Below are 70510 nucleotides of genomic sequence, written 5' to 3' on the forward strand. Positions count from 1 at the left end.
TTGTGTGCATAAGTTTGGAGGGCTGTGACGGGTGGGGGAGTTGTGTGTCTGTGTGCGTTGTGAGTGAGTGTGTTGTGCGCACAAGGGAAAGGGGGTGTTGTGGGTGGGAGGGTGCGTGGTGAGTGGATGTGTTGTGTCCATGAGTATGGAGGGCTGTTGTAGGCGAGGGATGTTGTGTGTTGTGTGCACGAGGGTAGAGGGGTGTTGTGGGTGTCTGTGTTGTGAGTGGGTGTGTTGTGTGCATGAGTATGGAGGACTGTTACGGGCAGGGGGTTGTGAGTCTGCGTGTGTTGTGAATGAGGGTTTTGTGGGCATGAGTGTGGAGGGGTATTGTGGGTGGGTATAATGCTTGTTTGTGTGAGTGTGTCATGTCAGTGAATATGGTGTGTATATGAGTGGGAGGTTTTGTGTGTGTACATGTGGAGTATTCGTTGCCCCTGTGAGTCTGTGCTGTGCGTTGGTGTGATGGGTATATGGACTGTCCCATGCCAATCCAGGCAGTGAGGCCCTGCATGAGGTGCAGCTATCATGTGCGAACATCAGGAGTCCATTGACAGTATCCTTGCCAGGACCCTGTATTACACAATCAGAGCTGACTCAATGCTTGCCCTCTCAGTGCCGAATCTGCGCAGAATCTCAGCTGGAGACACAGGGAATTTTATTTTTAAACTCTCTGAAACTTTGTCCAGCCAACACTGGGTCTCTCCTTTTCCTCCCCCAGTGCATCCTTCTCTAAAAAATGCCGTCATTTAGTTTTCCAGTGGGCTGCTTTCCACTTTTGCAGATGGCACTGTTAATTGTCCGCCCAAGCACGCCAGGACTCCCAAAATAAACTAGTAGGCCAGCATTTAAATGGCTGCATGGGCCAGCGATAGAGGTATTAAAGCGGTGATGAAATCCGCCAACAGTGGCCACAGACAGCTAGCCCTGGCTCGTGAAACAGAACATCCCCTTGCTGAGTTGACAAACCTGGAATCCACCAGGTTGCAAGATGCTCCCTCCTGGTCAATTTCTTGTGGGAAGAAGTAATGGGACTTGACAGTTCGTTGCTGATATCAGTGTCTTTACTGATTCCCTTTTGAAAATCTGGATGAGGGGGCCGGGAGAGAAGGGAAGATAACAATCTCATTAGGGAATCTTGCCATTTTCTTTTTTTTTTTTTATACTGACATATAAATTTATTTTTAACAGATTTTACTGACAGGCAATTTTCACTCTCCCCCCACCCCTTAATTCCACTGACAGTAAACTTGCTGACAGATGGAAACCAGTCATCATGGGATGGGATAAATCAGTAAGGACTGGCGAGACGCTGGCTCTGGACAGAACTCTCTAATGTAATCGAACGGTCTAGCTAATCTATCGATCTAGATACTTTTCTGCCCTCCGCCCCATCAGCAAATTGTCGGAGCGACTCTCGAGTATCTAAAATTAGAAGTATCAACGATATGCTTCCTGCATCGCTTTCTTACTTGCCTGGAGGAGCAAAAGCTCCATGGTTTATAGGCTGTTTGTTTATGTTTGCATATGTGAGGGAGTGTTTTGTATGTCTGTGTGCGCGTGAGCTTTGTGAGTGGGAGTGTTGTGGGCGGGTGTGGATGTCTGTGTGGGTGTGTTTTGTGCGTGGAATTGTGGGTGGATATGGATGTCTCTGTGTGTGTTCTGTGAGTGGTAGTGTTGTGGGTGGGTGTGGATGTCTGTGTGTGAGTGTGTTGGGTGGGCGTGGATGTCTGTGTGTATGTGTTTTGTGAGTGGGCATGTTGTGGGTGGGTGTGGGTGTCTGTGTGAGTGGGCTTCCAATGGGGGAGCATTGTGTGTCTATATTGAACCTGTTTTGGGAGGAGGGGGTTGCTGTGGGTCTGCGAGTGTGTTTTGTGAGGGGGTGGGGTGTGTCTGTGTGAATTTATTTTGTAAATGGGTGGGCTGTGCCTTTCTCCAGATGTGTGTGTGTGAATCTGGGTTTGCTGTGTGAGGGAGTAAGCGAAGGGGCACCGTGTGTAGGAATCACTGATGGGAAGCTAACTCAGCCGCTTTAGTGGCAGGGCCCAGGCGAATGTGACACCTGGTCATGATTTGTGTCGTTTGAACCTTGGCGTTTTGCCCAGGATCACAGATTCTGCACCCGGAATCACAGATTCTCACAACTAGAGAAGGCCCCACACCAAACCCCTGAACCTGACTCCTTGCAACTTCAGGGAGTCAAAGCCCTGATCGAAGAGAGATGCCACGCCAGGGTTGGCTGGGAGAGCAGAGTACTGGACTCCATGACCCAGGCAGTCCTTCCCAGTCCTCTGCTCCTATGTAGCTGTGGCTCGGGCTCATCTCTCTGTGCCAAGCTCCTAAATCTTAATTTTGCAGCAAAAGCGGGGCCTCGGTTAATGGTCCCTGCTGGTTTTACAATCTGTTAGATCATCTGGTCTGACCTCCTGGATAACACAGGCCAGAGAAAGTCACCTGATTACCCTGGGCCCCGTGTAGAGCCCAGTATTTGTGTTTGACTAGAGCATCTTCCAGAGAGGTGTCTACTCTGGAATTCATCCACACTTCCGTCCTTTCCGTGTGCTGGCACCGGTAACCCCACTGAGTTATAGAAATCATATAAATGTAGGCCTGGAAGGGACCTTGAGAGATCATCTAGTCCAGTCCTCTGCCCTGAGGCCGGGCTAAGTATTATTTAGACCAGTGGTTCTCAACCAGGGATCTGGGACCCCCGGGCGGGCCGCAAACAGGTGTCAGGGGGGTCCACCACGCAGGGCCAGCATCAGACTCCCTGGGGCCCAGGGTAGAAAGCCGAGGCTCTACTGCATGGGGCTGAAGCCCAGGGCCCTGAGCCCTGCCGCCGGGGGCTAAAGCCAAGGCCTGAGCACTGTACCTTTGTGAGGGCCCCTGTGGCATGGGGCCCCTGGCAATTGCTCTGCTTGCTACCCCCTAACGCCGGCCCTGGCTTTTATATGCAGAAACCCAGCTATTGTGGCACAGGGGGGCTATGGAGTTTTTATAGCAGGGGCGGAGTGGGGGGGTGGGGGTTAGAAAGGAAAAGCTTGAGAACCCCAGATCTAGACCATCCCTGACAGGTGCTTGTCTGTTCTTAAAAACCTCCAGGGGAGAGCCCACAACCTCTTTAGCTAATTTGTTCCAGTGCTTCACCACCCTGACAGTTAGGGAGTTTTTCCTAATGTCCAACCTAACCCTCCCTTGCTGCAATTTAGGCCCATTGCTTCTTGTCCTGTCCTCAGGTGGTTAAGGAGAACAATTTATCGCCCTCCTTTTTATAACAACCTTGGACGTACTTGAAGACCGTTAGCATGTCCCCCATCAGTCTTTTCTCCAGACTGAACAAACCCAGTTTTTTCAATCTGTCCTAGGAGGCCATGGTTTCTGGACCTCTAATCCATTTTGTTGCTCTCCTCCGGACTCTCGCCAATTTGTTCACATGTCTACCAAAGTGTGGTGCCCAGAATTGGACACAGTCCTCCCGTTGAGGCCTTGTCAATGCTGAGGGGAGTGGAAGAATTACTTCTTGATTTATTGGGTCTCAGTCCAATTCCCAATCCACATGGGAATGTGTTGCATCCTGCAGAAGGCACTAGCAGGCACACACTCTAGGCAGGATAGTAATCTCAGGTGTAGGTCAAGACTACCTAGTTGGACTACATATGCCTTTATGCAGGATAGTCTACCACCTTGGATATGGGAGGTGGTGCCTCATGGGCGTTGTTGGTCATGGGCATCATGGGAGATGTAGTTTGGCCCCCAGGGGACATGAGACAACAGAACTACAGTTCCCATGAGGCACTGTAGCCACATTTCCAAACCAAACTATGCAGCTTTTAAGGCATTTTCGGTGTCTGATGAAAAATCAGAATCTCCGTGTACATCTTCGTTTGATGAAAAACCCAATTCCCCATCAAAAAAGCAGTTTCTGTGGAAAAATTCCAATCAGCCCTAATCAGCTTTCATTTTTTTTAAAAATAGGAGTACATTTCTAGCCCTTGCATTTGCAGGGGAAAGCCCAAAAATGGAGCCCCTCAAGGCAACGACACCAGGAGACAAAGATCCCCAAATTACCTTTTTTTTTTTAAAAAAAAATCTCATGATCTTTAAGCCAATCTCATGATTTTGGCAGCAACACTGAATAAAGGCAATGCCAGCTAATCCCCCTCTTTTGGGGAAGGTTCTGCTGAGGCATCTCTGGACACTCACAGACCAAACCGAGCGTAACCTTCATCTAGGTCCTGAACCAGAGCTCAAGGAAGTTTGCAGGTCCCAGATCCACTGAAGCTCCAAAGTTCCATTCATGCATAATCACCTCTGAGGATCTGGTCTGTTGTGACTTGGTTCTCACTGTTTTTTCCACATTCTCTCTCTTGCTGTCCTTCTCTTGTTCCTCCCCCTGATCTAAGGTTCCCATGTCCCTGGCTTTCCAGATTTAGAAACTCCCTCTCACTGCCCCAATATACTCCTGACCCCACATACATGGTGGCTGCTGCCGCTCAAGGAGGACTTTGGCATTTAAATCCCTTCAAAGATCTGAGCCTAGGAGCCGTTCTCTTTATTTCTAGCTAGCTTTTAGGGTTTGGATCAGGCCCTTAGGACTTTGAGGAAATCCCCTGATGTCCTTTGCTTAGCCGCACTCTGCTGTTCTCTCTCCGGGAATTGCTTCACCTGTGATCTTTAGCTCATCAGGGCAAACACTTCCCAGCCCAGGTGCACCTGGAGGTCTCCCCTCTGCCTCTTTGTCTCTCTCTCTCTGCTGAGCCCTGGAAATGCAACAGGTGTGAATGGCAGCCAGCAGCAGTGTTGTCCTCCTCTTGTAGCTGCAGTTTGAGAATGGGATTTCGGCTGAAGATCCAGAGAGCTGGGGCTGTAAAGTTCTGGCTGCCACGGGTCTGGGGGTTTGCTATTGTAGGGTTGCTCATGTGCTGTGCCAGCTCCCAGCAAGGGACAGTCAGTGCAGTCGTCCCAGGAAGCCCAGCCAATGTCCGCTCTCGCTGTTGCAGAGGCAGGTCTAGACAACACCTGCTGCTGCAGATGCCGATGGGGCTAAGTGTAGCCAGGCTTGCGACACCAGTGGCCGTGAATGGAGCAGCTCGGGAGCTTGGAGCATCAGCAGGAAGGGAAGCACCCATGGTGACCTGACCTAGCCAGAGCTGGTAAGTGTGGGGAGGAAAGCCCCATGGCAGGGGGCAGCTGTAAGAGGGGTGGGAATGGCCACGCAGGGGTGGTTCTGCTTTTACCTCTTTCTCTGGGCCCTGCAAAACTTGACTGCAGACCTGGGCTGCACCTAAGGGTTTGTTGTTGTAGCTGGGGCTCCCCCCACGGCATTGTTGTTGTAGGGTTGCTTGTGTGCACTGGGGTGCTGGGCTCTGGATTGTTGCTCCTGAGCGCTGGGGCTGCATGCGCTGGTCGAGCTGCTCATATCGCTTTGCTGTTGTACAGTTTGTGTGGATGCTAAGTTTTCTGACCTAGTTTGTTATTTTAGGGTTGCACATGGGTACAGGGCTCCATGCCCTGGTTCATTATTGTAGGTTTGCTCAGAGATGCTGGGACTGCTCATGTGAGTTTCTTGTTTTACAGTTGCCTGGAGGGGGCTGGGTTTGCTGACCTAGTTCGTTATGGTAGGGTTGCACTTGGGTGCCATGCACTGGTTTGTCATTGTAGCGTCACTCATGAACACTGGAGCTGCTTGTGAGTTCTGACCTTTTCTGTGGCCCACGGCAAATTTCTTCCCTGCCTTGTGCCTCAGTTTCCCCTTCTACCTTTTATCTATCTTACCTGGTTAGCTTTTAAGCTCTTTTGTGGGGGTGGGGGAGTCTCTCTCACTATGTATCTATGTAACAGCTGGCTGTGTGGACCTCTTGGCTTTACGTTAATACAAATACATATGTAGAGAAATGGGAGAGGATTCAGAGATGAGCCAGAAGAATGATTAAAGGATTAGAAAACCTGCCTTAGAATGAGAGACTTCAGGAGTTCAATCTGTTCCACTTACCAAAGAGAAGGTTCAGAGATGGTTTGATCACAGTTATAAGTACGTTCATGAGGAAGAACAGGATAATAATAGCGGGCTCTTCAATCTAGCAGCCAAAAGTCTAACTAGACCGTATGGAAGGTAAAGCTAGAAAAACTCAGACTTGGAAATAAGATGCAAATTTTTAACAGTGAGGGTAGTTGACCATTGAGACAACTTACCCAGGATTGTGCTTGAGTCTCCATCGCTGGAGTTTTTTAATCAAGACTGGATGCGTTTCTACGAGATCTTCTGTAGTGGAACCCTAGCTATTGGACTTGAAGCAGGAATTAATTCAAAAGTTGTGTTCTGCATAAAATCAGACTAGATTCTCATAATGATCCCTCCTGGCCTTAGCCATCTTTGAATCTGTGGGGATAAACATCCCTTGCACCTCCCCAAGCTCCTGTCTCAGTGAGTAACTCAGTCAGCAAAATGATTTCTCTCCCCAATCAGATTTCCTTTTTCCTCTTGACGGCATCCCGTTAAGGTGCGCAAGTGATTCGGATCCCGAAAGACATTGATGGGAAAATGTACAGTGGCAACGTGGCAACGTTATAAGAATTAAATGGTTGCTCTCGATTATGACTGAGTTAAAATAAAAGATACACTAATGGATTTAAAGCTGCCTCAAATTGATGTTGGAAATATTGTCACGTCTGTATTTACTGGATAAAGTGTTGCTTTAAAACCCGCTGAATTCCCAATGTAATGATTAGATAAAACCTTAAGTAACTTGGAATGTTGGAAGGGCTTTTACGGAATTGTGTGGTTTTTTTTTGTGTTCCCCTCTGCTGTAAACAACACGCAGGAGGAACTAGTGATAGAAGGAAGTAAGATGCTCAGGCCACTCACAGAGTGGGGTCAATACATTTCTAAGGCCTCATCTACACTTTTCATCTACACTTGAAAATTAATTTGGCTGTGAATTTTAAAGCACATTAGCTATTCGGGAATAACTCTGTACATAGACTCTCTAATTCTGCAGTAAAAGTGTCTTGAACACGGTTAGCTTAATCCACAGTCAAAGAGTAGCTCCATGGGTAGATGTAACCTACTGGTGATCGTGTATGAGAGAGTCTCCTGTGCTGATCTACGGAAGGTACGAGTTGGTACAGCCCCTTAGCTACAGCGTTCTGGCTCTTTGTGTCAAGCTATAGCAGCTCACACTTCGAGTTTTTCAATACTCGTCCTCCAAGGTACACAGATTTTTCCATTGTTCTAGTTCTTTGTCTCTGAGTTTGAGCTTTACCTCTTTCTCTTGTCCTCCAATCGCTGTAATTTTTTGTCTTCTCCGTGCTAATTTTCAATCGGAATGTTCCGCTTTCTCAGTCTACCAGGTCAGTTATTCTCTGTACAACCTCCTTGCCCAGTGCAGTGAGCTCGATAGCGTCCACAAATCTAAGGTCGTGCACTTCCTGCCACATAACATGACACCTCCCATTTCATCTCTCAATGCTGCAGCCATTGTTGCTTCCGGGACCGAGCTGAACCAATCTGGTGACAGCGTGCGTCTTTGTCTCCCTCCTGCAGGCGTCCTGGGCCATCTTGTCAGCGTCTTCTCCACTCTCCCGGCACTTGCTACCAATATTTTCTATCAGCTTGATCGGGTTTTCGGGAATGCCAGATTGCCTCGCAGCTTGCCACAATTCTTTCTGCCGAATGCTATCAAAAGCCTGTAAAGTGGTCGTAACAGGGTCAGTTATGTTCTGTGCTCTTCTCTGAGACTTGTCTTATTACCAATAAACCTGATCTATTGTCCTTCATCCTCATCTAGATCTGGCCTGTTCCTCTGCAAATCCTGCTTCCACGTATCTCTTCATTCTCCTCTGCAACCTCTCGGGGAATGCTTTCCCCGGCACGCTCAATAAGCTGCGTCCTCTGGAGTCCTTTCCTTATCTCCTTTTTCTAGATCGGTGCTGTCAGTGTTTCCCCCTAGTTCTCTCGGCACTTGCTCTTGTTTCTAAATCTGGTCAAATAGCTTGCGCATCCCCTTTGGCATGCGTTGCCCGCCCGCTTGCAGCAGCTCCGCACATACGTGGTTACTTTCTGGCGCCTTGTTCCTTTTAAAACTTTCGATTGAGATGTTTATGTCTTCTGCTAAGAAGCCCGGCATTGCCTCTCCCTCATTTGTGGCCGGGAAGCTTCTCTGGAATCGTTTACTCGCCTGTGTTCTGCGCTTTGTACAGCTCTTCAAAATAGTCTTTCCATTTCTTAGTCTTTCTTTTTCATCTTCAATCATTTGCGCGCGCTTGTCTTTCACCGCTGACCTCTCCAGCTCATCTGTGCCATTCAGTTCTATTGTCTTGCCAAGGAACCCCTGTGTTGCATTGTTCTGCTTCTTTACGTTCTCAACTTATCCAGTTGTTTCTGTCTGTCTTCACTTTCTGTTTTATCTCTCTGGTCAGCCTATCGCCCAGCTTGTAGACTTATGTCTTCCTTTTTATTCTCCTTCAGCTTCCACACTCGTCATTCAGCTACAGCACTTATCCACCTTGACAACTTCGCTTTGGCCTTGTTCAGCCTCTCTCATAATCTCTCCTTTTTTTTACACCATTCCCCGTCTCATCAACATTCATTTCTTCTTCCAACAGAGACATGACGTTTTCCCACACGGCTTCTTTGTCTTCTTTGCTGATATCTGGCTCTTTCAGTTTGTCTGTGTCCTAGATATTAGTTATTGGCACTTTTTCTTAATTGCTTTCAGGCTCAACATCATTGATGCTGGCACTAACTTATGAGCTGCACGGCAACACATTTGATTTCCACCCGAGATTCACAAGCATAAAGTCTATTAGGTTAAATCCATGTCCACTTCCTCTGCTGACATAGCGTGTTCGTTATCACCAGGTTGTTGCTTAGGCTGCTAAATTTCTGACTTTCTCCTCTTTCGTTTTCTTCATCTCATCCAGATTTGCCTATTGCTCCAGCCCAGGAATTCCAGCCCAATCCTGCTTTTGCATTAAAATCTTCCACCACTCATTAACACTTCTTGCCTTGAAACATCTCACATTGTTCACTGTATAGAGTTGTAAAATTCATCCATTTCTTCCTTGGGCGCTACTGACATATGCTGTTGTAACTGCACTGGATTTGAATCTGGATTTGAGTCTGGCTCAGACCCACTCTCCACACGAATCCTATGATCCAGGTCCTGAGTGCTTCCACACCTGAATTGGACAGGTTTGTGCGTGTACAGAGGGCGGGGAGTGAAGGGGGTTGAGTTCAAACCTGAATCTGAGCTTGGGTTTACAATGCAGTGTAAATATACCCCCTCTGGCCTGCTGGGTCACCTTGGGCAAGTCACGGCCCCACTCTGTACCTCAGTTTCCCCATCTGTAAAATGGGGATGGTGATACCGACCTTCATTGTAAAGCACTTTGAGGTTGACCAATTAAAAAGCTCTATATAAGAGCTAGGGATTATTACTGGTATTGCAGTATCACATAGAGATCGCAACTGAAATCAGGGCCGCATGCACTGGGCACTAGGTATAGGGTGACCAGATGTCCTGATTGTTATTAGGGGCTTTGCCTTATATATGCAAGTGTACCCCCCCCCCAGAAAAAAACGTGTACTGATCTTTCACCCTAAGTAGATAGGCCCATATAAGGCCTGGTCTTTTATTCAAAGTTGCATTGGTTTAACTTTTATTGTTGCTATTATTATTATTATTTATTCATGTGTACTCCGGTACCACATAGAAACCCTAGTCAGGGCCCAGCACCCATTGTGTTAGGGGCTGTACAGACAAAGAACAAATAATGGCCCCTGCCTGAAAAAATTGACAACCCAAGTATCAGCTTCAAAACTGACTTAGCTAAATGAGTGCCAAGCTCTGTGTAGACACTTGGAATTCAATTTAAAATCAGCTTATATCAATGTATCTGAACTTGATATAGATAGACGTTAATTGGCTCCTTTTTATCCGAAGGCCCCACTTTGGGGCCTGATCCCATTCCCTAATTCTCTACAGGGCTAGGTCACTACGGAAGAGATTCCCCCTCATAAATTACACAACCTTGTGCCTGAGTGAGATGGATAATGCAGCTTTAACACACACTTATTTGTCACCTAAGCAACTGGGGAAATCAAATCAAGGCTTTTTAAGCTCCTTCAAATTGCACACATTTATTATTGTCTCTCTCTCCCCGCTTCCCTTCTCTTCCTTTCTGATGTCCTGAAGATGTGCTAATTACAAGCTCAGGTTAGTCTATTATCATTTGGCACTGCGAGCCGGCTCCATAAAAGCATGACAGCGAACATTAGAACTAAGGGATGCAAAGTTTTGAGTTGACAACACCACGGGGAGAGTTTCGTTGCTTTTAGATGAGGCACGAGGGAGCTGACAATTCAAAATAGCCCCAGGTGGATAGCAAAAGACGGCAATTTTACACTTTTTCTGGACATATTATCGACTATTAAGGGAAAAAAATGTATTTTTATGTGCACTAAAGGGGGGGAGGGACATGTATTTTACTAATAGGTGCTTGAATATTTAAAAGTAGCATTCTTTTTATTTATTTTAATTTCTTTTCTGTTTGGTTCCCCATTTTTGTTTTGAAGGCCATCTCTCCGCTCCACTGTTTGACACTGATTGACAGCTGTACTGATCATTTTAAATGATGCATTCGTTGAAGTAACTTTTTTATTTAATATATATAATAATTATCATAAAGACTCTCTTTATGCACAGCCACCCCTTGATGGAAAGAAAGTTCTGATTTTAAATGGCAGGCACAGATAAATGCAGGCACAGGTAAATACGAAAACAGAAAACTCAGTAATAATGGGAAATTTCAACTATCCCCATATTTCAGAGTAGCAGCCGTGTTAGTCTGTATCCGCAAAAAGAAAAGGAGGACTTGTGGCACCTTAGAGACGAACCAATTTATTTGAGCATGAGCTTTCGTGAGCTACAGCTCACTTCATCAGATCATGAAGTGAGCTGTAGCTCACAAAAGCTTTTGCTCAAATAAATTGGTTTGTCTCTAAGGTGCCACTAGTCCTCCTTTTTATCCCCATGTCACTTCTGGACAGGATGCAGAGATAAAATTTCGAGACACCCTTAATGACTTCTTGGAGCAGCTAGTCCTGGAAACCTCATGGGGAGAGACAATTCTTGATTCAGTCCTAAGTAGTGCACAGAATCTGGTCCAAGAGGTGAATATAGCTGAACCGCTTGGTAACATAATACATTTAAACATCCTTGTAAGGGGCAAAAAATACCAAAGAAACCCACCACTGTAGCATATAACTTTAGAAAGGGGAATGACACAAAAATGAGGAGGCTAGTTAAATGGAAATGAAAAGCAACAGTCACAAGAGTGAAATGCCTGCAAGCTGCATGGAAACTTTTTTAAAAAAATACTATAATAGAGGCTGAAACTATATGTATATCCCAAATAATAAATAAAAACAGTACGAAGACCCCCCCCCCCAAAAAAAAATGCCACCATAGCTAAACAACAGAGTAAAAGAGGCAGTTGGAGACAAAAAGACATCTTCTAAAAATTGGAAGTAAAACCGTACTGAGGAAAATAGAACGGAACGTAAGCTCTGGCAAGTCAAATATAAAAGTATAATTTGGCAGGCCAAAAAAGAATTTGAAAAGCAACTAGCAAAAGACAGAGCAAAAATGTTTAGAAGCACCAGAAGCAGGAAGCCTGTCAAACATTCAGGGGGGCCACAGGACGATCGAGGTGCTAAAGGCACACTCAAGGAAGATAAGGCCATGGCAGAGAAGTTAAATGGATTCTTTACATTGGTCTTCGCTGCTGAGGATGGGAGGGAGATTCCCACACCTGAGCCATTCTTTTTTGTGACAAATCTGAGGAACTGTCCCAGACTGAGGTCAATAGGGGAGGTTTAGGAACAAATTGGTAAATTAATCTGTAATAAGGCACCAGGGCCAGATGGAATTCACCCAGAAGTTCTGAAGGAACTCCAGTGCGAAATTGCAGAACTAACTAACTGTGGTATGTAACCTACCATTGAAATCAGGCTCTGTACCAGATGACTGGAGGATAGCTCTGTAACACCAATTTAAAAAAAGCTCAAGAGGCGATCCTTGCCGTTTCAGACCTGTAAGCCTAACTTCAGTACCAGGCAAATTGGTTAAAACTATAGTAAAGAACAGAAAGATCAGACACACAGATGAACACGATATGTTGGGGAAGAATCAACACGGGCTTTTGTAAAGGGAAATCATGCCTCACCAATCTACTAGAATTCTTTAGGGATGTCAGCAAACATGTGGACAAGGGTAATCTAGTGGTCATAGTGTACTTGAACTTTCAGAAAGCCTTTGACAAGCTTCCTCACCAACGGCTCTTCAGCAAAGTAAGCAGTCATGGGATAAGAGGGAAGGTCCTCTCATGGATCAGTAACTGGTTAAAAGATAGGAAATAAAGGGTAGGAATAAACAGCCAGTTTTTACAGTGGAGAAAGGTAAATAGCGGGGTCCCCCAGGGATCTGTACTGCGATCAGTGGTGTTCAACATGTTCATAAATGATCTGGAAAAAGGGGTAAACAATGAAGTGGCAAAGTTTACAGATGATAGAAAATTACTCAAGGTAGCAAAGTCCAAAGCAGACTGGGAAGAGTTACAAAGGGATCTCACAAAACTGCGTGACTGGGCAACAAAATGGCAGATGAAATTCAGTCTTGATAAATGCTAAGTGAGGCACATGGGAGAATATAATCCCAACTATCCATACAAAATGGTGGGGTCTAATTAGCACTCAAGAAAGAGTCGTTGTGGATAGTTCACTGAAAACATCTGTTCAGTGTGCAGCAGCCGTCAGAAAAGAGAACAGCATGTTGGGAACCATTAGGAAAGGGATAGGTAGGTAATAAGACATAAAATACCATCATGCCTCTCTATAAAGCCATGGTGCGCCCACACCTTGAATACTGCAGGCAGTTCTGGTCATGCCAGCTCAAAAATATATATTAGAACTTGAAAAAACAGAGAAAAGGGCAACAAAAATGATTAGGGGTATGGAACAGCTTCCGTATGCGGCGAGATTAATAAAACTGGGGCTGGTCAGCTTAGAAAAGAGACATCTCTCCCCTTAGTCAACACAGAGATCTATACAGTCATGAACGGTGTGGGGAAAGTGACGAGGGAAGTGTTATTTACCCCTTCACGTAACACAAGAACTAGGGATCACCCAATGAAATTAATAGGCAGTAAATTGAAAACAAAGAGAAGGAAGTACTTCTTCGCACAACACACAGTCAACCTGTGGACAGAGGCGGATTAAGCTTTTGTGGGGTCCTGAGCCAGAGCAAGTGGGGGCCCCTCCCCATCCCTTCCACCTGCAGTTCCACCCGCCCCTCCCGTGCTCCTGCCAGGGAGCGTGGTCGAGGCGCAGGGGCTTCCCCCGCCTGCCTGGCGCTCTGCCAGGGAGCAGGGGAAGCCTCTGTGCCCCGACCCTGCTTCCCGGCAGGAGCACTGGGCGGGTGGGTCCCCCCAATTGACCGGGGCCCCTGGGCACAGGCCCTGTTGGCCCAGTGGCTAATCCACCACTGCCTGTGGAACTCATTATCAGGGGATGTTGCGAAGGCCAAAAGTATAATTGGATTTTAAAAAAAGAATTAGACAAGCTCATTGAGGAAGATCCATCAATGGCTATTAACCAAGATAGGCAGGGCCACAACCCCATGCTCTGGGTGTTTCTAAACCTCTGACTGCCAGAAGCTGGGACTGGACGACAGGGGATGGATCACTTGATAAATTGCCCTGGTCTGGTCATTCCCTTGAAGCATCGGGCACGGACCACTCTCAGAAGGCAGGATGCTGGGCTAGATGGACCATTGGTCTGACCCAATATGGCCGTTCTTATGTCTTATGTTCTTAAATCATTATTGGAACTAGGTAGAAACTTTCTAGCTCTTGATTCTTTGCGTCTGATGCTCATTTACACTAAGGACTCCTCTGCACGGCTCAAAGGGGCCTTTGAGTAGGCGTATATAGCTAGAGAGGTGTAAGAGCCTGAGCATGAAGCCTTTTTCTTTCTTTTCTTCTTTCATGCAGATAGGTTTGATTCTTGAGTGTCATCTCCCCAAGTGCTAACTTTTCTCGTGGCCTTTCCAGATTGTCCTTGAATTAATTCCAGAGGACGCCCTCCTGTTGATGTGTGTAACATATGTAATTCAACTTCCCGAATGTTTGTTTAAAATATTTCCCCTAGACGTTATTTATAGAAGGGTCAAACGAAGCCGCACCAATGTCCTTTGGTTTGAAAAGGCCATTTTTGACTTTTCTCTAATGGGCTCTTAAAAACCTGTAATAAAACATCGCTGCCTTCTGTGTGGCGATTTCCCCCCGCCTGCTCCTCCCAGCCTTTGATTTCTAAGAAGGCTGTGGGTCCTTTCTGCTCGAAACATAGTCTGGGCAGACAGGCTGTGGAGGGGAAGGATGGTCCAGTGGTTATCGCCTACTGGAGACAGTGAGAGCTTGATCTATCCCAAAGCTATCTATACTTCTAAGGCAGGGAGTGCCAGACTGGCTCAGACCTAGGGTCCATCTGACGGAGTGTCCCATCCCCACCATCTGCTTCAGAGGATTGCGCAATAGCCTCTGCAGTGATGGGATAATCTGCACCCAGGGGATGTCTTCCTCCTGACCCCATCAATTCGAGGTTGGCTTTGTGCCCTGAAGCATGAGGGTTTACAGCCTTTGGGGGCTTTTTAAATCCCTGTGATCATACCCCTGGATCGTCCTGTGTGTCCTAACACTGTCCCATCACTCTGGAGTTCAGGCTGCTCAGCATCTTGCTAAATTAGGTCCTAACAGAACAGCCCGAGGCCTATATTGGCCGATAATTGTTTGGTGGGGCGTGGGTGTGTCATCAGTTCCCTGGCTCTCGGTCCAGCCAGTACCTAGTAGCACAGTAGGTCTGAATTACTGCAGAGACGACACTGGTGACACAGCATCCAAGTCCGTGGAACTGGCCACGGGAGCAGCTAGGTCAGACCTTGGCTGAGTCCAGGGGTTGCAGTCGATTGCAGGGTCGAAGCAATCTGTTGGTTTGGTGGAATGCAAATAGGCCTGCATCTGCGGACTTGCATCCTCTGCTGGGCAAAGGTTTTGTACTGAATCCAGCTGCTACGCTTTTCTCTCTTCTCTTCTCTCTGGGTTCTTGTACCGTCCCTCAGCACCACTCTATCTCCACTCCTTCCAGTTGCGCATTAAACAACCGGTCTAACGTTGGCCTTGTGTCGTTCATTCTCTCATCCTCACACCAGCAGGAGAGTTTTGTGTGCGTGGTGGGGTGATTTGTTTTGGTAGGGTCTCCTGTTTTAGAATGCACTGCTGTGTGTTTATATTAGAAAAGGCAGGTCAGAGACGTGCCCTGTGCACTTAGATCAGCCCTCATCCCATGACTTGAGGCTTTTATAGATATGCAGGGTGACCCCAGGACCCCGGGCACGTATGAGACAGGCCGCCGGGTGATCCCAGCAGACAAGATCTCTGAATCTCCCTTGGCTAAAATGGCTTCTCTCTTACTGTTCATCTCCGCTGCATCTCACCCAGACGTCCTCGGGCTTCCTGGCTCAGGACACCTGTGTTCCGGCTGCCCCCCTGGCCGGTGCCCGAATCGTGCTCTGGGGAGGTTTTTTAAGCCTCATTCAAGTGCTCAGGAGACGGAGAGTAACAGATAAACAAACAATTAGGCTATTGTGGCTCCCGGCTGACAACAGGCACGAAGGGTGGAAGATTGCTGCGTTCGGCTTGATTGTTCCCAGTGGAGCCTGCCCCTGGCAGCAGTTGCTGAACAGATGGATAATAAGATGATGAGTTCCTAATGGGTTACGCTTGGTACAGAGAGAAGTGTTTGCAAACCCCACATTGTTCCCCTATTAGGAACCTAAAATGGAGGCCTTGGGCTGTCAGTTTTGCAGCCCCCAGAGGCGATGGATTCAGCCGGAGCTGCGACACCGGCTTGAGGACTCAGCTGCGCTGCTGCAGCGTCTTTGGGAGGGGCAGCGTGGCCTTGTGGTTACAGTGCTAGACAGGGACCTGGGTTCTCGTCTGGGCTGTGCGGTCCCATAGCTCTTGATTTTGTTTAGCAGAGTGAAATGTGCAGGGAAGACAGCATGGTTTAGTGGGTAGGGGACGCGGTGACCTTGGGCAAAGCTCATCACTCCTCTGTGCCTCAGTTTCCCCTCCCACCTTTTGTCTACTTAGCTTGTAAGCTTTTCAGAGCAGGACCTGTCTCTCACTTTCTGTCTGTGCAGTGCCTAGCACAATGGGCCCTGATCTCGGTTGGGCTTTCTAGATGCTATAATATTTCTTTTTGTAGTCCCTGTATCACTGTCCCACTCAATGGGGCTGGCTAATCGGGATCTGTCATCTGCGTAATGGGACACCTGGTCCAAGAGTTGACGACACCACTCATTGTTATATGCTCAGCACTGAACCCTGTAACCAATGCATTGAATGAAAGGTGGTAATTCCTTGGTCCCCAAAACAGCCAGATCTGGGGTTCTGGTTCAGGCCACGCTAAAGAAAAGATCCAGTGATGCAGCTGAGACCCAAACCTCCCCAAGGGTCAGTGGCGTTCAGAGCTATGGGTTTAGTCTGAGTACATCTCAGTGTGAAGCCGGTTCAGTGAAGCATGAGCATGCAGGATTCAGGAATGACACTTACACGCTTGCTTAAAGTTAAGCACGTGCTTAAGTGCTCTCCTACAGCAGCACCTGGAATAAGTCTCACTCCCTGAATCTGCATCACCGGCCCTGTCTCCTTTACATTCTTTCCACCAAGGTAACATGTAACAGTCGCGGTTGGGCTCGATTTCCTGAGACATGTGCCCCATCTCACTAGGTGGGACCATCTGTCTCTGCCGCCGGTGGCTGGCGAACCGACAGCTCGGCTTCCCAAATGCGCAGAGCCCCGGGGCGCTCTAGCAAGAAGAAGAAAACCTGGAATGAGTTCAGCAATCATCAGTTTTAATTATAATGCCAGCTCCACCAAAAAAAAAAAAAAAACTGGTTTTTTTGTTTTGTTTTGTTTTGTTTGTTTCCAAAGAGAAATCCACAATCCACAGCAAAATATCTTTACAAAGGAGAAGGGGGAAATTAAAAACAAAAGGAGATGAGAGGGGGGATATACACTTTCATTTTCAAGGGGAGAACAGAAGAATTTAGGATATAATATAGGTTTATTTTATTTATAAATAGTCCATGCCTCAGGCCTCTCTTATTCCAAGGGGAATGGTAAACTTTACCCCTCCCCTCCCCATCCCACCACACCCACACACGGGCAATGAGATTGCAGGCTCGGCTTTGTGTGTGTCTTACCCTCCCCCCGCTTTTTTGACAACCCTGCTGCCCCCACCAAAAAGGGAGAGAGCAATTTGTCGCGTGATCAAGGCCACTCCGGTAATGAGTCCTCAGTTCTCAGCTGCCGGATACCAAATGCTGATATAGTCAAAGCCCGAGACAGGCTCGTGTGGTCTCAGGTGCCCAGCCATAGGATTCGGTACGTGCAGGCTGCCAGGAAGTGGCAAGTCGTTGGGCATTTGGAAGCAGAGCAAAGTCCCACAGATAGGGTGCAGATTGTCCCTGGTTTGCAGAGTCCCCTCGCAGGCCGGGAGAGGAGGAAGGTCCAGATTTTTTCAGTGCGTACAGGTCAAACAGAAGCAAACGGGTAAAGGTAGCTGCATGATTAAATGTGGTTATGTCAGTGTCACGCTGGTAGAGTAGATCGGGGATAGGAGGGGGGCAAGTGGGAATTCCTGCCCCATTGGAAAGGGAACAGGAAGGGCCTTTTGAGAATCAACCCCTTCAAGAATCAGTTCCACTCCCCTTTTGTTCTCCGGAGTCCAGACGCTGGGCCTCACGCCCCATGCCCCAACGCCATGGGACCGTCAACCCGTCCCGGTGAGTCCTGCCCGTTCCTCCAAAGCAGGGAGGGCTCACAGCGATCCTTCCTGCTCCGGATGGAATCCAGGGGTGCGTCTCCGCTGCCCTGGAAAGCCCAGCTCCTCCTGCCGCCCTCCTCACTGCATGGGGATGTAGGGCCAGTTGAAGCTAGATCCCGACAGCAGCATGTCCCGGATTAAGGTCTCGATGGGCGTCTTGCCCACCAGGCGGACGAAGAACAGCTGCTCGATGACGGGCGCGGAGACGATGCGCAGGGAGGGCATGCGGAGCAGCAGCCTTCCAAAACGGCTGGGCTGGTTGGGGTACTGATTCCGGACGTACTCCTCCAGGGCGCACTGCGACTTCTCCTGGATACTCTCCACGGGGCCCAGATCCGAAAGGCCCACTGCGTCTGCAAGGAGAGCAAGGGAGGAGGCAGGTGAGGGAACATGGCTCTCAGCTGCAGCCTGTACGGGACAGTTCTGCAGGGCAGGGGCAGGGTTAATCTGCGGAACTCCCTGCCACAGGTCACAGTTGGGGCTAATTTAGAATCATAGAATATTGGCTTGGAAGAGACCTCAGGAGGTCATCTAGTCCAACCCCCTGCTCAAAACAGGACCAACCCCAACTAAATCATCCCAGCCAGGGCTTTGTCAAGCCAGGCCTTAAAAACCTCTAAGGATGGAGATTCCACCGCCTCCCTAGGTAACCCATTCCAGTGCTTCACCACCCTCCTAGCGAAATAGTGTTTCCTAATAGCCAACCTAGACCTCCCCAACTGCAATTTGAGACCATTACTCCTCTTCTGTCATCTGCCACCACTGAGAACAGCTGAGCTCCATCCTCTTTGAAACCCCTCTTCAGGTATCAAAACCCCCCTCACTCTTTTCTTCTACAGACTAAATAACCCCAGTTCCCTCAGCCTCTCCTCGTAAGTCATGTGCCCCAGGCCCCTAATAATTTTCGTTGCCCTCCGCTGGACTTTCTCCAATTTGTTCAAATCTCTTCTGTAGTGGGGGGCCCAAACTGGATGCAGATCTCCAGCTGTGGCCTGACCAGTGCCAAATAGAGGGGAATAATCTCTTCCCTCGACCTGCTGGCAATGCTCCTACTAATACTAATAACTTGTAGGACTCCCTGCAACAGCAAAGGTTAACCTGTGGGTCTCCCTAGCACAGTCAATTAACCTGTGGGACTCCCTGGCAATGGGGATCAAATCGATGACCAGAAGCTTGTTAGGCACATTACAGGCTGATCAAACAGACACAGTACCTGCCTCCAAGCAGTTCCCAACCCAGTTATGCACGTGATGTAACAAACAACAGAGAGGGGCTGGATGTGGAGAGACCAGAGAACATGGGAAACTGAGGCACTGATAAGTCAATTGACTGCCACAAGATCTCAGGTGGAACTAGAACCCAGAGAGGCCTGAATCTCAGTCCCCAATTTTAGCTGCACGCTGGTTGTGGTAAATGAACGGGTTTTACAGTTTGTATAATTCCTGAACCAAACTGCTAGCCACCTGGGCTCATTAGTTCCGTGACCTTTGGCCGAGGAAGGCAATTCGCATCAGAGTCTTGTTTAAACTGCAATATGCTACACAATGTCCTGCCAAAAGTCCTGCCCCCCAGCATCAGCTGGACACCAGCGCTAAGGGAAAGGTTCTAAATGAAAACTCTTTGGGGGCTTAAAAATGGCCATTTTTGCAGTAACGAAATCCATGGCTACAGATTCTGGGCTTTTCTTTCTCCGTGGCACAGTTTTACCAAAAGCCAGATTCTTTCATAAAGGAAAATCTTCAGTGATGATTTCAATTGTTAAACGACCCTGGGGAACATCATTTTCCGGGTGAGAAATGGGTCTGTTTCAAACCCGGCCCAACGGAAACAGCGGGCACTTCGGTTTGAGGTTTTCAACTCTCTGTGCTGCGTACGCTAGTTTTCCCTTCCGGCCCTAAAACGTGCGCAGCGTTTTTGTGTGCTGTTCCAAAAACTGCCACGTCCCACCCCAGCAGTGGCTGCATCGTAGCAGCGATTGCCGCAATTTCCTTTCTCGAGACCCTTTGGGATGGAAGGTGCCGATAAACATCTCCATGATCAAAGAGAAGCGAGCTTTCCATTCCTCACCTTTCCAAACCCCTTCGCCCAGTGCAGCCTCATCCTCAATCCCCAGGAGGCTAGATTCGCAAACTCCTCCCTGCCTTGCCCTCTACATCTCCCATTGGCCTATTCTCTCTAGAGCAATGCTCACCCCCAGGCTCCTTCCAAACACATCTCCCCAATCCCAGCCATTCATCCTCAAAGGAGGAGCGGTTCCCCTAGAGCCCAGTGTGCGAGGAGCAGGGTGAAGATTGGTGTTTCCCACCCTGCAATAAAGGATGCCCCCAGCCCAGCTGAGTTTGCTCAATTCACGGCCTGAATTGAGGCAAAGGAGAAGGGGCTCCTTTCACGGCCCTGAATGAGTTCTCGCCATTCAGTCGGGGGCCATAACCACTATTGACAGCTCTGAAAGGGGGCTCGGAGCTAAGACATTCACACCCGCAGCCTTTCAAACGCAGCCCAGCTATTACACAGACATTTAGCCCGGGCTGAAAGAATGGCTCCAACGCTGCTGACAATAGCTGGCTCCTAAAAACGCTCAGCATGCCAACCTTCCTCCAAAGGCCACCAAGGGGCTGGGCGGGTGGGGTGCCTGGGAGGTGCAGTGAGGGAGAGGGGCCGGGCGGTTTGTGCCTCAGTCCGTTGGCTGCCCTAGGGGTGTCTTGCAAAAATCTCCCCAGTGCGGTGGCTTCGTTATTATGGCAGCTCCTAGAGATCCCAGCTGAGATCAGGGCCCTACGGTGCCAGGCACTGCACATCCAGCCTCTGCTCTGCAGAGCTTAAGTCTCAATTGACAAACCCGACCAAATGTTGGAGTGGAAGCAGAGGCATAGGGACCCGTCCCCCAACGCATCCCTCCCCCGTCTGAGATCATGGCCCCATCGTGCCAGGTGCTATACATACACTTAGCAAGAGACGGATCCTACCCCCAAGAACTTGTCATCAAAATTGACCAGACAGACCAAGAGTGGGTGGGGAAACGGAGGCAGGGAGTGGCAAAGTGACTTACCCAAGATCACACAGCAGGTCAGTGGCAGAGCCAGGAATAAAACCTAGGTCTCGTGAGAGCCCTGCCTGACCTTAGCCACTAGTCCACGCTGCCTCCTTCTTACTGGTGTGAGCCACCTCAGGAGCCCTAGCCTAGATGAGTCACCTGCTCAGAGCTGTTGAGCTGTCGCCTGTCTACACTAGAGCGCCCAGCGGCGCTACCGTGGCTGGAGCTGATGTTGGCCAGGGTGGGAAATGTCGGCTCAGTTTCCCTCGTGGCAGGGTAGGGGCTGTTGGGATCTGAGCTGATGACAGGAGAGGGTTAAGAGGAGTTATTTTTACAGTCCAGACTAGCCGGAGAGCCGCAGAGCAAAGGCTCTCACGTCGCACGCTGCCTGGACTCACGGCCCAAGGGAAGTGGCGAAAGCAGCAGGCCAGGCTCCAGGTTACTCATGCCATTTGGCTCTGCGGATGCAGCTTAGTCCTGTTCCGCGTCCCACCCTGCTTCCCCCACAGAGCTCCACTGATGGCCCTTAGTGCAAACAACAGCTCTTGCTATTCCACCCCTAGGACCCCCTCTCCCCACAGTTCTGCCAATGCACCTCACTCCTGACCACACCCCATCCTGCTCTACCAGCCATGATGTTCCCCTTGATGCCCCTCAATTGCAACATGCAGCCCCCTGCTATTCCAGCCCTCGTCCCCCCCACAGCTTGACTGATGTCCCTCAAGCCTGACCCGCTTCCTCTTCTCTTCCAGACCAGGCCCCTCTGACTCTAGCACAGAGACAGCCAGGCCAATGACTGGCAGCAACGGTTTTACAACGGGGCGGGGGGGGGGCAGGAACTTAGCTGTGATCCCCAAGCTTGCTGGCCCGGAGATGTAAAAAAATAAATAAATCTGAGGCTGTTTTTTTATTTCCCTTCCACTTTTCATCCTTTAGGGGAGTCACATTTTCAAGCTTTGCTATGCTCTCACAAGGGCTAGAAACTTTGTGGTTTTGGTAATTGAAAGCCGAGACTTATACATTGTCACATGACTCCAGGAGCTGGGGCTTCAAAAACCAGATGAAATATCAGGAGACTTGCGATAAAACCACAAGAGCTAGCAGCACTGGGGGAAAACTCATTGTGTGTGTGGGGGGGGGGGCGTCCCTGAAAATGAATCCCACACTAGGAATTGCTTGACAGTGAAAATTTATTTGGGAGGAAAGTGGGGATGAGGGAAGCCTGGGAAGTTCCCCTTCTAAAAACCAATCCACGTTCTGGCTCTAAATGGTTAGGGGAATTAACTCGAGTTGAGTAAGACCGGCTGGCTCAGGGGATGGAAAAGGGGGTACATGCAGCCTGGCCCAGATGGGGTCGAGACCAAATGTCACTGGTCAGTGGCCTGGAAACGGAGCTCTCTTCTCGGCTCGTCTGCCAGTCAGGGCTGGCAGCGTGCCAGGGCAGAGGGCAGTGTACGGCTGCTGAGGCCGCTTGCCCTGCTGCACGCTCTGCCTTGACCGGAAAAAGGGGTCGATTCTCTGTGTGCCCTGCATGGTGCTATCTATCAGGCTGGAACTTGGCCCTGGTGTAAGCGGTTGTGCACAGCGTGGGACAAATGGCGAATCGGATCGAGACAGGAGATGGGATCTGTGAAGTGGCACACAGATGGACCACAAAGAGTTGCCCTGGGGCAGCAAAACGCATTGTCACTGAGGTTGGGAGGCAGAGGCCAGTAAAGGCAGTGTGGTCTAGTGGTGAGGGAGGTGGTCTAGAAGACCTGGGTTCTATTGCTGGTTTTGCTGGGTGGCCTTGGGTAAATCATGAGGTTATAAGCTCTTTGGGGCAGGATCTTTTACTAGGCATGGTACAGCACCTAGCACGATGGGGCAGCAAGAGCAGCTGTGGCCTCTGGGTGCTACTGTAATAACTGGCCCCTGGGAGGCTGGCATCAAAGGATGACAGGGCCCCCATGAAGCAAACCTGCCCATATTTCACACTGAGATGAGCCTGATCAATGACATTTGATGCAGGTGCTCCAAAGTCCTCTCTCTAGCTGTCTTCGTATGGCTCCCATGGGGATTGCCCGGGGTCAGGCACGGTGTGATCGCTTGCGTAAGGGGCACACTGGTGGCTATTCCCTGATGGAGGGGCAACCATGCCAGCCCTGAGCTTCAGCTCTCAAGGCTTCGCCATGCCTCTCGCGACAACAGCTGGTTTTCCTTAAACCTCCAGCTCCTGGCATCAGAGGATGATGGGAGAATCTCAGCTTTCATTCTTTCTTCTGCTTTTTAATTATTTTTTTTTTAAGTACCTTTCTCACCCTGCCGGTTGCAGTTAGAAGCTTGAAAACAATGAAGCCCACATTTGCCATTGAAAAAGAAATCACCACGAGGGAGAGGAAAGCGGGGCGGGGGGGGAATGTTCATTTCTGTTTTTTCTTTGCCGGGTTTTTGACTTCCCTGATTCAATGAACCGCCTTAGTGTCACGGTCTGTTTTTAATCAGCTTCGCTTTCTTCTGAACTCGCAAAATGCTGGCATTCTGTCAGGTTTCCAGCACTGCAAGAGAATTGTGTAAAACCCCTCATGGTTTTTTAGCCAATCTTGTAATTTAGGCAGAGGGGATTTGACTCAAGATTTTCAGTGATTCCTACCTGTCAGTAATAGAACAGACCTATAGATCACTAATCCACCCAGTGGATATCATCCCTTCCTGACTAGAATCAGATGGGGGATTTTAACCTTAATTTAGAAGGGCTGATTCTTCACTGGGTTTCTGCTCTAAAACCCCATCCGTAGGTGATCAGGGGTCAATCTATCCGCCGACTCGAATGTCGCAGCTGACTCTTGGAAATGCAGGCCTGAATTGAGTGCAAATGTCTAGACTTTTTTAAGGACATCTGCTCTCAGATTAATTTCCCTGTGTGGTTAGGAATACCAGACTTGCCAGGTCTATTGATCCATTGATCCTGCTTTTTGCCAGACCGGAACAAATGTCTAAGCTCTCCAGTCTGCAGGTCACCTGCCTACCGTGTCCTCAGAGACTTATGATCCAGCCCTCTTCTGCTGGAATAGACCAATAACCCATCCATATTTCTCCATCTACAACCAGTGCTGGAAGACCCAACCTAATTATATGCCTCGCTGTGCAGTTCAGTACAAAGGGAGCGTATGCCAGATTCCACCCTGACCCCAGCTAGCACGTCCATGTGGATTTTCCCGCACCAGAGTGAGCGTGGAAAATCAGAACAAGGAAACGCCCCCGCCCTCTTGCGCTGCTGTGGGTAGTCGTTTTTTCTAACGACTGCTCCTCATTGAACGCCAAGACGCACTCCTGGTTCTCCCACGCAGCACGGCAGTGAAGTCATACCTCTCTGTGCTTGTGACCTCACAACCCCCTGCGCCGGCAACGGCTGATGTCACAAGCCCAGCACAGTGACTTTGCTGCAGGTTCCGCGCGGGGCAAACCTCCGAGTTCAAGGAGAGTCGCCTAGCGAAGAGGAAACCAGAGCTAAGCCCCGGATTCCTGTGTGGATTGAGGCCCCTGAGAAAAGAGTCATCAGTGCAAAGTGAGTGTAAGAGGCTCCTGGATCAGAACGGTAGTGGTCTGCATTCACTGTGCATCAGCCTAAATAACTGCGCAAGATGCAGTGCAACGGAGAATGCCCAAAGTCATGGTATTAGCTATAATCCATCCTATGCTCACAGCGGGGCCAGAAAGAGTTTTCCTGAGCCACGCAAATTTTTGAGATATCAAAAAAAAAAAAAATCGCATACCCTGAATCAGGATGTAAAATCGAAATCTCAAAAATGTTTGCAAACCAAAAGCTTGGGGTGGGGGGGAAATTGGGTCAGGTCAGTTGAAACATTTTCCTTTGATCATTTTGAAATGTTTTATTTCCACGCCAACCTTTTTATTAAAACATTTAAAAACAAACAATTGTTTCGTCTCGGAAAACGGACTCTTTTTGGTTTTGCAAATGTCAGAAATGAAATATTTTGACAATCTCATCGGTTTCTTTCCCTAGTAATTGTTTGAGTTGGGATAGGATGACCAGATGTTCCGTTTTTATAGGAACAGTCCCATTTGGGGGGATTTTTTCTTATATAGGCACCTATTACCCCCACACCCCCGACCCCCGTCCCGTTTTTTCACAGTTGCTATCTGGTCACCCTAAGTTGGGAGGTTCATCGAAACAGACCCCATTCTGATAACAATTTGGGTTTTGATGAATTGCCGTTTTTTTAATCAAATAAATCGTGTGTCTCAAAATTCTGCCTGATGAATGTTAATTAAGGCGAAAACTACCAAGAGCCAGATTTTCAAACAGACTCAGCCACCAGCAGCGTCTATTGAGAATTATAATCCAGTAGTTTCCATAGAGAACAATGCAAGCTACTGGGTGCTCAGCGCAGTCTTGGAAATCTGGCCCCTTTATTGGTGTTTAGGTGCCTCAATGAGAGCTGCTGGATGTTAAATTTTTCTGAAAATCTGGAGGAAGGATTGAGAGAAATGAACTACAGCTGATTTCACTGCTGGATGCAGCTCATGGCCTGATCCATGGAGATGGGGCACTGAACACACAAATCAGGGTTTAACTTTTTTTTTTAATTTTTTTTTTTGCTTTGAAGTTCACCTTTAGAAAGACTGTTAGAACCCCATGTGTCCAAAAATCATAAGTCAGATTCCCCCCACCCCCACCTAACCATGAGATTGGCTTCAAAATAAGATTTTTTTAAAAGAGAATTAATTTGGGTTTCTTTGCATTCACCCTTTGTGCTTTGGTTTTTGTCTTTTGGGGCTTTTTACCCTTTAGAGGTCGTGGTTTCCAAGCTTTTTTTCTGCTACGACAAAAGAAAAGCTGAGAAAGAATAAAGCGAAGAGTCTCACATAGTCACATGAGTCCAGGAGCTGGGGCTTTAAGAAAACTAGCAAAAATTGTGAAACTCGCGATAAAATCAAGAGCGTTGGCAACACCGCACTGTCACTTTAGTTCCAACCTCTGCAAATTAGGCTTGTGTTTTAAAAAGGAGGAGATTTAACAAAACCTGATATTAATGGAAACATTTCATGACTTTTTTTGGTGCAATTCTCTTGTGATCCTGAAAACCCTAAGGAGCACCAGCATTTTGCTCTAGCAGGCAAAAGTGAAACTGACCAAAACAGCAGAACGTGAAACAAACGCGGCCAAACAAGGTGAACGTCACCAGCCAAGTAAAATCCTGACACTGAAAACAGAAATGAACATTTTTTCCACCTTTCCTGCCCCACCCTGTTCTCTCCCTGGAGGTGAAGGGACTCCTCAAAGCCAAAAGGTGACGGATCCCATTGAGAAAATGTCAAACGAGGTGAAAAATTTGTGCTGAAAGCCACAATGAAAGATTTGTCACCAGCCCTAAGGATAGGGAGGAGGCAGCTACAAACGGGAGACAGACCTGCCCCCGTCCCCCAGCACAACGCCCCTGGCATGCACAAGGTGACAGCTTTCAAAGACACAGGTCACCTGCTCTAGCCCCGTCCCTGCCCCTTGCTGCAACTCACCTGGTGCGAACAAGGGGAGGGGCTTGAGACAGGAATCACCAATGGGGGGAGAAATCTGCCCCAGCCCCGCCCCTGAGCCCCGCTCACCTGGTGTGAACAGAGCGATGGCTTTGAGGCAGGAGTACTCCGCCGAGTCGACGTGCAGGGCCTTGAGCTTCTCCACCTGCTCCTGGAAGACCCGGATGTGGTCCATGAAGGCCACCACCCGGTCGGCTGACATGGGCGAGGCGTGGAGGCCGGCGGCCGCCAGCAGCGGGGCCACGTGCAGCGGCATAGAGCACTGGGCGGCATTGAGCACGAAGAGCTCACTCCAGGTCATGCGCAGCAGGGACACCTGGTCGGAGAGCTGGAAGTCGGGGAAGAAGGGGATGTTCTTGGCCCACTCGATGGCGCTGAAGAGCAGGCGGGCGGCCAGCTCGCAGATGTTCTCGATGCCCATGATGTTGGACTGCAGGCACTGGGCCCCGTAGCGGGAGGTTGGATAGGGCTCAGCCCTCAGCAGCAGGGAGATGAAGCCGGTCAGGTAGGAGTGGCCATTGTATGGGTCTCCGTTGTTCAGCAGGTACTGGCCGGGGCTGGTCTGCGTGTGGGCCATGCGTCCCCGTTGCACGGCTGCGGTGGGTGGGAGGGAAGAGAAGAGACGGGATCACCATAGGAACAGCGGCAGGGAAAGCAGGGGGCTAGCAGAGGTGCTCTGGTTCTATCTGTAGCCACCTGGCCTGAGACTCGGATAACTTGGTTCTAATCCCAGTTCTGCCCCTGATCGGAGCCAAATCACTTCCCTTCTCTGGGGACTTGCAAGACACCACGGCTGCAATGATTCCCCGTCAAAGAATTGGGCCTTGTGACTGTCCTGGCCCAGGCAAATTGCTTCTCCGCTCTGTGCCTCTGTTTCCCTCGCCCACCCTTTGACCACCTTGCCTATCTAGATTAGAAGCTCTTTGGGGGCAGAGGCATCTAGCTGGGATTCTGATCTTGGCTGGGGGCCTCTAATCTAATACCAATAAAGAAAGAAAGAATCACTGGGTTGCGGGGGCATTAAGACAGGTTTCAGAGTAACAACCGTGTTAGTCTGTATTCGCACCTTGATTATCATGCACATTGTAGGGAGAGTGGTCACTTTGGATGAGCTTTTACCAGCAGGAGAGTGAGTTTGTGTGTGTGGTTTTTGGAGGGGGGTGAGGGGGTGAGAGAACCTGGATTTGTGCAGGAAATGGCCCACCTTGATTATCATGCACATTGTGAAGAGAGTTGTCACTTTGGATGGGCTATTGCCAGCAGGAGAGTGAGTTTGTGTGTAGGGGGGTGGAGGGTGAGAGAACCTGGATTTGTGCTGGAAATGGCCCAACTTGATGATCACTTTAGATAAGCTATTACCAGCAGGACAGTGGGGTGGGAGGAGGTATTGTTTCATGATCTCTGTGTGTATATAAAGTCTGCTGCAGTTTCCACGGCATGCATCCGATGAAGTGAGCTGTAGCTCACGAAAGCTCATGCTCAAATAAATTGGTTAGTCTCTAAGGTGCCACAAGTCCTCCTTTTCTATTTGGGGGCATTAAATGGGCTTTGAACGAAAGGCGACTGGGGGAGGGGGCCGAGATGCAGATGACACTTAGGGCAGGGCTGGCTGGAAAGTAAGGCCAGGGACTCGGACCTTGGTCTCCCACATCTCAGATGAGCTCCCTCCCCACATGGCTACCTGGGGTGGGTCACTCTCTTGGAATTTTCCGTATTTATTCCCTCCCCCACAAAATAATCAGAAAACAAGCAAAAGAACAGCAAAGTAAAGGGCTGGGCTGGGCTGGGAGGGGAAGGGGGCTGGGAGAGGGAAGGTGAGTGACATCTTGGTTTCCATTTACTAGGGATCAACCAAAGCTTCCTAAAAAGTCAGACTAAATCTTTGCTGCTTTGTCTAAGGTCTCTTTTCTCCAGCATGTTCCCAGCTTTTTAGCTGCGGGGTCGGCCGAGTCTCAGGGCCAAGCTCCTGTCCCTGGAGGCAATGGGCTTTTTCCTCCCTCTGCATTTTCTGATGCAAATCGTTTGGCCGGGAAGTTCCCAACCAGCTCTAGTTTAGGATTCGGGAGTTGTGTTCAGTGAGGAAGCTTGTGAGATTTGGGCCCAAGCTGCCAAGGGCAGGTAATAATGAGGTTGCTGAAACTCTGTATAATCAGAGGCCTGTTCCTACAACCTTCGCAATGTCTCAGGCATTCATGTCGTGAGATTTCAGCGACCTCTGAATCCTCTGTGCCCTAAGGGGTGAGATTTAATCACCCTGGCACAGGTACGACACGTCTTTCTGAAACAGGCCAGGCCACCGATCAAAAGAGAATTAAGTCAGGGAGAAATCAACTCATTAAAAGCAACTAATCAATCAAATGAGTCTAGAGGGAGAAAAGAAAAGAAGGTCACGAAGACGATAAGAACCACAGTGGGGAGGGGGGGAATCTGACTGCTGAGGTGGGTAGATTTATACCTGGTTTAGATGGTGGTAAATTTATAAGGGCTATAAACTCTCCGGCTTCAGGGCGTGAGCTAGCCACTCCCTGATGAGGTCAGGAAGGAACTTCCTCCAGGAGTAGGTTATTCCACCGATGTCCACTAGGGGGTGTCCTCTGAGGCATCTAGCCCCAGATGCTTTCGGAGACAGGATACCAGACCAGAGGGACTCAGGATTCCTGTGTTTAAGGTCTGAGTTTTTTTCAAGAGTGCTGAGCACATACAGTCCCTGCTGAGGCCTCTGGGACCTGCAGGTGCCATTGCCGTAAATGTGGCCGTTGATCTTTATTGCCCAAGCTCTGAGTTCAGGGCACCACCGCAGTCTAGCATTCCCTGCTGCTGCCCCTAGGAAAATGAGAACAGCCGAGTCTGGTCACAGCAGTGTACCTCTGTGGGCTTCCTTGGAGTTGCTCCAGATTGACACCAGCCTGGGGGGAGAGCTGGGTCCAGACTGGCGTGTTAATTAGAAAAGCAAAAAGCAAATCTTGTCTGATTAGGAACACAGGCATTGCCAGACTGCATCAGACCCGAGGTCCATCTAGCCCAGTGGTCTGTCTCCCGCAGTGCCCAGCACCTGCTGCTTTAGAGGAAGGTATAGAACCCTGTAGAAGGCAGAAGTGGGAAAATCTGCCCCCATGAAGGTCTCATTCTGATTCTTAATAGTTAGAGCTTCGTTTGAACCCTGAAGCCTGGGGTTTAATCATTATTATTATTATTATCCTCATCCCTAGCTGTTGTACAGCACTTTTCATCCATAGGTCTCAAAGTGCTTCACAAAGGAGGATCAATAGCATTATTCCCATTTTGCAGATGGGGAAACTGAGGCACAGAGCAAGGCAGTGACTTGCCCACGGTCACCCACCCAGGCCAGTTGCAGAGCTAGGAACAGAACCCAGGGCTGCTGAGGGCCCCGTCTTCCATATACTCAGCCACACTGCCTTCTAGATGGCTTGCTAGCAATAAACATTTAAAACTCAGATTCTCCCCTGCCCTGCACCTTGTGCTGTCCTTGCCCCTGGTGCAAAATGCTACCACACCAGAATGGCAGAGTTTCACATCGGCGTTGCACTAGTGGAAATGACTGCACAAGGTGTAGGGCAAATGGAGAACTAGGCTCCTTCTACAGGAGACAAAAAAAATCTTTTGTTGACTAAGACCTGAGATGATTCAGACTGAAAGAACTTTTAAAATTAAATTTACTTTTCACTATTGATCCTGTTTTATTTTCTGGCATTTCTCCCAGCTCTCACAGGAACATTATACTGTAATGGAGGGGGGTTGGGGGAGAATCTGGCTATGGAACAAACTCCCTGGGGAGATCAGTCAAATCCAGAGGCTGACTGTCTTAGCACTGCCTCTTCACACTTGCAACGCTGACGCCCCATCTACCCCGGAACCCCAACACAGACACCCCATCTACCCCTAATACTGACCCCCAGTCTGTCCCTGAATCTCAATGCAGACACTCCATCTACCCCGAACCAACACAGACACCCTGTCTGCACTCAAACACATACAAACCAAACAAAAATAGGAAATTAATAAAATCTGAAAAAACTCTAACCCCTAAAAGCAGCCTGCCCCAAGTGGAGTTTTGACCCCTAAAAGGGAAAAGTGCCAGGGACTCCATGAAATCCATTAGGGGATTTTGCTCTTGCTATAGATTTTAAATGGAATGTGCCCAGATATTGCGATGATGCGCAGCTGTGTAAAACCCTGAGCTAGACAGAGTGACACTGGTCAATTTAACTTTGTTACGAGTCAGTTTCACCCTCAAATACCCCTGTAGTAGCCCAAGGATCTTGGCTTTGAGATTCCAGCTAGAGCTGTGTATGACAGGTCTTTTGGTTTGCTGGCAGGTCTGAAAAGTTGGGGGGAGAGGAGGGGGAATTGTTTTAGCTTGACACGCACATGACATTTTTCAGCATTTTCAGCAAATCGGAAAAAAATTCTTTTCAGATTGAACAAAATGTTTTGTTTGACTCGAACCAAAATGTTTCCTTTCAATTGCTACCTTTCTAAGAATGGCTTTGCCCTTTTAAGTAAAAATCTGAAAAATGGAAACATTGAGTTACCAAAAGATCAAAAAATGAAACCTTTTGACTCTTTCACCAGAGGAGACAGGCCTTGTAGATGTGGCTTTGAAATCCCACGTGTCACTTAGCAGTTAAGAGAGCCTGCCTGTGCCTCTTAATCGGGCGAGTTTGCCAGGATTCAAAGATTCTAGTAGCCGGAGAGCTGCAGCGTCCACTGTGGCCAGATGTACCATGGTGCGGTCCTTTAAAGGAGGCAGTGTAGGACAGCAGGTAAGGTACCGGCATGGGGCTCAGGAGATCTAGGTTCTAGTCGTGACGGCTGGGTACCCTGGCTGAGTCGCTTCTGAGTCTCCTTCCACCTTTTGTCTCGGTCAGTGGTTCTCCACCTGAGGCCCCCGGGCCGCTTGCGGCCCAATCAGCACAGAGCTGTGGCCCATGTGACCTCCTCAGGGCCATACAGGTAGTATGGGATGCGGCCCACAGTGGTAAATAGGTTGAGAACCACTGGAGTTAGATCATGAGCCCTTTGGGGTCGGGGCTGGCTGGCTCTCCCTGTGTCTGTGCGGCATCTGGCATGACGGGGGCCCTGATCTCAGGGCCTGTAGGAGCTACTTCAGCGATGGTGGCCAATTCCCCGCAGCAATTTGACCATTTACAGCACTAAATGGGAGGTGCGATGCCATGATATTGAGTGGGACAGATGGTTTCATCCTAGGAGAGGCGCAAATGCCCCCTCCCACCCATTCTGGGGTTTGGTTTTAATGGCAGCAGGCTCCACCCATGGGTCAAGTGCAGCTGAGTGGGGCGGGAGGGTAACTTGGGCAAAGAGGTTTGTGAATGAAAAAGTCGTTCCTTGGCAATAGGAAGGTGAAAATATTTGACACTGTGATAACACTTGGCATTTCTATCGCTGCTGCCCTCTAAGGGCCTGAAACCACTGACGTCAATGGGTTTGGGACCCAGTCATAAATAATGTCTGAGTGTTAATCTGTACCATGTCATGGTGATGTATTACCAATAGGGAGACTAAGGCACAGCGGTGGCATGTTCTAATCACGCACATTAGGGACAGCGGTAGGAAGCCCTGCCTCCTAGCGGCCTGCTTTTACCCCCTTCCCTTCCAGGAGCAGGACTAGAACCCACGTGTCTTCGCGCCCACTCTGCTCCCTAGAAAACAGCCTGGGCTCCCTGTTTGCTAGGAAGAAATTCTCCCCTGCCATCTCGAAGCTCTGCAAATCACTGATGATGCTTTCGCTAAGCAGCTAAATCTGTCTTTCGAAACCATATGGGCACAGGTCACAAACCTGCAGCTGAAGACCATTGGTGCAGGAGCGGTTTGCTATAGAGATCCACAGCTGACAAGCTCTTTATAGATGGTCGCTCTCATGAGGCATTCTTGTTGTTATTAGTGTTTCTATAGTTAAAGCTAAAAGTAGAGCTGGATGGGAAAAAGCATAAGAACGGCCAGACTGGGTCAGACCAAAGGTCCATCCTGTCTTCCGACAATGGCCAAAGCCAGGTGCCCCAGAGGGAATGAACAGAATAGGTCATCACCGAGTGATCCATCCCCTGTCACCCATTCCCAGCTTCTGGCAAATGATTTTCCCATCGTGGGAAAATGGCTGAGATTTTGGCATTTTTTCCCATCCTGAATCAGGAGGAAAAGTTGAAATTCCAAAAAATAAAAATTGCTGACTGAAAAAAAAAATCTTTAGATCGGGTCAGTAGAAACATTTTGCTTTGATGATTTAGACGTTTCATTCTGATTTCAACCATCTTTAATTTGTTTTAATTGTGCTATCTTTAGTTTGAATTGGAAAACAAAATGTCATTTCAAACCAGGAAAAAAAAATGAAATTTTTCCTTTGGAAAATGTCAAAGGGTCCTGTTTTGACAAAAAAAAATTCAAGTCAAAAACTTTGTCCAAACCCACCTTTTGCTGCAAAAAGTTTCAGCTTTTCCCAACAAAAAACATATCCTCGAGACCTCAGAAAATTCCCTACCAGCTCGAATGCCTTTTGTGCCTAATTCCTACCCCTTTCCTCTGATAAAACACTCCCTCTCCGTTGGCCAGGAACATGTCCTCCACAGTCCTGGAGTGATTTAATTCAGCTAGACAAGGTGGGTGAGGCACTGTCTCTTATTGGACCAACTTCTGTTGGTGAGAGAGACGAGCTTTCAAGCTTACACGGAGCTCTTCTTCAGGTCTGGGAAAGGTCACCGCTCCATTCAGGGTGGAACAGATTGTTAAGCGTAAGGAGTTAACACGTGCTGCAAGAGACCATTAATTTAGCTAGTCAGAAGCAAATCAGCCAAGCCATTTCTGACATGAGGTGGGGAAGGGGCAGATTTTCAAAAGCTCTCATCACCCGAGAACTGCCTGGCTCTCAGAGAAAGCTCTTGGAAATCTTATCTGGCCACTTTAAGTAGGTGCCTATGGGGAGCTAAGATGTTAGCCAGATTTCCAGATATTAGTCACCTCCCTTAGTGCATGGCTGGAAGGCGCTTGGCCAGTACAGTGAGGTCAGGATTAGAACCCAGAGCAAATGGATGGAGCTTTTTCAAAAAATCAGTCCCCAGTTGTCGGTGTTTTAGCCGTTGGAATTCTGGCCCTGTGGTCCTCACGGGAGAAGAGATTTGATTTATTTTAAACGAGTCTCCTCTACCCTGTTTTCTAAGAGACAGGATCTAATGCAAGCCCCACAACCCTGATCTCTCTTGCTCTGCAGGAGTTCACAGAGAGATTTTTCTCTGCCTCTTACTCAAATAAGTTCTTCCCGCTCCCGCACTGTGAAATCCGGGTTCAAACGAACTCCAACTTGCTAAGCAACAACCCAGCATCTGCTGGTTTGGAGTCTGAGTGACAGGACGTTTGCATGTCTCCCGTGGGCCAAAGGAAAAGCTGTAGATCAGCCCAGAGGCAGCTGGGCCTGGGCTCTGGAGAGGAAGGGTGGACCAGTGCTAGCCAGGAAAGCTGCCTTTGGGTCCCTGCTCTGCTACAGCTTACCTGTGAGACCTTGGGAAAGTCACTTAGTCACTCTAGCAGGATTATAGCACTTCCCTGCCTCACAGAGGGGTTGTGAGGGCAAATGCAGTGTGAAATGCTCAGACACAATGGAGATGGGGGCCAGGTAAGTACCACAGACAGGCTTAAAACAGTAGGAGAATAAACTTTTTGCCCAGCACCTCTGATGAGGATTGGGGCCCCATTGTGTTGGGTGCTGTATAGACAAAGATCCACAGGGAGGAAGGCCAAAAGGGACCACTGTGATCATCTAGTCTGGCTTTCTGCATAGTAGGGGGCCATAGGACTTCCCTGAACTAATTCCTGCTGCAAGTCCAATGGCTGTTCTTGAACCAAATCATGTCTTTTAGGAAAGCACAGATAATAACAACAATGCCTCCTGGCTCTATCATCAGTGGATCTCACAGTGCTTTATAAAGGAGGTCAGAAGCATTGTCCCCATTTTACTGATGGGGAAACTGAGGCACAGAGAGGGGATGTGATTTGCCCATGGCCATCCAGTAGGCCAATGGCAGAGCTCAGTTGGGTCTCCTGCATCCTAGTCCAGTGCACGATGCACAACGCCTCCTTTCCCACCATCTACGTACCCGCTCAAAGACACCGACCAGGTGAAGCTGAAGGGGTGGGGCACGAATTGGCCTCGCTTCGTCAGTGACGCGCTTTTTCGTTTTGTTGAGTAATTGGAGGGAGGGTGGGGAACGGTCCCACTGATCTTTGTTGTTGTTCTCCGGGTCCCAGCTCCCAGAATCGTGGGAGAATCTCAGCTTTCATTATAAACAAGCAAAAAACCCGAATGGTCCGGTCCCTGTGGCTGCAAAGAAAGGGCTGGAAACCTGACCCCTGAAAGGCTCAGAGAAACCAGAAGGCAAACAAAAAGAACCCCAAGGTTGATTGGCTTAAAAAGCATGACATTTTATAAAATAACCTCAGTTTTAGTGGAGCCCTGACTCCTGATTTCTGAACCCTTTGGATCCGCAATACTGAATTAGTGAGAGTGGTCTGTTCGTCCCCTTGTACAGTCCAAGATGGGAGCTCCTAGATGCTACCATAATACACCTAATGGCAATAAAAATCTACAGCCCATAGCACAATGAGGTCCTGGTCCATGACTTGGGGCACCAAGGCAGTACCGTAATGCACCTAATAGCAATAAAAAATGTATGTCGCCTAGCACAATGGGTTTCAGGTTTCTGGTTCCATGCCTAGGGCTGGTAGGTACTACCAGGAGACGATGACATCAGAATCATAGCAGAGCAATGACGCACGCCATAGATTTTTTGGCTCCAGACCCAAAGCTGAAGGGTGTTTTGGATCTGGGGATGCTCTGTGCTTTGCGGTTTCTCTTGCCATAGAGATCCGAGCAGACGGCACCCCATGAGTCCAGCTGCAGCACAGTGGCTAAAACAGCCTGCAATAGCAAACACAGCAGCCTTGTCTGCTGCATGTCGTACTGAATTCTGCTGCCCCGTAGCTAGTTGGGTGGATCTGAGAGTGATAGATTCCTAGGACTGTTGTGATCAGCTAGCCTGAACTCCTGTGTAGCCCAGGCCCGAGAACTTCCCCACAATAATCCCTAGAGCAGAGCGTTTAGAAAACCAGCCGATTTTGATTTCAAAATTGTCAGCGATGGAGACTCTGCCGTGATCCTTGGGACGTTGGGCCAGTGCTTAATGACACTGGCTGTTAAAAATGTACACCTTATTTCTCGTCTGAATTCATCTCGCTTCAACGTCCAGCCATTGGATCATGACATACCTTTCTCTGCTACGTGGACGAGCCCGTTATTAAATATTTGCCCCTCTTGTATGTACGTACGTACATACAGACGGTAATCCGCTCACCTGCTCTTTCTTAAGAAAATGGATTGAGCCCTTTGAGTCTGTCACTCTAAGGCAGATTTTCTAATGGCTCCTCTTGGCTCCCTCTCCAACTGATCAGCACTCTTCTCGAATGATGCGCACCACAACCGGACGCAGGAGTCCAGCAGCAGTGGGGCTTGCGATAGCTTGATGTGATCAGTTTAATTTGATGGGGCAGCTTCACAGGAAACTGCCTCGCGCCTGGCTGTGGTTGTCATCGCCCGGCCGTGCATTAAACGGTGAAGGAGACATGCATGGAATATACCATTGACCGATCCTGAGCGCACCCCAAACACCTGTTAGCACGACAGGTGCCCTCAGGATCAGGCCATTTGGTCTTAAACACCCCAACTGAAAGGGTGCAAATCTGGGCCTTGTTGTACAGGTAGAACCCTATCCCCCATCTCGTTCAGAGCAGCAGGTTGCTGGAGGGCTGAATACGATGCCCAGATGCAGCTACTGGCCCTATAGCAAAGCAGGGGGGAAGTTTAGCAAAGGATGGCAGAGGGCTGAGACAGTACGTATGCAACCCACTGGGGAGCGTGTATGACAAGCAATGTAGTCTTTGGTTTGGTGGCCAAACCAAAAATTCCAGAAAAAATATTATTTTCCAGTCAATTGGAAACAAAAATTTTCATTTTTTTCCTCACCAAAATTTTGTTTCATTCACTGCTCCTGAACTCACAGGGAGCCGTCCACTTGGATCACCGGGCAAAGAGAAACCACAAGACACGGGATACCCCTCGATCCAAAACACCCTTCGGCTTTGGATCTGCAGCCAAAATTTGCAGCTTGTCATTTCCCTGCTAACTATTTGTTATTTATCATTTTATCTGACCAGAAAAAGAAAAAATTGCATTTTGTTTTCTGGGTTTTTTTTTAAATCCTTGTTTGTTCGTTTAAAATAAATCTAGCTAAATTTCCAAATGAAATGACAGTTTGAAATGAAAAGTCCATTGTAAACAGCCATTTTCTATTTACAGGTTTCAGAGTAACAGCCGTATTAGTCTGTATTCGCAAAAAGAAAAGGAGGACTTGTGGCACCTTAGAGACTAACCAATTTATTTGAGCATGAGCTTTCGTGAGCTACAGCTCACTTCATCGGAGAAAGCTCATGCTCAAATAAATTGGTTAGTCTCTAAGGTGCCACAAGTCCTCCTTTTCTATTTTCTATTTAGTTTTTCCTGGCTGGAACTATTTGCTGAATTCGACCCAGATTTGGAATAGTTTCATTGACCCGAAACTGCATTTTGCAGTGAATAAACTATTTGACTGAAAAATATGGCCCAACTCCTGAATAGATCCTGATCTACTGAGGATCTGAATTCTCACTCCTTGCCGTGGAGTTTTAGCTTGAGCTGCCGCAGCTCCTGGTTTTAGCTGTGTAGAAGGTCCCCAGTTTGATCCCCAGTGCATTGGCCAAGAGGGAAACCATCACACATGCACGCCTGTGAAATGTCCCTATGCAATGGATAGCAGGGCAGGCAGCTATAACAGTGGGTGCATGGCTGTTTTGTGCATCTGCCCTTCTTATTAGCATATGGGAGCAGAGAGACTGGTTCAATGAGCTCAGCCTTGCAAATAAAAATAAAAAAAAAAAAAATCACCCTACCAGCGCAGACACAAGATCTGCTCATCCACCTTCCCACCAGTGATGGAAAAATTAGTGAGACTTTGCTAACTTGTCAAAAAACTAGCTCCTGACCCACCTGCCTCGGTGAGTAGGCGCAGAGAATATTTTGCAAAGCTGGGTTAGCTAATCTATCCTGCCGGAAAGGAACGACTGAAAGGGGTTCCTGGGGACCTGAGAGCCAAAACAGCTGGGATGGGGAAATTCAGCCTCTTTTTCCCCCCCTAAACAACCAGTATCTATTGCCTGCCGTAAGGTTTAACCCGCACTCTAGCGTCGTACAGTCGCTCTCTAGAACAATCTCTGCTAGCACCTTTCCTCCGATGCACCCAAAGCGTCCCCTAAATACAAATGCCGCCTTCCTACACCATTCCACAAGGCAGGGAGCTGTCTACCCATTGCACAAGCAGGTAAACTGAAGCACCGAGAGGAAATAACTTGCAGCCAGTTGCGTAGCATATCTGTGGTAGCACTCAGAATAGAACCCAGGAGTCCTGACTCTAACCACTAGGCTCCAGTCTCCTTCCAGAGCTGGGAACAGAAGCCAGGTGTCCTGACCCCCACTCCCTGCTCTAACAATTAGCTCAGACATCTTCCCTAAGGTTCACATGTGGCTCAGTTTTTCCAAGACCTTGACTGCTATTTAGGCAACTCAGTAAAGGCCAGATTTTCCAAAGAATGCAACATTTGCGGTGCTGGGCTCTCTGGATTATTTTGGTGGCTATATGGGAGCTAAGCTGTTGTGAAGAGCTGGTCCTTAGGTAGCACCTGGCTCTGATGGAGCCCCCATGCAAGAACTGCAAATGTGACATCCCACCATATCGAGCAGGGTTGCTGTAACAAGGACACTTCAATCCTGGGTTGTTTCTTTGGCCAAAACAATTGTTGTGTTTGTTCCGCTGTTCCCCAAAGAACAAACAACACGTTTTACCCCAATCGCGCTGGCCGGGGATGCCTGGACGTGTTGCACCTTTGAGAATATGCGGAGGGTTTCCCTCCCTGACTTATCCACCCGCCAGGCTTATCACAAAACAAATGTTTGTCCTTCTTCCACTGAGCATCAAATAGCCCCAGTCTGGTGGACAAGGGCCAGATCCTCAGCTGGTGTAAATCAGCATGGCTCAAAGGAACTCCATTAAACTAGATGAGACTCTGACCCAGACGTTTTTTTTGCCCTCTGGTCCAGGATCAAATTGATGAAGTTCGCTCATGTCTCGTTTGGAATGCTGTCTGAAAGCCAAGACCTGCTCTGATCTGCCAGGATAAAACCGAGGTGTTTTTCCACTCTCCATTGCTAGGCATATTGGAAAGGTGGGGGTCAATAGATTCTTCCATTTTTTGGTGTATTAATTAAAAGAGCTGTGAGAATAATTGAGAGATTGGTTCACTGGCCATTCTGAAAGGAATTTTGGGTCAAATTGAAAAGTAAATTTCAAAACAAAAAGTCACTTCAAATTGAAACATTTCATTTCAAAAGCATCAAAATGAAACTTTTCGATTTTTTTTTCTTTGTTTTTCGGCCAAAAGAATTGGACAAACGTGAGACGAATTTACGCAACGTTTTGGTCAACCTGCACCTGCATTTTGGAGGGGTTGGGGAAGGTTTCCGCCAGCCCTAGATTTAACAGAAAAGATAGAACCCAGGACTTGGATCACGGAAAACTTTCGAGGCCACCGTCAGCTGACACTGGTTGATTCTCATGCCCACTTTGCTTTGGGGTGTACAGCCGCAGAAGGTGCAGGAGAATCTTGACTCTGTGGATCTGGGATTTGGAGTGCGGGTAATAATGTATTTGTGAAATTCCTAGAGGGAGGTGTTTATGTATGTGTGAAAAGGGGTGGGGGGGAATATGGGACAAAGCCCCTGCTGCTGCTGACAGAGGAACCGATCAGATTGCAATTTATTTAGCAAATGATCATGCAAACCATCAGAAAAATGGGGGTGGGGAAGGGAATTTGTTTCCGTGACTTGGCAGAGATGGTGTTTAGAACTAGGGAGGAGTTTAGAGGGAGCCATTTGACTTTAGCACCCATAGTTTAGATTTTTGTATTCAAAAGAAACTGATTTGGTCGTGCAGCTCTAGGGGCAAGTAAAGGAGATGGGGGATTTTTCTTGCTCTCGGCCAGCCTGCTCCGCATCCCAGCAACAAACGTCCAAACCCAGTAAGGGCCTGAAAAGCTGGAAGCTGGTTTTAGACTGGTGGAAAACACCAAAAAAGTAGCTTTTCTGTTGGGCCCCCGCCCTTGTGCTATCATTACACCAAGCGCTAAGTGGATAGAAAAAGCAACCGGGGCAGAATGGGTGGACCTGGTTTTCACTTACTCAAAAGTGTTGTCTTCATGGGAAAGTTTTTTCAGGATAACCTCAGGTCAGGTCTAGGCTACAGACTTCTTCCAGCATAGCTCTGTCAGTCAGAGAGGTGTGATCCCTGACCAACAGACCTAAGCTGGCACAAGCCGCTGGCGTAGCAATGCTGAGTTTTTACCAGTATCACTTGTTTCGCTCGGACTAAGAGATACTGTTTTGCTGGTCCACACTAGGAGGGCTTTGCCCGTCTAGTATACTCTAGTGTTCCTAGATTAGCCCTGGCCTAAAGCAGATGAGAACTTTTCCTCCAGTATCTGAAGGCCTTGTTTTGGTTTAGTTCACATCCCTTGGGACGGGGGGTTAAACTGAACTGAAAAATCCCACTCTTATACCAGAATATGGGATTATCTGAACACGGAATAGCTAGCCCCATACGAAGCCCTTGTAATATGGACACGATTATACTGGCATACCTCCATAAGGGATGGGGCATAGACCACACTGGTATAAGGCACCTTGGTACTGATCTCCACTAGGGATTGCATTGGAACGATTATACTGGTAGAAAATCACCGCCTAATCGTTTTAGCCCGAGAATGCACACACCGAGGGCACGCCATTGGTGAAAGACGCAGCCTCACAGGCCTGATTTGGACAAGTCTCCCTGAACAACCCATTGGCACTATGCCCTCCTAAGGAGGGCAGAATCAGACCCTTGCATCGTCCAGTGGATTGTGACTCAGCGAGGTCTCGATAAGGGCTCTCATCCCAGTTCTAGCACCAGCGTGCTGCGTGATGCAAGTCAAGTAGTCATGTCCCGTCTCTGTGCCTCAGTTTCCCCTCCACGCCTTTGTTTATCCGGTCTACTTAGCCTGTAAATCCTTTGGAACAAGGATTCTCTTCAACAACACCCAGCGCCATCAGGCCCTGATCTCATGTACAGCCTTCAGGTGCTACCATAACACACGTAATAACAACTCTTCTCCCAATGACCACCCTCCCTCTGAGGATCTCCAAGCCCTTTACAAACACTAACCCCCGTGGGGTTGTCATGGGGAAAACCGAGGCATGGAAAGGAGAATTAACCCATCCACGTTCACAAAGCCAGGAAGCAAAACCTTTTCCCCAGCTCAGTCCTCGGGATTGCGAGGGAACGGACTAACTTGACCGCTTCTGTATTTGAATCCTTTTCAGGTCAAAGCCTAAAGCTCCTGCCGTGAACTACAGCGCAGGCTGAGGGTCCAGCGAGCTGTTGCACCAAATGCTGTGAAGTTAGGTGGAAAAAATAGAAAGGATTTGTTCTTTTTTTATGTACCAAAAATGATATATACACGTCCGAAAACTCTTCCGTAGCAGAGAGCAACTACAATTCATTAGATACTAGTCGCTGAGGCACTGGGGATCTTAGAAATTGGGGAGGATACAGGTTTCATTGGATAGACAAGAGACAGAACTGGAGAGAGAGAGACAAGATGGAATTGGAATTGACTAAAAACAACCAGTGTCTTTCCTTCCGCGGCACTGTAAACGGGTTTTTGCTCTAAGCATGTACAGACCAGTCATGTTGTGCCAGGCACGCTTCCCCATAAAGCCATGAGAGTAATGCAGGAGGGGGAGAGAGGGGCTTTGTTTAATGAAAACGTGAGTGGTTTCTCTACCACCGCTGCCTCAAAAACAAGGGGCCCAATCTCCCAACCCTTACTTCCACGAGCAGTCCTATGCAAATCAATGACGTTGCTCAAGTGAATGAGAGTGGCCTTTGCATTTCAGGGGCCCGAGACCTGTGGTCAATAGCTGTCTTTGCCGCGTGAAAGGATTCCTAGCACTGGGTTTTTCCAACCAGCTAACAGGGCAACAAGGGAAGTTTAGGCACTCAGGGGCCCGATGGTCAGTCAATGTAAATTGTCAATATGTAACACCAGAAAGAGAGGCTGACCGCTGCTGGCATTGAAGTCAATGAAGTGATGACAATATACACCCGCTGAAAATCTGCCCCTCAGTTTAGAAGGCTGCTTCCCCTTGCCAAAGTCTCACTGTCTGGGGATTTCATAGAAGAAGAAGAAGAACGCATACACTGTTATACTATGGCGCAGATCTGCCGCTGGTATCAATTGTGATAGCTGAGTGGAACCATGACAGCTTAGACCAGCTGAAGAGATGCCTAAATCTACTATAAGACCTTGCACCTAAAAGGACCTCACAGACATTAACAAATTAAGCCTAACAACATTCCTGGGAGGTCGGGGACATGCAATACCAGGATATATCAGAGTTCTATGAACCGTCTACCTTCCACGAGTACCAAAGAGTCTCATAATTGATTTGTTTGCAGCTGTAGTAGTAACAGTTTAAAAATCCACCCGTGTCTCAGCAGTAAGGGTAAGCCCAGTTATCAACACGCTGGCTGAGAAAATACATGTCCCATGGAGAGCAATATTTTGTGGACAGTTTCTTCCACACAGGGAAAGAAAAAAAAAAAAAAAGGGCAGATTCTGATCTAAATGACACCGGCCTAAATCAGGAGTTGAGTTCAGCAGTGGATTTACACAAGTAATGCAACTCAGATCAGAATCTAGGCAGAAGCTCTACGTAAGTAGATGGGGAGTGCGGGAGTTCGCTTAGAAAACAAAACATGGCTCTGTGTCTATTGATCAGAAACAAGGAAGGCACCTTTCTCTTTGTCATGAAATACCATGTAAATTTAGGGGGATACAGCAATTAGTAATAGCAGTAATACAAAGAAGAGATATCTAAGAACTGAAAAAGAGGTGATTTCTCTGCCGTGTATTTCCTAGGCCCTGAGGGAATTGTTTCTAATCTTTGGTGATTGCTAGCAAAATACTGGTGACCACCCAAAAAATTGCTGATTTTTTATGCCTAAAATAATTCCTGTTTTATTTAAAAAAAAATCAAATGGCTTTGAAAAAAATCAAAGGGCTACACAGACACTCAAATTTAAAAAATCGAACTTATTTTTAAAATAAATGCCCCCTCTCTCTCCTCCCTAATATTACTCAGCTTTACAGACCAACTTTTCGAAAGAGCTCAGTTCCCATTTCGGAACCTACCTAAACCATCCAGGTTTCCACCAGTGCATCTCAATAGATGCCCGGCACTTCTTAAAATTCTACTCCCTCGATTATTTGTAAGCCAGAGAGAATTGTGACATTCTAATTCACTTTTTTGGGGCAGTGACCTGCCAGTGTCACTAGTTTCTAGTCAATTTCACTTTCAGGCCCTGATGCACAGTGCTGCAAAGGGGAAGCCAGCAAGCCAAGGAAATGGTTGCTTGGTTAAAAAGAAAAAAAAAATTCCTATTCTCTCTGGAATTAAACAAACAAACAAATCAATAAATAAATCACAGAAACATTTCCATTATTTTGGGCCAAATTTGGAAGATTATCGCCGCGGTAGATTATTGCATAAATGCAATGTACCTAGTGAGCATGTAAAATCAGCCAGATACTGTGAGGGCAGATGCTTTAGAAATGCATTTAACAATAACAAACCTTCCTTATGACCCTGGTGGCAAATCCTTTAAACTGGGCGGTTAAACTTCAGTGAGATGGCTAATAGATTGCTAGCCGTTTGCCCACCAAAAGTGACAGAGGTGTTTAAATGGCAAAAGGGGATTTCTCCTAATCGTTATAATAATTAACAAAAGACCTAATCTGCGGGGAACGCAACGTGACCCGTTTCCAATGCCAAGTGCGAGGGGCAGAAAAGCAAAAATTCAGACTATTCTATTGCTGGGAAATGGATTGGGGAATAGAGCTATTGAAAGTTCACTCAATGCCACTATATTCGGAGTGAATTCACCCCAATCAAATAATATTGATGAAACTAAAAAAAAATGAAACGTAACGTTCTGAAAATCAGCACATATACTGGACCATTCCCATACCCTTGTTCAATCTATTTGTTTCCATGTGCCCCTTTTTAAAGTTAAATGACTTTCCAGATGAAGTCATCACTCGCTACCAAACCTTTATGCAAGTCTATTTGTAATTAAATTTCCCTTAAATATTCTTGATCTGAGGAAAAAGGCTGCAATAAGAAACATCCCTTGTAAGATACAATTTGAATTCTATGTTTGGAATTCATTAATACACTCCAGAATTGTTCCGTAGAGCCCAGTTTTTGTAAATTGCATTTAAGGATTTGGATGGAAATTTGATTTTTTGTTTTTTTGAGTGGGGTTTTGTGGGCTTTCTCCAGCTATCATTCCCAGCCTACGATAACTGGCAAAGAATTAAAATATCATTTCTGAACCTACGCTCAATAATTTCAGCTGCATGTGTGTGTTCTGCATAGAAGCAAGGGAATCATTCAAACAACTCCTGAAATCCTTTGAATCAAAAAATTATCCCAAATTTAAATTGGTATGGAACAAATTATATAATGTAGCATTACATAATCAGAAAAAGATAAGTAGATGTATCTTGATAGAGAGATGTCTTTGTTTATGTTCATCTAATAGTTGAAGCTTACTTGACAATGTAAATATTTACCTGGTATAAAATTCCAAGTAAAATGGATATTAAAAAATCAAAAGGAATACAGAGAAGAGAGCTGTTTAAAAATGCTTTTGAATCTCTCAACATAGATGTTTCAAATGTTGAGTAACCACGAAAAAAATTTAGTGTCCGCTCAACCAGAATTGTAGTGATCTAAGCTCACCTTGGGCTATAAAGACATGTTTGTTAATGAACACAGGCCAACAGTTTTCTTATTATGCTACCTAATGCTGTGTAGGGTTATGACAGACGTCATGTTTAGCTCAGCAGTTCAATAAGTTACCTGACTCAGCTTCTCTCTCTATTTACAAAAAAAAAAAGAAAAAGAAAAAAAGACTTTGTCAAATCCTCAGCACATGTTGATTTCAGCCTAGCTGGACTAATTTACACCCAGTGAGAATCTGACCACTGTATGATGCGTGCATTTGGACAGCAGGCATCTTTTTGCATTAGCCCAGGGGTCCCTGCCTAACCACCACTAGAACGTCAATTTTATTTTAAAGAGATGACTTTTAAGGCAGAGGTTTCTGGGTGTGAATATGGCTCCAGACTGCAAGAACTTTTGCCCTGTGAAACTCTCCAACATAGCGTTTTGCCGGGTGCCTAGCACCATGTCACCCAAATGCATTATAAGGGCCTCAGTAAAGGGAATAATAGAGGTAAAACTGTCCCCTTTCTAACTTCCTTTTCTCAAAGCCATGCCCATGATCTGAGAAGCATTAATCGCCAGATTTGACAGAGGGCTTAATAAAGAAATTAACACACACAACTGAAAAGAAAATAAGGAGGGAAGGAAATAGATTGAGCTATCCCAGCTCCCAGCTGGATCAGGGATAAATCATAAGGATTTTATGCTGATGATTTGAATGGTCATTTATGCAGAATAAATTTATTAGCAACTTTCTTGTGTATATATAAGTATATATAAACAAACGAGAGTAGCAAGAGTTGCTAAGATCTGCTACTAGTACCCATTGGAGATATGCAGTAATCATCTCACCAAAAGAAGATTAAATGCCATGAATGCATTATTGCAGCCAAATTACTGGGCATGTTCACAGAAAGGGAGGGGGCAAAGTTTTCAAAGAAAAATCTTACTCTGGAGAGTGGGGAGGGAAGGGATTTGCCTTGATGTTTTCTTAAATATGTCCCATCATGGGAGAGAAACTTTACCACTTTTTCCAACTCATTCCTTAACTGAGAAAATTAAATGTACAAGAGAAGTCTTTAATAGTATGGTTGAAATGCTGATCATTTGTGCAAAGTTCAAAAATAATGTGATTCCTATTTAAGTTGTATGGATTCTTGATTGTTACTAGTTAAAGAAGGTAGTTCGCATTATGAAGGAATTACCATACATACTGAGTATTATTGTTATACGTGTATCTTATACTGAGAGACTCCCATGCTGTCGCATGCTTTCTGCAATCCTACATTTGCGCGAGTGTAACTTAATAAAAAAATTTCTCCAGGGCTTTGAGATCTGATGAAAGATGCTATTTGAATGCTAGGTATGTTGTTGTTTCCGCTCAATATATTTGTGTGAGGAAACCATGCATGTTGCATCACTGCTAAATTCTAGTTTAATTTTAAACCCTGATAATGGTTAATATAAGGATGGTGAATTCAGTGTAATCAGCTTTGGCCCTTTTTTTTTTATTCCTATCACAGACATACAGATGCATTTTTTAAAAAAGAATATTTCTATTCCTACTGGTTTTCACTGCCTACCTAGTTCTAAATAAAATGAATATGGGCACAGTGAAAATTCCTACCTCTGCAGAGAAACTCTCTCTAAATCAAGCCCTATTTAAAAACCCAAGAGAAACTATAAGGTTCACTGGTTCGAAGGATTAATTTCACTGATCAGATAGTCAAGTTAAATATGAATTAGGGTTATTTCCCATGATCCTTTTGTTGTAATCTACAAGCAAAGGGTCTTGGGGAAATTTAGCCTTTTAAGGATTCTGCTTTTCTCTTGCTAAAGAACAATCAACAAATATCCAGGCTTTACTTTCTCAGGCCCAAATGGGGAAGTACAGTAGACAACACTGGGGAATCAGTATGCAGGAATGTTAAGGGGGAGGCTGATGAATTTGGGATTGGCAAAAAGGACAAACCATCTGATTTTGTGTAGATCAGAAATTTCAGCCAAAGGCTGGTGCAATGTTTAATTCAGTTGAATGAAAGTTCCCTGATATTTGCCCTGCAACAGGTATCTGAAGTTTGCCCTTCATTTAAAAAACAAAATAGCTACATGGAACAGGAAGGAAAACCAGTCTGAAATGCAGGGGGGCAGCAAATAAAACAGAGATGAGTTGAGAACTCGTCAAAAGCAATTCTGACACATTTCTAGCCTGTGGGTTTCCACTTTACCAGGATCCCTGTTAAGAAATGGTATCTGGAATTCTCTTGGCACTGGGGAGTATTTAGGATGGGAATGATACTAAGAACATACCAAGTCCCTAAGACGGCAGCGTAGCAACTGTAAACTCGCAGCTAGAGAGGAAGAACCCTGGCTAGGGCTTTGGGGGATAGATAGCAGGGTTGCAAGGAAGGAAGGAAGAGAATACATAGGGAACCACAGGGCTCCTGCAAGGAGGACTGTCAAGTGGAAGGGTGATGCCTGGTACACATGACCCTGTTGCCTTCAGTGAGGGGGAAGCTGATCAGACAGTTCCGCATAGGTGGGCATCCTGTCTAGAGAGCAGAGAAAGGATGGGATAGGAGAGAGTGAGAAAATAGAGGGAAAGAAATAAAAGAGAGATGTCATTAGAGAGGGGAGGGAGAGAGACATTTAGGGAAATAGAAAAGGGGATGGAGAGAGAGGAGGAGGGAATCGGAAGGGAAGAAAGATTTAGAGAAGGAAAAGGAAAGTAGTGAGAAAAGAGAAAGTGGATGAATGAGAAAATGGTAGAGACATAGAAAAGAAAGGCATGAAGACATTCAAGAGTGAGAATGGGGAGAGATAAAAGAAAAAGAATTTAAAAAGAGAGATTTTCTTGCTCTTTTTCATTTCTCTGTCTTCGGAATGAGAGAGAGGAATGACCAGAGAAAGAAAAGCTTTCATTCTTTCTCCCCTTTTGCATTCCTTTTTTCCCCTCTGTCACTCCTCTTCCTGAGAAAGAAAGAAAGAACAGAGAGAGAGGAGAGAGAGATCCAGAGAACACAGAGAGAGAGAGAGAGAGACTAGGGAAGGAACATCGAAAGAAACCAGGGGAAAGAAAGCAAGATAACAGAGAGAGAGAGAAATGAAAGAGAAACACAGAAGGGATGAAAAGAGAGAACAAAAAGAAAGAGAAGAAAGACAGGGAGAAAGGGAGAGCAGAGAGGGGGAAGGGAACTCAGGAAGAGACAGAGAGAAGAGAAGAGAACCCAGAAAGAAAAAGACAGAAAGAGAAGCGAGAGGGAAGAACAGAAAGAAGGAGAAGACGGAGAAAGGGAACCCAGAGGCAGAGAGAAGAGCACACAGAGAGAAAGACAGGGAGGTCAGAGGGACGGAAGGGACCCCAGGAAGAGACAGAGAGGAGGGGACACGGACAGGGAGACCCCGGAGGAAAGGCAAGGCAGCCAGGCGAGGCTGGAGAGCGAAGGAGCGGCGGGGCCAGGGCCGGGCGGGGCCAGGGCCGAGCCGGGCCGGGCCGGGCCGGGCGGGGGGCGCTCACCTTCCCGGCGCATGCCGACCTTGAGGCACTTCTTGAGGCGGCAGAACTGGCACTGGTTGCGGTGATGCTGGTCGATGGGGCACTCCCGGTTGCTGCGGCAGGTGTAGCTGAGGTTGCGGCGCACCGAGCGCTTGAAGAAGCTCTTGCAGCCCTCGCAGGTGAACTGCCCGTAGTGCTTCCCGCTGGACTTGTCCCCGCACACCATGCAGTCCACGCTCGGCGGGGCGCCCCCCTTCTCCCCCGCCTCCGGCGCGCCCGCGGCCACCGCGCCCTTCGGGGGGCCCGGCGGCGGAGGGGCCACGCCGGGCTCCGGAGCGCACGGCAGGCCCGGCGGGGGCTGGGCGCCGGGCGGGCCCCCGGGGATCTCCTCCTGCCAAGGGTTCACGACCATGGCCATACTAGCGGGGGGAGGGGCAGGGGCAGGAGGAGAGGGGGGGGAGAGGAGTCAGGATGGGGGGAAGGAGGAAGGAGCGGTGGAGGAGAGGAGTCGGGACGGGGGGAAGGAGGAAGGAGCGGTGGAGGAGAGGAGTCGGGACGGGGGGAAGGAGGAAGGAGCGGTGGAGGAGAGGAGTCGGGATGGGAGGAAGGAGGAAGGAGCGGTGGAGGAGAGGAGTCGGGATGGGAGGAAGGAGGAAGGAGCGGTGGAGGAGAGGAGTCGGGACGGGGGGAAGGAGGAAGGAGCGGTGGAGGAGAGGAGTCGGGAAGGGGGGATGGAGGAAGGAGCGGTGGAGGAGAGGAGTCGGGACGGGGGGAAGGAGGAAGGAGCGGTGGAGGAGAGGAGTCGGGACGGGGGGAAGGAGGAAGAAGCGGTGGAGGAGAGGAGTCAGGATGGGGGGATGAGGAAGGAGCGGTGGAGGAGAGGACTCGGGACGTGGGGAAGGAGGAAGGAGCGGTGGAGGAGAGGACTCGGGACGGCGGGATGGAGGAAGGAGAGGAGGAGAGGACTCGGGACGGGGGGAAGGAGAGATGGAGGCGAGAACTCGGGATGGGGGGAAGGAGGAAGGGGCGGTAGAGGAGAAGACTCGGGATGAGGGGAGGGAGGAAGGAGCGGTGGAGGAGAGAACTCGGGATGGGGGGAGGGAGGAAGGCGAGATGGAGGAGAGAACTCGGGATGGGGGGAAGGGGAGGTAGAGGAGAGGAGTCGGGATGGGGGGAAGGAGGGAAGGAGAGGTGGAGGAGAGCCGGAGAGTCGGGATCGGGGCGAGGGTAGGAAGAAGGGAAGAGGGAGCAGATAAATCGACGGCGGAGGAGAGAAAGAAAGTTAATCCACCCAGCAAGGAAAGGAATCAATAAGAAGGGGGTGGTATTTTGAAGTCTCTCCCCTATGATCGCAATGGAATTCGTTCAGTTTCTTCGTGGCTCCCAAATTCTCCAGCAACCGAGAGAGAGAGAGACAATCAGCTCCTTTCTAAAAACACCCTCTCTTGCCCCCTTCTGTCCTGGCGTGGGGGACACGGGAGAAGAGAGGTTTGTTTAGATTAAATTCTCTCTCCCTGTTGGGTGTGTATCTAGAATAACAGATAATTAATATTTGCAATGTCGATTTGGTATTTGCAAAGAGCAGAATTATAATCGGGGGGGGGGGAGGGGGGGAGGAAGAAGAGAGCTAAAATGACGAAGCCAGATTCCTGGAGGGTTTTATTGTCATTTCAGCCACTCCAAAAATCCACCGCTCTCGTCTTCCCCACCCCATTAAAACAACCCCAACAAAACTTTGCTGGACGCAGAAACTCCCAAGGGACTTCCGATTCCTTACGGATCTGGTATGGGGCGGGAGGGAAGACAGAGAAAGGGAGAAAAGGGGGAAGAGGGAAAAAAATCCATCAAAATGCTATCAAGCGTTAAGTATTTCACAATAAACTCTCAGCCAATTTGGACCCTGGCTTCTCTTCCAAACCCATCTGAATGACATGCCAGAGGCCGAACACACACCGCGCAGGTTGGCAACAGATCTAAAAAAAAAAAAAAAAGATTCTCCCCAGGTCCCCCTCACGTGCATCCAAATTTAAAAGCGATTAATTCCTAATCAACCCCAGAGAACCCTAATTACAAACACAACCGGTCGCCAAGATCTCAAATAAAACCACACGCCCTCCCCACGCACCGAGGGATCCTGCATACATTGGGAGAGCGGATGGTTCCTCGCTTGTCCTCAGTTAATGCAAACACAGGAATCCAGATAGCCCACCAAATTCGCAGACTAGGCTCGGGTCCGCGCTTTGTTTCTCTAGTCAATTTCACTGCCTCTGATCAGGCGGAAAAGTTGGGCGTAAAAGGGTAAGGGAACAAATAAAAATAACGTACAAAATAAGGCAGCGTTTAAATCATCTTGGGTTTTGCAGAGTTTATCCGTCTCCGATTCTCCCTTCCCTTTATAGGAGGGACTATCCCCGCGTCTCTTTCACACACGCGATTATCTGCCAATACTTCTGTGCAAGTATCGGGGTGTGCGTGTTTTGTTTGGTCTGAATCGGAATATTTCCCTTCGTTTTCCCTTCTCGTTTCGATTTCTAGCCGGCAACCAGACGGGCTTCTTTCTACTTTGCACCCCCCTGGCAATTTTGTTTAAAGTGATTTTATTTTGAAGGGGGATAAAGGTGTACCAAAATATGTAAATCGGAAAAGAAACGCGTCCAGAAGAGGCAAAAGTGGGGTGGGGGGGGGGAAACAATGGGAGCAGAGCTAAATAGAGATCATTTAAAAGAAACGTACTGTACCTTGGGAAAGGCAGTGTCTTTTCTCTTCTGTCTCAGCCTTGGGGGGATGATGCTCTACAGTGTAGCTGCTGGTTTGTGTCTTTTAAAAGCTAGATTATTAATCACACGCACATTTCACAAGATTTTCTCTCCCCCCCCCCCCTTGGTGTGTGTGTGTGTCTGCGTATGACTTGCAGGCTCATAAAAGTCAAGATCTGAAATGAGATGGAGACAGATTCCACCTTTTGAATTTTCCTCTGTCTTCTCTTCCCCCTCCTTGGACAGAAGCAAGGGGGGGGCTTGGGGGGGAAGGTGGGGCTGGGGAAGAAGGGGGGGAAATCGCAACACACACAAACTTTTAAAGTGAAAGAATGGCCCTTTTGCTTGTCAATTCCCCCCCCCCGGCCCCTCCCCCCGAAGATGTTCCCTGGGAGGATCACGTGGCGAGCGGCTGAACTCTGACAGTGGAATTCATTGACAATGTGGCCATGGAGACACGTTCCTTATAAGGCCCAACATTCCAAGTAGGGGAGGGGGCTGGGGATGGAACCAGCCCTTGCAACGCCGCGGAGCCCTCCCTCAATCAACGTTGCAGAGGGCCCTGATTGGTGCAGCCCTCGGGAGGCGGTGGGTGGGCGTGGCTGGCCCTGGTCAATGGGTGTAAAGTCAGCGCGGGGAGCGATTTAAAAGGGCGTGGGGACGCCACTGGCGAGGGTCCCTCTTCCTGCTGTCACTTGGTCCCACTTGCGAGAGGGCAGGGCGGTCTGGCACTTGGTGGGAGAGAAAGTGACACAGTGGTGGCGGCGGCTTGTTGCTGCGGCTTAATGCATGCCCCTGGGGCTAAGTGCCACCTTGCATCGCTCACGTCTCACAGCCTTGCATAAGTCTAATGACTAAACCCTGGCCTGGCTTTGCTCCCTGTTAACGCAGAAGGCTCTGATTTAACCTGGTGAGTGGGATCGGAGAAGTTAGAGCTGGGGGAGACAAGTAGAGGAATGTCCCCCTGCAAAGGCAAGATCTGCAGCATGCCAGTAGATCAGTTATTCGACAGACCGATTAGTGAATGTTTGAAGAGGTAAAGCCCTGGATGTTATGATGATGCTTCCCTAGATACCAGGGTGATATAGGTAGGTAGCTTAGTTCAGGTATTATTAATTCATTATTATTATTTTATATATTCTGTGCGTCAGCACCCTAATGGTGCTACACTTTTTATTTTTTACAGTCAAATAAAATATACAAGATTTCTTCACTGAGTGTACAATCTAGCGCACTGGTTTTCAACCTTTTTTTTTTTCCATTTGCTGGCTGCCTAAAGAATTTCAAATGGAGGTGCAGACACAGAAATCGTAGACATAGTCTGCGGACGGCAGGGGTCTGCAGACCACAGGTCGAAAAACCTCTGTTCTAAGGTTTGGACAACCTTTCGTGGAATCCTTAGACATAAACTGCGGGCCCACGGGGGTCCCTGGACCACAGGTTGAAAATCACTGATCCAGCACAATGCTATTACTATACAAATAATGCAAGTTCCGCCTTAGCTAGAGCAGGGTCGTTTCAAAGATTTAAAAGCTAAAACTCCTGATGCATTTACTTACCTTAATATTTCTAGCATGCACTTATCTATGTTTGTAAAGAGCAGCCTAAATATATAGCCTAATAGAAATTATTTTAATTGTTTTTTAAATAGATTACAAAAATAGTTTAGATAGGGTAGCCATATAACTCCCACTGTTGCAGATTTGGTTGATAATATAATATAATTAATATAAATTTCAATTACTTAACCCTTATATTTTTGTTTATATTTTTAGATTTTTGACAAATTAAATTAAAAGAGAGAACTGAAAAGAACCAAAAAATTAATGTAAGGATGAGATTAAAAAAGCAACCAACTGGTGGGAAAACACATTTCCACAATAATACTCACAGCAGGTAATGCTATATTACTTGAACCATTTGTTAGGTTGATTTAAAACACAGATTTAACACTCAAAACAGAAAGAACAATTGGCAAGATTAAATAGCTGAATGAAAAACAGCTAATGTTTGCACCACGTTTTGAAAAGGTAAAGCGCTATCTAAGTGCTAAATATTTTTAATAAGGAAACGAACTCATATGAATTAATCATAAAGTTCCGAAAAAGGCTGACCACATGCCTAATAATAATAATAATAATAATTAATAATAATAAAGTGACCTATTGTTCAGCTGATGGGAATACATCTGCACAGAGCTGTCAAGACGTGACAATTTGAATGAGTGAAAAAAAAATCCATGTGAGATTTTTAAGTGTCTAATTGAAGCTACACATTACACGCGGGCACACACAGCATCCTTCCTTCTTGAACAATCCTTACAAATGTGCTTTAAAACACATCCAGAAGTCTGGGGGGGGGGTCTCCCCTCCCAGATGAGCTATTGGGAGAAAAAATGGGGGTTTCTTGCCCAGAAAGAAATGTGACTTTGTTAACAGAGTTGTCCCAGGTACCACCTCCAAAATCACATGCTCTCACTACCTAACCTGGCCTACCCATGACCCAGAAAATGAGTGGGGCACGGGGATCGTTATTTTAAAATAAAGATTACTGGGAGAATGATTGACTGTAAGTCGGCCGATTCCTATCTCATCAGCATGCAGCTCCAGCGCTGTGCCGTGAAAGGTAGAACGGAGTGGTGGGGGGGGGGAGGTTGCAAAATTAAAACTCCACAGAAACAGAAGACTAAAAGGAGAGAGTGAAAGAAACTGACGGATTCTCAACCAAACCAGGGAGGACGGCGAAGGCATGGCGGCGACATAAAGCAGCTCGGCTCTTTGTCTGCCAGAGCTGAGAACCTCCTTCCTACAAACTGCCGTGGTGCCTCTCCTTAAATAGAGTTCCTACATTCCAGATCACCCTGTGGCAAAGGAATGAACGAGCAGGGTCGCATCCTGATCCCTTTGCCACAGGTGCTGAATTGGTGCCATTCTCTGTGCGGCCCACTGTCTTGCTTTCAATGGATTTCCCTTCCCTCCCGTAAGAAAAGGGACTGCCATGAATGGTGAATTTAACTGGGGCACATACAGCTAGCTATAGGTAGCAATGCCCTCTTGAGGATATAGTATTGATCATACTCATCTTTTACCTTGTGCCCTCTTTGTTGGAGCTGCTTGTTGTCTCTTGCTTTGTATTGTTATGGCAGGCATCACCAGGTGGTGCTGTTACAAAGAGTCTTTGTCTTAGCATGCGAGCAACATACAGTCTTACAAGAAATGCCCCGTTGTTTTTAGTGTTGTGATGGAAATCTTGGCAGGGGAGCTTTGGCAAGCAGCAAGAGAGTTTGCTCTCTGTCTCTCTTTCTCTCTCTCCCCTAATGTATTTAACTGGGGTTAATTCTTGAGACAGAATTGCTGCCTGGGAGCCTGGAACTGCTAGTTGGACTGAGATTCCTATAAGGGGCTTGCTTTCATGCCATTTGTGACCATCTCTGTTCCAGGACTGGTGTAAATAAAACAAATCACACCAAGAAAATACCCAGATTTTACATCACTAATTTCTCCTCCAGTAAGAAACCAACCTGCCAGGCCCCAACATCTGCTTCCCTTTGATAGAAGGGGGAAAATATTTTAGATCAGAGCAGGGATGGCAAAACTCCCATTGACTTCACTGGGGCAGGATTTCACCCATAGATTTTTAAGGGCAGAAGGGATCATCTAGCTCAGTGATACTCAGACCTCAGTAGTTCAGGAGCTAAATTAGCAACCAACAGTACCCAACAGAGCCACAGGAGTGTGAATTCATTGTTTAATTTACTATAGTACTATATATTCATATTTAGTTGAGAGAGAGAGAGAGAGAGAGAGATTATTCTCACAGCAAAATGACTGACCAAGTATTATTATCAACTACAATTGGTTAATAACATAGTAAATACATTCTGATTGGTTAATGACTTAGACTGGTTAATAATTAAATTACCCAGTGTTTTAATATTGTGTCCTTCAAAGAGCCGCAGGAGACGGATTAAAGAGCAACTTGCGAGCCACCTGCTTCACATACAGGCCATTTCTTGCACCTTGCTTTGCAGCAACTGGTACTTGAGCTAGACTGTCTGATGCAGTTTAATTTGTATAATACTGATACCAGATGCCATGGTGATAGGCACATTAGAGTTTCTTGTTCTTATGGTCCAAAATGCTACAGTCCTCAGTAGTGTTGCCACAGTGTAACTTGTCGTATTATTTGATACACACACCCAGCTGAGACTGTCTTTCTTACCAGATTGCTGTTAGGTTAGCGGAAGAAGATGCAAACAGTTTACACTCTTGTAAGGAGGTATCCACTCTCTGTCACACCTGTTCACTGGATTCTTCCAATTCCACGCCGACCTTCATGAGACATCCCTTCCCTTTCCTGCCTGTCAGCAGAGGCTACCTGCAGGCTCCTCACAGCTCAGGTGTCTTGGATGAACTAGTCAAACCGGCATAGCCTGTGACACTGGGGCTTGGAGAATGCACCTCTGGGCCCTTGATACAGAATGCAACGTGCAGCTCAGAAAACACTGGCTGCAAATCCCTTGTGGAGCAAACCTTTGGTCTGAGGAGCTCAAAGCACTTGCATTAATCGGTGAAGATCCCCACTGCCCTTTGGAGTTTTACAGACTGGAAAACAGGCATAGAAATAAAGTGACTTTCCCAAGGCCGTGCAGCATATGTGAGACCTGGGAATATGCCCTAGGAATTTCAGCTGCCAGCCTCTCGCTCACAGCCCACCCTCCCTCACTAGCGGCAGGAATAGAACCCAAGAGTCCAGTCACTAGACCCATGCTCTGTGCCAGAAACAGGGATAGAACCCAGGAGTCCTGACTCCCTGTCCCTCCGCGAGCTGTAATCATTAGTCCACACTCCCTGACCCATTCGGCATGATATGTTCTTTGTATTTTTCACCCCCACTTGCATGAAAATAGGGTCTTTGTTGCTTGGAGATTCAGCCTCCCTCTGCCTATTCCCCGTCTGAGGTCATAATCCTCTGACATCATTTCTGTCTTCATGGCAACCAAGTGATGCATCAGAGGGGAGGGAGGACTAGCAGGAATGAGTGAAATTCCTAAAGCAATGAAGAAGACACCCTGCTTTCGTGTGTCTGTTAGGAAAAGCGGAGGAAAGACAAACCGTTAAATGGTCTGGTTGTCCACCTTATGCTGTCATTTACACTAGTGCAAAGTGGGTGCAAAATATTATCATCCCTAGACTGCAGTGGTGCAAATTACTACACAAAGGCAATGGAGAGTCAGGTCAAACCTGGGAGCCAATGGAAGCTTTGCTAATCCCAATTGCTCAAAAACCATGAGTTGGGCTCCAAAAAAATCCAGAGATTGGCTTAAAAATCAAGAGATTTTACCAAAATAATAATAAATGTTGGGTTCTTTTTTTTTGCCCTCCCCCGCCCTTTTTAAAATTTAGTAATTGGAGTCATGCTCACTACATGTTTTCTGGCTTCCCTTCACAATTGTGAGTGCTAGAAACTCACTTTAAAAAAAATGATTCCCACGTAATCACATGAATCCGGGAGCTGGGGCTTTAAGAAAAGCACAAAATATTGCAAGGCTTGTGAAAAGATCTTGAGAGTTGGCAGCACTGCAGCAGGATGGATTCTCAAGAGCATCATCCAGAGTTCTCTGTCAGCTCTTTTGACTAGTCTGGCCTTACTGAACTGGAAATGCTGTCACTTTAACTTAGAGCTGGAATGGAGCTCGCTTCTCACCTTACAGTTTTTGACTGTAAATCACCATCTGGGGCTCTAATTTTGGTTGAGCACCAGGATGCAATGCGCTTGTGCTCCCAGGTCACAGGAAATCTAAAGGGCTCCCCTGTTAAACTAGCCACATTCCATGTGGTGGGAAAAGGAACTCTGGTTTTGCAGTCCAGCAAACATATCTATATATCATACACATGTGTCTAAATAGATATATTTAGCTTTGCTCAGGATTGCTTCAATGTCTTGATTGCATCGTTAAGTGGCCGATAATTATACTTGTTGTGTCCATAGTTACCAGAAACTCTTTAAATCAAGACACTGAGAGCCTGATTCATCATTGCCTGGCACCTCGTGTAGTCATCGACACCCATCTGCAGTGAGGGCAAATCAGAAAGGCAGCATTTTACACTTGCCTGGCGCTGGTGTAAATAACTGGGCAAGGGGCAGGACATTGGAGGATCAGGCCCAGGGGACTCAGTAGTGAGGTGTGTAACTCTGAGCTTTGTCTGCACTGCACCAGCATGTACACAGCGCTGATGAAATTCCCAAAGTCTGCCGCAGTTCAGTGTAAAAATGGAAACAATGGATTCTCTATGTGTCTGTGTGGGGTGGGGGTTCTGATTGTTTCAATGGTTTGGTTTGAAATCAAGAGGCAATATCCCCCTGACATGAACTTAGAACAATTAAATTCACAAACTGGTCAATTTCTTTCTTTCTTTCTTTCTTTCTTTCTTTCTTTCTTTCTTTCTTTCTTTCTTTCTTTTTCTTTTTGCTTCTGGTCAGTGTCACTTTCTGACTTTCCTCACATGCTACCAAGATTCTGTTGAGCTTGGATTCCCAGGAAGGCACAAATGCAAGCTATGGTCCCGATCCTGTGATCAGATCTACACCTTCCTTCACTTAAGAGGGGCTGTCTGTATGAATCGAAATGCAGGGTCGGGCTCAGAACTGTTTCCAATCCCATTTTTTCTCTTTTCCAAGAAAATGCCAGGAAACCACTTTCATTCCCATTTGTTTCTTTCAAAACTTAAAAACGAACAAACCTTCCATCTGAGGCTTAATCTTCTCAGGCCAGATCCTCATCTGGTGTGGATCAGCAAGGTTCTCCACTGATGGAGTTACACTGATTTACACGAGCTGAGGATCTGGCCTTGGAGTGCCCCTTTAAGAACATAAGGGACTCGTTCGAACTCAACAGTCAGTGATGTCTTTAAGATACACACACATCTCCAGGATCCTTTTAAGCTATGTGGTTGGTCAAAGGAGACTGTAAATAAGCTGTTTCCTATAATTGCTCATAAAACCGTTCACTTGAAATTTCATTATTCATTCTCTGCAGGGCCAGAGGGCCATCAGCTCCATAAATTTGCTTGGGGTTCCCTTTTAGGAAAAATTCATTACCTTTTACCTCAAGATGGAGTGAAATCCTTGTATTGAGGTCAGAACTTCCAAGGGCCGTTGGCTGATTTATAAAGTCGAGGGGGGAGGGTGGTCTCAGCTTTCAGGGTGATTCACTCCCTCAGGTGTGACTTCAGCTTTGAATTAGGTTGGAGGAGGAGGAACTTACTTGAAGATTTAAAAAACCTGATTTTTCCAGCCAGCCTTTTAACTTCACTTGGTTATTTGTATTTCCCCCAACCCCTCCTTTGTAAGAACAAGATTTTCCAAAGAGCCCCGGGCTACATTTTCAAGTGTCCAGCACCCACAATTGGAGCTAGATATTCCCAAGCGCTAAACACTCCATGAGTTGAAAATCCAGTCACTTATTCTGATGCCTGAGCTCTTTAGAAAATCAAACCCCAATTCTGAGTGCTGATCCTGTTGGTAAATCTGACCTCCTAATGCCTTGATTTAGGACAGTGCTTAAGCATGTACTTAAACCTATCCCTGTTTAGGACAACAGTTAGTAGGCATCCTTCTGTTTCGAGAGACCATGGGTATGCACCCCTGAGAGGTAAAGATTTACTCAGTTGGTTTTATGGCAGCAACGGCCCTGGCTGAAGAGACTCACTCGACAGAGACAGTCTCTGCAGCATCTGTCATATTTAAAGGTGATGTTTCGACCCTTTGGGCTCTGCCTTCTGTGAGCTCTTTTCTCCTCTGCTAAACTGGCCAGCTTCCTCTCGTAACTCCGGAGACCTTTATTAAGCTCTTGGTTCCAAAGGCTGCGCTCAAAATGGGAAATGACTGCCTAGGAAGGAGTACTGCTGAAAAGGAATCTGGGGGTCGTAGTGGACCATAAGCTAAATATGAGTCAACAGGGTAACCCTGTTGCAAAAAAAGCGAACACCGTTCTGGAATGTATTAGCAGGAATGTTGTAAGCAAGAAACGAGAAGTAATTCTTCGCTGTACTCCGCTCTGATTAGGCCTCAGCTGGAGTATTGTGTTCAGTTCTGGGCACCACATTTCAGGAAGGATGCAGACAAATTGGAAAAAGTCCACAGAAGAGCAACAAAAATGATTAAAGGTCTAGAAAACATGACTTGTGAGGGAATATTGAAAAAATTTGGTCTGTTTAGTCTGGAGAAGAGAAGACTGAAAGGGGACATGAGAACAGTTTTCAAGTACATAAAAGGATGTTATGAGGATGGAGAAAAATGGTTCTTCTTAACCTCTGAGGTTAGGACAAGAAGCAATGGGCTTAAATTGCAGCAAGGGAGGTTTAGGTTGGACATTAGGAGAAACTTCCTGTCAGGGTGGTGAAGCACGGGAATAAATTGCCTAGGGAGGTTGTGGAATCTCCGTCATTGGAGATTTTTAAGAGCAGGTTAAACAAACACCTGTCAGGGATGATCTAGATAATACTTAGTCCTGCCATGAGTGCAGAGACTGGACTAGATGACCTCTCACGGTCCCTTCCAGTGCTATGATTCGATGATCTTCCCAGTTGTCCACATCCAGGTCCATTTCTTTGAGATCTCGCTTGCATGCATCCTTGAAATGCAATTGTGGGCATCCTTTGTGTCTTTGTCCAGATGGCAAGTCACCACAGAGGATGTCCTTTTGAATGTGCCCATCACTCATTCGGCACACATGCCCAAGTCTCCGTTTGAGGAGTGTTTGCATGCTGGGTATGCTGGCCTGCTTGCAGTGAAGCAAATGACTTCAATGGGAGGTCAGAACATGCTTAAAGTTCAGCATGCCCTTAAATTTGTCCCAAAGACGGAGACTGTCCGGAATCCTAAATAAGGGCTCTGTTCTCAAAGCTCCCAGCACTTCTCTCTGAGACAGCAATGGGCAGACTTCCTCAAGAACACCGCTCTTTGGAAAACCTCCCCACTTATTTAGGTGCCTAAAAGAGAGATGGGCTCTTGCAAAGCCTGGGCCCAACTGTGGGGGCTGAGCTTGTTCGAAAAATTGGCCTGATATTTTTGGAGCGATTCCTCCCCCGCGCACACATGCAATATAATTTGCCAGGAGGCGAAAAAATGGAACTAAGGATTCCCTTTTCATTAGGGTTAGAGAAGGTAACGCAGAGAGCTCATCCCAGACTGGTTTAAGTCTCCAATCCTGCAAACGCTTGCACGCATAAGGAACTTGATGCACTTCACAAGCAGCCTTGGGGCCTTCTGTTGGACAGCGTCTTTCACTCCCAGGTGTCACAGGGTTAAACAATGCAGAGAGAGAGAAATTAAGAAGCAGGCTCCAGAAACTGTCTGTCAGTGGAGAATCCTGGAGGTAGAGACACACAGGTGGGCAGCTCCAGACAGCAATGGTTGCAGAGGAGAAAGCTCTCATTCCCTCGATGGTGAGATGGTGAAGAAAAATAGTGTTGAATGAGAAGACTAGAAGGTGACAAAGGCTATGTAGTGATAATCCAAGCCAGGGCAACAGGCCCAGTTCCTCAACTGTCTTTAGGCTCCCAACTTCCATGGAACCCGTAGTGAGTCTGTCTGATGATTGTTTGCTCATGCTTTTATAACTGACAAGCACTTATGGGCAGGCTTAACTTCATACACATGAATCCTCCTGTGCAAGTCAACGTGTGTAAAGTTCAATGCGTGTTTGCAGGCTCTGAGCCCAGGTGTCGCATGGAAAGAATATCCGGAGTCCTGGTTTGGTGAATTTGCAATGAGCTGTTGCCATGCAATTAGTAGTATTATGAGCCTAGAGGCTCCAAATGAGACTGAGGACTCCATTGTGCTAGGTGCTGTACAGACATAAAATAATCGTCATCATAATAAATATCTAGCTCTTATAGAGTGATGTCCATTAGTCGATTGCAAAGCAGTCCCTGTCCTGAAAAGTTAACAGTCTAAACAGCCACAACAAAGAAAGAATGGTTATCCCCCTTTAACAGATGGGGAACTTGTAAGTAGTGAGATTAAGTGACTTCCCCATGGTCACACAGCTGGTCAGTGGCAGAGTGGGGACGAGCATGCAGAACTCCTGAGTCTCAGTCCAGTGCACTATAAACACTGCTGCCTCAGTTGGTCCCCTGAATTTTTTAATCAAAAGGAAATGCTTCCTCCTTGCAGGTGGAAATCTGTTATTTTCTCTCTATCACTAAGGCATCTGTCACTATGGTTTTAGGTGCCAAGAATCTCTGTATCTTTACCAAGAAAAGAGGATTTTACATTCTGCCTTCCTAAATTTCCTCCCACAGAATTTTCAAATGGACATGGTATGTTTCACTCTTATCCTAAGCTATTACTGTGCGCTGTTATAATTCTTCAGCGATCCACCCCAGAGGTGGCTGCGTTTCAGCAGCAGGTGAAAAGATCCCATGGCGATGTTGCTGTATGCCATTAAACAGCTGCAACACTCCACCCTGCAGGGGGCTGCATTTCAGCAGCAGGCAAAAGGAATCCAGCACAGCATTGCTGTGTACAGTTATGCAGCTGCTGCGTCCCACCCCAGAGGTGTCTGCACCTCAGCAGCAGGCAAAGGCATCACAGTACAGCATTGCTTTGTGCTGTTAATCAGCTTCTGCTCTTCATTCTAGGGGAGGCTGCGTTTCCATAGTGGGGAAAGAGATCCCTGTATGCCTATGAAGTTAAAGATGCAAGATGTATTTTTGTTTTTTCAATTTTTCAAAGGAATGCATGAGATTTTAGCAGCCGCTCTGCTCACGGATTATACACGCATTTATCAAGAAGCCTGTGTATTTGCCACGGGGGGGGGCACACACTAATCTCTTACCGCTCCCTTGCCAAGCAGAGGGAAAGTGTAGCAGTGTACAGGGTCGCTCCCTTTAAAAAGCAATTGTACCACTAATCTTGATCCATTATTCCTGACAGGGAATCGTCACCGTATCATATCTTAGAGAAACAGAGAACTATTCGCACATCTCAGTCCGATAATGGATGGGGTGAGAAAGCAATTGCAAGGGCTGATAGGCGCGACGTGGGGCAGCCAAATGGGAAAATAAAACCTATGTAGGGCGCGAGGAAGATGGGGCGTTCGCTGCCCACAGAGGCTGTAGCCGAGCTGGGGAGAATAAATATTGCAGGTAGGACAGACGGACGAAGCAGCAGGGATGTGGGACTGGGGGGCTAGTCTGGGGGGGATGGTGCTGGCAGGGTGCTGCTGGTGGATTCGGAAGCAGTCCATCACAGGCATTTGAAATTGCCGTACAATTCATCCCAGTATTTCCTAGGCACTGGTCCCGGTGTCGTCTGAGTAACTAAAGAGTCCATTCTGTCGACAACTGCCTGCACGTGCTTTTCTAGCCCGGTGTCCCAGGTCCCATCCCTGCAGACAGCCCCACCGGGTATTGTTACAAATGAGGCCTGGTCTATGCTTAAAACTTACACCGGCGTAGCTGTGTCAGTCAGGGTCTGAAAAAACCCCACACCCCTATTGACGTAGCATTGCTGACAAACCCCGCAGGGGAAATGCAGGTGCTGTTATTCGGGGAAGTGATGGTCCTATGCCAGCAGACTGTCGATGGAGGCTGTGTCTACACTAGGGGTCTCTGCCAGCATAGAATCTGGAGTGCAAACACAGCCTGATGGTCCAGATGGAGATTTGCACGGGACCAGCTTCTAGGGTGACCAGACAGCAAGTGTGAAAAATCGGGACTTGGGGTTGGGGGCTAATAGGCACCTACAGAAGACAAAGCCCCAAATATCGGGACTGTCCGTATAAAATTGGGACATCAGGTCACCCTACCAGCTTCTCTGGCTGGTGGGAGCATGCAACCTGCCCTTACACCATATGCCTCGTTGTCTCTCCCTAGGGTTAGACCAAAGGTTTCTGAGTGTCACTGTCTGGAGTGTTCCCGGAGCTCAAGCAGTGGCCGTTCATGCTCTTAGCTCTAGAGGGATTGGGTCCAAGCCCGCTAGCTGACCACCACTCCTCTCACAGGGGGGTTCTTTGTTACACTGAGTGGTATGAAAAGTGCATCACTATTTGTATTACCTGAGCCCACTTAGGGGCTGCTGCTCAGATCAGGGGCTTGTCATACTAGAAACTGCCCCACTGAATAGCAAGACAGAGTCCCTGCCTGGAAGCGCTCATGGTCAGAGTAGACAAAGATGGAAAAGAAAATATTATTATTCCCATCTATAGATGGGGAAACTGAGGCATGGAACAATTAAGTTTGTAACACAGCAGGAAGTGAACCCAGGTCTCCACAGCCAAGAGTAGCATCCTAATAATTGACCCCCCTGAAGCAGGCTACTGGGGGGGACAGGTTACTGCGGGAGACAGGCTACTGAACTGGATGGACCTTGGGTCCGATCCAGTCTGACGAGGCCTGTGAAAAATATCACCGAGCTTTGTAAAATGGCAAGAGATCCTTTTCCTCCCCACCCCTCTTTGAAATGAGGGACCCCCCAAATCCCTGGGTTTAAAGCAACCAGCACCTTGTTCTTTATGCACTTGGCGTCGCTTGGTGGTTTTCTACCCGGCCTCCGATAAGATACGCAACCTGTAGCTGGCCCCGGGCTGGCACCCTAGCCGTTGTTACATCCCGCTGACCAGGCAAGCCTGGTACAAAGACTGGCAGATGCTGACGGCAGGGAACGGCACGGTAAGCTAAGAAGGAGCAAGCCTGTCTTCTCTGCAGAGTCCTGCATTGAAATACGGGACAACAGCCGGATCCTTTTATCTGCGGCAGTTCATGGCTGGCATGTCACAGGAGATCACGTGATGTTTCCTTTAGCCACGGCCCCGTTTTGATCCCTGTTTGGGCGACCCGGTCAAAGTGCAGAAGGGGGGAAAATGCATGTAGGTAGCAACAGGGCTGGGGGTGGGGGTGGGGGGTGGTGATCACAGTTATATGCAGGCTCATTTGGATACAGGATTCTTGAGCCCCAGGTTCAGTAGCTCCTCCCCTTCAGATGTGGGTGGGCGCACTCCCGGAACTCAATAGGTGGAGTCAGGATTCTGCTTCACTTCCTGTCCTAAAATCTTGCCTAGCACAGCTGTTCAATCAGGCGGGTATGTCTGCACTGCTTTTGGAGAGGCGACAGCGGCTCGGGGAGGCCTACCTGGGCTAGCTTTAATCTAGCTAGCACGGCTAAAAATAGCAGCGAAGACGGGGCAGCCCGGACCCTGGCATGAGCTCACAGGGTGAGTATGTACCCAGGGTTCAGAGGTGGCTCCGTGGCTATTTTTCGCTGGGGTAGTCCAGGTATGCCTAGCCATGCTGCGGGCATGCCTCCAGTCGCAGCGTAGACGTCCCCTGCCGCATTTGAGCTCAGAGGTGGCTGCATTGCTGTGGTGGGTGAAGTGATCTCTCTGTGCAGGGAAGCACGTGTTCTGCCCGCCTGGACTGTTGTCCGAGTGTAAGCTGGTTGGCCGACTCTCCTAGCCCAGGCATTAAATAACACTCCCAACGGTAACAGAATTTCAGCCTCTTTTCTTTAGGGTTGCATTTTATTTCTCCAAATCAGATCACTAGATAGGTATAGAGACACTGTGATTGGTTGGTTGATTGATTGATTGATTGATTGATTGATTGAGAGATCAACCTCCCTCACTGTATCTGAACTCAGGCTGCCCGTTATAACTGTTGGCAGGCCTGGTTCTGAGTCACATGCTCCCATCACATTACCCCCAAACTCATTCCCATCGCCTAGGGAGGTGGGCTACACCTGGCACAGGTGAGACTGAGCCCCAACTCTCAAAAAGGACCTGCGCACCCGGGGACACTGAGTCTGCAGGCCACCTGGAACAATGGCTCAGAGAGGGGTGGGCCACCATGTTTGTCTTTGTTGGGCTACAGCGTCTCACGCCAGCTGGGGATCGGGTCCAGAAGGGCTGATTGGAATGCACATAACAAGAAAACCAATCATCCTCTTGCGCGGGGCGAGAGAGAACCCCTGCCCCATGGAGCTCACAACCCAAAGAGGCCCAGCAGACACCACATGGGGAGTTGGGGTACCTTGCCCAAGCGGAGGAGTGGCCGAGAAGCAATGTCTCTTGAGTCCCAGTCTAACCTCCTAGCTGCCACGCCATGTGATGTGCTTGAAAAGCTGCCCTCCCCATCTGCTCCTGCCAACCTCATCTGGAGTTGAGGGCTCCCAGCTCTCTCCCAGGATAGGGTCCTCTGTCATTTTTACATCCTGGGCCCTCTGTGTATCCACAGAACGACGAGCTAGCTTCACCCCCCGCTGCTGACATGCTAACATGGGCAGGCCTGCTCACTGCAATGGGTGATACGGAGGCCTGTCTCCCTTGGAGCTGGGCTGGAACCTCCCAAATTCATATCACCCGGGGCCGTCTGATAGGAGCAGCTTACAGCCCCAGACCAACGCGGGCCTAGGGGTGACGGTGTCTGTACACCTGGAACCCGTCCCGTCCTCCCTGATCCTCACTCCAATTCCTCCCCCGCTCTCCACCGCCGCCTGACCGCGGCGCCTTCAGACACAAGACGCTTCCCAGCCTCCTGGTCCCGAACGGGCCTCTAGGGATGGACCCCATCCTCCTCCAGAACCAGCCATAAATAGAAACCCACACACCACATTCCCACCTGAACCGGGCTGTCGGACGCACAGCGTGATGGATGGCGGATTTCGTGCTGTGTTTTTAAAGGCCGGAAGAGCGTTGGTGGGGGGATCGGGGGTGGGGGCAGACCCGGTTTTCAACCGACCGCCCTGGGTGACCCGCAGAATGACCAAGCCCCCGATGGAATGAAAACAATCCCTTGGCTCTCTCCCGATAAAGGGGGCTGGTACATGACAGCAACAACTGCCTCAGCCCTGAGCAATGGAAGACAGGGTTGGTGTCACGTCTGGGTCAGGCCCAGGCAGAAGAATGGGATCCAGCTGTAATTTATGACCTGGGCTGACACCTCAAGTTAACACTTGGCCGGAGCTGAGGGAGGGAAGGAAAGTTTTCAGGGATCCCAAGGAGCCAGCTGAACTCGGAGGGCAGAACTAGTGCAGCGTACACAGGGAGTGGGGGTTAAAGAAACAGGATCGTCTTCAATAGCGCCTGTTTAAGGAGCCCCCCAAAACTAAGATCCAGCCCCCCTAGGAGTTCAGGATGGTTCTGATCTGGGATTGTCGAATCAGCCTGATATAAGGAGCTGCAAGGTTTAGATGGAGGAAACTGAGGCACAGAGAGACGTGGAGTGCCCTGGACATCTGGTGAGTCAGTGGCAGAACTAAGAAAGAAACGCAGATCGCTTCACTGCCGATCCTGTGTCATATCTACTCAACCATGTTCCAATGGTAAAACCCTTTAAAACACACTGTAGCAGTGTCTTAATGAGCGAGGATCGTCACAATCAGAGAGGGTGGGGGACAGTCCAAGGATGCTGCCTGTCCTGGGAACTGGAATGACGGTCCGCCTGGGACAGGAGCTGGTTAGTAAAAAAAAAAAAATCAACCACAAACAGGTTTCTACGCAGTTCAAGTCCCACCTTGGGTCTCTGTTGTCAACCAGGGACCATGCCCGGCCTGGAACCCTAAACAGCCCACAGAGACATCTAGAGGCAGAACAGCATCCTGCACATGATCAGGAAGCCAAGGAGCAGTTTGGACTGGTGGTTTGCCCCATCAGTGGGGCTGTCCCTATGGAAAGGGAGTGGGTGGGATCCATACACCAAAGTTCCCCATGGGACATGGGACAGGAACCCCTCTCTGAGTCTGATTCCTTGGGCTGGCCTGGAAGACCAAGCATTTTGGAGAGAATGGGTGATCCCATACTGGTGGAGCAGGAGGGGAAGGTGATGGAGAAGGTGCCCTGGCAGCCAGCTGGCCATGCTGCTCTATTTAGCATACGAGTGTGAGCCCAGCTAGTGCCAGCCTGTCTCCAGGCAGGTGGAAGCCTCGCTCCCAGCTGCAGGGTAGAATTACCCTCTGGGGACGTCCATGTTGCAAAAAAGACGCGTTGAAGGGCATCTCAGAGCCCGAGTCAGCTGACTTGGACTCCTGCTATGGGGAGAAAGGGGCGTGGACCTTTGGGCTCAGGCTGGAGCCCGGACTCTGAGACCCACCCAGACTCTGAGCTTCACTGATGCGGGGTGGGTTTTTTTGCAGTGTAGATATATCCTGTGCGTCTTGGTTCCTCACCTGTGAAATGGGGGGGCGGGGAATGGAAATCTTCGGGTATGTCTACACTGCAAGCATGGGTGATGTAGCACAGGTAGGAGTACCCGTGTGTGCTTTAATCCAGCTAGCACGGGTTCCAGGAGCAATGTAGACGTGGAAGCGCCGGCTAGCAGCCTGTGTGTGTACCCAAGAACCCTGGACTTGTTCTCCGGTGGCCAGCCCGTGCTGCCACGTCTACATTGCTCTTGTAACCTGCGCTAACTAGATTTAAAGCTACCCCCCAGGTACGCCTGCCCCTGCTACAATCACACCTTTTCTTGCAGAGCAGACGGACACCAGGGGGGAGCCACTGTCTCCTGCTCTGGCACAAAGGGGCCCTCATCTCAGCCACTCTCATGCCAATGGTAGTATTTAGTGCTGTCCCTGGGACCCTGATGTTTAGGTAGAGTCAAGCCCTGTTTAGCCTTAACTTCACCCCCACCCTGGTGGCCTCTCCCACTCTAGAGCCATCTGCCAAAGAGGCTGGCGCCCGGAGTAGGGCTGTGACTCAGACTTCCCAGGGCTCGGAGTCCCCGCTGGGCTAACCTTTCCAGACCCCTCTCTGCGGGAGCAGCAGGAGGGAGGGGCTGTTGATCCCAGAAAAGTGCCAAAACAAACAAGAGGCGGAGAGGGGACTCTGGTGGCCGGGGAGCCAGGACGCAAGGTCAGCGCAGGAACAGATCAATCCCGCCCGGTGACGCCGGCCCTGGCAATATTTTTAACCTCATAATTAACTCCCTGGCTGACAAGGAAACAGGAGGGTCGTGTGTCAGCAACGGCTTAGCAAGCGGCGTTCACCCTTTCACGCTGCTGATGTGGTGATGGCGACGAGAAACTGTCCTTTCTCCCAGCCCCGGCCCTCCGGGCTCATTAGCAACAAGCCGTGCGGTGGGCAGGCAGAGTTGCAGGAAAGAGATCTTTGCTCAGCAAGCAGAGAGGCCGGTGTTACGTGCATATAGGCCTGGGATGTTTGCCCAAGAGCAGTCCGGCCACTGGCTTCCATTCCTTACCACCCAACTAGACCCCCACTTCCTGGAGCATTCATACTACACCCCGTGTATCCCCCAGTCCACAGGACCACGGCCGCATCAGACCCCTGCTCAGCTCTGCCATCTGCTTAGGACGCGGAGCACGTGGCCTGGGGGCTAATCCCAGCCTTTCCCGTTTCTCTCTCAGGGTGTGTCTACACTGCAAGCAGGAGGGTCCTGGGTGGGGCTGTACTACGCCATGGAGGGTAGCCCACGCTGCCATGGCTTCGCGGCTATCATCACTCAAGCTAGCTTTGATCTGAATCACACCTTTGAATCACACCTCCTGCTTGTGGCTATGGCACATCCTCACTTATTGCGGTGGCTAGTCCTGGCCTCTTCTCCGCCCTCATGAGGTCTCTCTAAATTCCCGGCCTGGCTACCCCCGTCGTGGAAGGGACTGTTGGCTACCACACAGCTTGAACTGATTGGCTAGTGGAGTGGGCCAGGAACCAGATTTTCCATTTCACAGGATACGCTGCAATTTCGAACTGTTTCCAATTAAGAAATGGAACGGTTCAGGGATTAGGGAGCTAGCCATAGGTTAGAGCTCAGGAAGCAGTTTCTAAGGATAGTTAAGCACTGGACTAGACGTCCTAGGGAGGTTGTGGCATGGGCGGTTTTAAGGACCAAGTTAGACAAACACCTGTTAGGGATGGTCTAGGTATTCTTGGTCCGGCCTCAGCACAAGGAGGCGGAGTAAACATCCTGTTGAGGTTTCTTCCTGTCCATTTCTATGAAAATAACAAAATGTCAGAATTATCCATGACATGCACTTCCAAGAGAAAGTGGGTTTTGGTTCCAATTCTGGCCTTTGAAAACTTTCTAAAATGGGCGGTGGTTTTCTTTGTTTTTTTTTGGTTTTTTTAGAATGGATGAATTTCATTTCAAAGGGAAAATTGAAAGGGTCCTTTCAGGCAAATGTCGAAACAGGAAGGTGGGATGTTATCAAAATGTTTCATTTCGGGGGGGGGAGGGGTGGTTTCAAGATGCAACTTTGCCACCACTGACGCGTTTTCCAACAGTTTCAGTTTCAACAAAAACTGCATTTGCCACTGAAAAAAATGTCAACGAAAAATTTCTGACCAGCCGGGCAGTTTCTCAGATACTCTGGAAAGGGAGTGGGCCATCATCTGCCCAAATTATCCATCTCACCTCACAGCCCCTTTGTGCTATTGGAAACCACTGAGTGGTCTCTAGACCCCTGCCCCTCCCCAGAACAGGTGAAGCCAGAGCCATGCTGAGCGACTGGACTTCAGGGTTAAGTTATTCAGCAACAGGTGGTTTGGTAATTGGCAGAGCTTGGGAAAATTCCCAGGGCCTCTCCCTGACCCCACCCCAGCCCCGTCGCTTAGATTTCTGTGCTGAGGGGACAAGGGAAGAGTGCCTGGCTGCAGCCCATTACCCACAAGGGGACAACAAAGGGTTAAGGATTGAATGAATGACAGGAAAATAGATCCCCAATGTTGGGCAAAACTTGCTGGTGGTGAGATGTGGGATCGACCCACATACAGGCAGGGGTAGGATTTTTAAAACGGATCCCTGTGGACTGGACTGTAGGGAAACTGACTAGAGAGGTCTCAGTCCTCTGTGATGCTGTTATTTCCCTTTTAACTCAATGGGCCCTGACCCCATCTGGCATCAATCAGTGTCACTCCATTGGAGTCACTGGGGGGTCCCCTCTTTCCTGTGCTCCAGACTGGACGCCTTTCCACGGGGGACGGAAGCTCCTGAAGGTTAATCTCCTCCAAGCTAGCAACCACCCCAACGGTGACCCAGCCTGACTGCTGCATGCACGTGTCCTGGGTTCGAGTCACTCCAACTCCCTGCTTCTCCGTTCGGATGGGATTTCTCAGCCCTGCAGCTGCTTCGCCGCCAAGGGTGTGTCTACACTGCAGCTAGGGAGGGCCTCCCAGCCCGAGCAGACAGACGTATGCTAGTGCACTAAATGCAGCCGTGTGGACGCGGGTCCAGACCCAGACCCAAGTACAGGCCTGTGTCACAACCTAAGGTGTGTCTACTCTGTAGTGTGTGTGGATACGGGCTCTGACACACATCCCACAATCCGCACACAAAGCCTTCTGAGACATGCCTGCACCCCGTCTGCCCACGGGCTGGCTGGCTCATCCAGGGGTACAGGTACGAGCCCAGCCAGGTCACTTTGCAGTGAGGACGTAGCTAAAGCTCATGTTTGGATAGTCCTCCAGTGCTGTCCCACAATTCCCGGGGCCTGTGTCTTCTGGCCCTTCTGCTTCCCAATGTCCCATTTGCCTCCCTGAATGCATCGGTTTCACAGCCGCCAGCGTGGGCGATTACTCCTGGTAGCTGCGCGTGCCGGGCTTCCTTGTGGCTCAGTCGCCCCCCCCCACCCCCCCCGGCCCGGCACATGATCCTGTCCTCCCACAGAATAACCCGCCTTGTTGTCAGAAACGAAACAAGGGGCTCCCTTGTCTTCCCCGCTCTCCTCCATTCCCTCCTCCCCCCGGTCCTGGCAAAGGTCGCAACCCCCGGTGCCCTTTGCATGA

At 48.2% G+C, this 70510-nt stretch overlaps 1 protein-coding gene across 3 annotated transcripts; it reads right to left on the reverse strand.

Annotated features, from left to right (window-relative positions):
• Positions 1–16990: 16990 nt before the first annotated feature.
• On the reverse strand, positions 16991–51010 carry LOC311512106 (nuclear receptor subfamily 2 group F member 5). 3 transcript variants are annotated; one of them, XM_084613140.1, is made up of 3 exons: positions 48038–48447; positions 26589–27113; positions 16991–18300 (listed from the first exon to the last, which is right to left on the reverse strand). In XM_084613140.1, exons 1-3 carry the CDS (start codon positions 48432–48434, stop codon positions 18026–18028), a joined length of 1197 nt encoding a protein of 398 aa, XP_084469266.1. In that variant the 5' UTR covers positions 48435–48447; the 3' UTR covers positions 16991–18025. The 3 variants fall into 3 exon arrangements, with proteins under 3 accessions (XP_084469266.1, XP_084469267.1, XP_084469268.1); XM_084613141.1 differs by lacking the exon at positions 48038–48447 and adding an exon at positions 50755–51010 and having other exon boundaries at positions 16992–18300; XM_084613142.1 differs by lacking the exon at positions 48038–48447 and adding an exon at positions 28975–30409 and having other exon boundaries at positions 16992–18300.
• Positions 51011–70510: the final 19500 nt, after the last annotated feature.

The sequence above is a fragment of the Lepidochelys olivacea genome (genome assembly GCF_965140295.1).
Source record: "Lepidochelys olivacea isolate rLepOli2 genome assembly, chromosome: 24".
In the NCBI taxonomy this organism is placed as follows: domain Eukaryota; kingdom Metazoa; phylum Chordata; order Testudines; family Cheloniidae; genus Lepidochelys; species Lepidochelys olivacea.

What these genes read in the sequence shown, in the direction of transcription:
- LOC311512106 (XM_084613140.1), bottom strand. Translation starts at nt 48,434, where the DNA reads ATGGCCATGGTCGTGAACCCTTGGCAGGAGGAGATCCCCGGGGGCCCG. An exon ending in GGTCGGCATGCGCCGGGAAG is followed by an intron (nt 27,114 to 48,037) that starts GTGAGCGCCCCC and finishes CACCCACCGCAG; the next exon opens with CCGTGCAACGGGGACGCATG. An exon ending in CATCGCTCTGTTCACACCAG is followed by an intron (nt 18,301 to 26,588) that starts GTGAGCGGGGCT and finishes CTCTCCTTGCAG; the next exon opens with ACGCAGTGGGCCTTTCGGAT.